General features: G+C 39.4%; 2 protein-coding genes across 2 annotated transcripts; one reads left to right on the top strand and one right to left on the bottom strand.

The window, feature by feature from the left end:
* Window positions 1-9,654: 9,654 nt before the first annotated feature.
* LOC116852740 lies at window positions 9,655-13,444 on the bottom strand. Its single transcript, XM_032833369.1, has 5 exons — window positions 13,180-13,444; window positions 12,870-13,109; window positions 12,663-12,780; window positions 11,168-11,364; window positions 9,655-10,749 (listed from the first exon to the last, which is right to left on the bottom strand). Exons 1-5 carry the CDS (start codon window positions 13,392-13,394, stop codon window positions 10,536-10,538), a joined length of 984 nt encoding a protein of 327 aa, XP_032689260.1. The 5' UTR covers window positions 13,395-13,444; the 3' UTR covers window positions 9,655-10,535.
* Window positions 13,445-21,227: 7,783 nt separating this feature from the next.
* LOC116852753 (mucin-5AC-like) lies at window positions 21,228-62,544 on the top strand. Its single transcript, XM_032833389.1, has 9 exons — window positions 21,228-21,255; window positions 22,119-22,232; window positions 25,824-29,695; window positions 36,212-36,337; window positions 37,834-37,944; window positions 38,393-38,579; window positions 50,208-50,389; window positions 60,073-60,313; window positions 61,460-62,544. The coding sequence occupies exons 1-9, from the start codon at window positions 21,228-21,230 to the stop codon at window positions 61,705-61,707; spliced, it is 5,109 nt and encodes a 1,702-aa protein (XP_032689280.1). The 3' UTR covers window positions 61,708-62,544.
* Window positions 62,545-68,531: the final 5,987 nt, after the last annotated feature.

Below are 68,531 nucleotides of genomic sequence, written 5' to 3'. Positions count from 1 at the left end.
CTCTCTCTCTCTCTCTCTCTCTCTCTCTCTCTCTCTCTCTCTCTCTCTCTCGGGCTGCTCGCTCGTCGCCTCTGAGTTTTCGTCGATCGCCTCTCATCGTCCGCCGCGCATCATCGCGCTGTCAAACGTATGACGCTGGCACGTGACTTGGCAATTATGCGTGTTTCAATATCGCGCGCGTGGTCCCCGCTAATGTAATTATGAGATACCTCGCCGAGAGGCCCCGCGTCATCGTCAAATTAAAATCGAAGTCCTCTCGATGATACACCCGTGCAAGCTGAGTACTCACGTCCTCTTGGACCATCCATATTGCCCGTGTCGAAAAAAAATTGCTGGCTAATCACAACAACTTCCCATTCGATGGGAGGCTCCGTTCCGCGTTCAGTTGGCAGGCATAACGTAATCTAAACGTGTGACGACAACGTTTGCATTAGTTTTACCGCCCGCAGAGTGATACGCGATTTTTGAGCTTCTTTATATTTAGAGAGCAACGCAAACTTTTAGGCAACTATAGTTGCCTAAATGAACGCTGTAAGGTCTTAACTAAAAACACTCTCTCAACTGAACAAACTCTCGGGGGCTTAAAGACTCTCTGACGTAAGCACTCTGAAGTGTTTAACGATCGATCAAAGGTGATCTACGGTACCAGAAGTCGTCTGGTGTTTACTCTGCGCCGGTGGATGTGCTTCGTCTGCTCGAGTGCGACGGGCCGGACCGAGAGCTAATTAATATTAATCATATTAACGCGCGCGCGTGTTCGCGCTCAGGTGAGGAGAAAAAGTTCGGCTGCGAGGAGAAGTACGGTGCCCTCGAGACTCGAGAGTCGAGAGAGAGAGAGAGAGAGAGAGAGAGAGAGAGAGAGAGAGAGAGAGATTGTTAAGGAGCTTATTCAACAGGTGTGTATTCTCAAGGTACTTAAGAGATGTATTTCCAGCGTGTCAAGGCTGAAGCCATAAAAATTACTATTTATTGAACAAAATTAAATTTTTGTATATTTATTTCACTATCTAAAGAATAAACGTGAGGGAGATATGCAGTCGAAGTCTTTACCGACAGAATACCGACTTTTCTCTGCAAAGTTTACGTTGTGTCGGCTGCGCAGAATTACAAGTTTACACAATGAAAATACATGCAAGAATGAATTTGAGCACTGCTGCATGTATGACAAAAACGATAAAAAATTTCAAAGTTCACATTTCGAGTGTAAATCAGCCTGTCAGACTCTACCAGTTAAACTAAATGTTCGCCTGATACAAAAGATCTAATTTTTATATAGTTTGCTCGACTCTCTCAAAAATATTTCAAAAGACATTGATGCATCTGAATTTAAAAGCTTAAAGATACCGGCAAAGTTTGCAGAATGATTTCTATATATGCTTATATGCGTAGTTAATAGATAGCTATAATTTTAGTTAGATCAATATTTTCTCTCAGTTTTTTTCTCTGCAAAAACGGTGCAGTGAATACCGTTTTCTTCTATGCCGCATTTCTTAACATTTATAAGTTTTCTATTTGAATGATATCATACTTTTCGCGAAGTTACCCTCGAATAACGGTCTGTATTGCTTCTACCATAAGGTTATACGCAAAGATTGCAGAGTATTGAGTGTTAAATTTCTCACGAACGGTGCGAGCAAATCGTATAGAACTTTAGCTACGTGTTTCATTGCGATAAATGTTACGTTAAATTTTGGTACAATTTTCAGCGTTTTGGTTGAAGTAAACAAACTCCTTAGCTGTGTCTCGGGCGCGACTGAATATTGCTGATCTTTCAGCAGGATCCAGACACACTCGCGCGAGACGACCAGTTGTCAATGATCGCGAGACGACGATCCGTTATATAATTACCGCGGAATTATGTGTGCTCAGTGACCGGAGTGTCCTCCGTGCGCCTCCGCGCTGCGGATCGCCGACGGAAACGGATGTACGCTTCACGAAAGACGAACACAAGGCAAACGACTCGTGCACGCTGACACGAGCCGGCACGCGGTTCCGCGGGAACTCGCGAGGCTGTGCATCGAGAAAATCGCAAATTTTCCTCTCGCGTGTCTCGTGTCCGTTGCATAATCGCAGTGGCAGGCGATCTTCTCGCGTTAATCGACAGATTCCTTCCTGTATCCGGATTCGTGCTATGCCTTTGAAACGTAAGGAAGGCGATGACATGTAGAGAAATGCAGTAAACTTCCAATTAATCGGTCTCTGCGGGATCAAAAGGTCGGATAAACAAACGGTGGTTATCCGAAAAACTCATGCAAAATATATTTTTACAAGATTGTAAATTAAAAAAAAATCTAATAAATCTGAATGTAGTAAGAAATAAATACTTAATTTAGTAAATTAAATTAAATGCAGTAAACTTCCAATTAATCGGTCTCTGCGGGATCAAAAGATCGGATAAACAAACGGTGGTTATCCGAAAAACTCATGCAAAATATATTTTTACATGATTGTAAATTAAAAAAAAATCTGAATGTAGTAAAAAATAAATACTTAATTTAGTAAATTAAATTAGATAATACTCTTTTGTATACAGCGTGTATACAGAAAAAATATATTTTTACAGGATTGTAAATTAAAAAAAAATCTAATAAATCTGAATGTAGTAGAAATAAATACTTAATTTAGTAAATTAAATTAAATGCAGTAAACTTCCAATTAATCGGTCTCTGCGGGATCAAAAGATCGGATAAACAAACGGTGGTTATCCGAAAAACTCATACAAAATATATTTTTACAGGATTGTAAATTAAAAAAAAATCTAATAAATCTGAATGTAGTAAAAAATACTTAATTTAGTAAATTAAATTAGATAATACTCTTTTGTATACAGCGTGTATACAGAAAAAATATATTTTTACAGGATTGTAAATTAAAAAAAAATCTAATAAATCTGAATGTAGTAAAAAATACTTAATTTAGTAAATTAAATTAGATAATACTCTTTTGTATACAGCGTGTATACAGAAAAAATATATTTTTACAGGATTGTAAATTAAAAAAAAATCGAATAAATCTGAATGTAGTAAAAAATAAATACTTAATTTAGTAAATTAAATAGATAACACTCTTTTGTTGTATACAGCGTGTTTTTTTAAATACTGCCCAGCATCTTAGGAGTTGATTTTTCAAATCATTTTATGAAGTAAAGTTCACATGGATTAAAGTCAAAAATAATATTAAAAATTCTATAAAATCATAGTTTCTTATTACACATTTTACTTACTTCACTTTTATAATTTTATTTGCTATTTATTTTACTATATATTTTTATGATGTTATAATTTTACTTATTCTACTTTTATAATTATTCTTAAATAAAAAGATTCCTTTTCAAACTCAAATTAGTAAATAGATAAGATATTACTTTAATTTTGTATCTATAAAACAAAGATTAAAAAAAAGATAAAACAGTAATGATAAAAGAGGAAACGTGTTCGATTGAAGCAGAAATTGCTTAAGCAAAGCCAAATAAGAAAGATGGAGAGAGAGTCTTCTGTACATAAAAGGAATATAGAGAAAATAATAAAGAAACGAAGAAAAAAAAATATAGAGAAATATATGTAATTAGCTACGATTGCTTATAACTCGATGTCGAAAGCTGCGTCCATCTTTGGAGATAGAAAGAGCCCAGACGAAATATCAATTGAAAAATATCTGACGTGCGGCGAACGAGACACGTAAGTCGCCTTATTCGTGACATGCCGCGTCACGGTATCGTCGTAGCGATCGGAGCAACTGAAGTGTGAACCGAGTGAAAGGGTTGAGAGACACTGTGTCGATCGTCGAATAAAAATGAGTATCGCGGACGCACATCTGGCTATGACTCCTTCGTAGAACAAGCGACGCGTTCTGCCTCCTTACGGTAAGGCGAGACCGCGAAGGCAAGAATTGACAGACAGCTGTCTAGCAGGCGTGTGCATGTACGCGTCGTTACTATCGATCGACGCAGAAGGCAATTCGCGATCGTCGATCAAACTGATCTATGAGTCAGCCGTTCTGTCATCGATTCGAGCGTTCAGGTGCACGACCGACACGGCGAGCTCGCCCAAAAATGCCCCGGAGCGTCCCTCCGCCGGGGACGCTGAAGCTCCGCTCGTCTCCATCCGCGCGCGTCTTCTCGTAATCCACTCGTTAACCTCTTCGGGGCTGCATTTGTTGAAGAAGAAACCGATTCAATTCTCGAGAGAACATTAATATCACACCTGCCGATCAGAATTTCTCGTCTCCCCTTTTTGTGGTTTCCTGGCTCAAATATTTATTCGCAGCGACGTGTTCGTCACATTTTGATGACATTTGATTGACAATGTTGACAATTAAATTTTTTCCAATATAAGTATGTGTCAGTATCCCTGAAGAGGTCGGACAAAGAGGATCTGCCAGATTTTCAGATGTACAATCAAAGAAATATCAAGCAAGCTAATAAGAGTCAATAGTAATTGATCATTGCGAGAGATTTAATATTTATTTTCAAACTCTTCAATCGCACCTTATTGATCGTTCAGCACATTCTCAAGCTTATTAAATTCAATAAATTTCATATTCCTACTGGCGAATTCAGACACTCTATCTCTCACATTGAACACCATCGTACTTTGTATGGTTTTAATTCCCGTATTTCTAGATTGTATATTGTGGCAAACACAAATGCTAATTATGTTGATTTTTTTTTAATAAAACATCGCTGTCAGATGCTCTCTTCTACGCTTCAATCTTGTTCAATCTTGACGCTAGTTCTTTGACGCTTTTCTTTTTATTTATTACTTCCTATAATCTTTTATTTTTCTGATTATATTATATTACTTTGATCTTCACGCTAGTTCCTTTTCTATCTATCTGCCTCATCTGTTTTTTTTTTTTTTTGTGCTAGAGATTTCTCCTTTGAATAAGAATTATTTATTATCATCTGCGACTGTAAGACGCAATTAAGTTTAACTCGTTAAACATTGTTAAGCATTCCTAACGAGTTGAAAATCTCAGCGGTTCCGACAAAACATCTGATTTTAATTCGTAAAGTTTGCACGTTCAACTCGTTAAGAGTATTTACTAATGCTTAATCAGCTAGGCTTAAGCTTAATGATTTCTAGTCGCGAATAATAACTAACGCTGCTTCTTATTGGCTTGTCTGATATTTCTTTGATTGCCCGCTCGTTAAGATAAGAACCGTCGATCACTTCGAGAGGAACGATTTGTAATCGTTAAAAGGCAATTTTGACGGGCCGCGCGAGAGACAGTCGTGGGACGTTCAATGACGCGCTGCCTCCGCCGTTATCGCACGATTCCCCTTGGCGAAAAATCGCGTCGTTATCTGCTCACCCGAGTTTGCGGGTCGCGTCGGCCGACATTGCTACTCGCGAGGGCGACGAGACGTCATTTGCGCGATAAATGGCTACGATAAATCTACCTCCGGGCACAGATTTCATCGTCATCGCGGAGAACGAAGGGGCCCGTTAGACAAACGTCAATAGCGCCGTTCGCCTTCCCCGTGCCGATTCCGACACGTTTATTAATCCGCGGCGGATGAGCGAGCGAATTTCAGGCCGCGAACAGACCACGGTGGGTCTCGTCGGCGATTTAACCCCCTGAGTGCGGAATACTTGGGAGTTAAGGGGATGCCGAGGTCGATGACGAACTCGGAAAATATCGATAACGCTGATAACGTTGAAATTACCCGACAAAAGACTAACAAACGGATATTTTCGATCAAAATACCGACGAATTTTTATATCCGGTCAGGATATCCGATTAAATTTAATCGGATATTTCCGATCATAATGGCATTCCATCACATAAACCGATGAAAAAATTATGAATCGATATTTCTCACTGGATATTCCCTGATCGGGTACATTTGGTTAACTTTTGTCGGATAATTTCTCTCAGCGTTACTGCCGAAACAAATAGAGAAAGATGAATAGGGTAAAGTGAGTACGGTTTAGACAGTAATACTGAACAAACGCACTGGACGGTGATCAAACTTTCCGGCCAGTTACTGACTACGTTCCGGCTTATTTTCTACCCGGGATTATTTCGGTCTCGCATCGAACAAGCGTATTGTGCGCTCGCCGTGACTGTGTACGCCTTCGTGGGGCAGACGACTCTCCCAGATGATATCTGACTAGCTTTAAATAATGGGACCTTGCTGCGAGTGAGTTCGACGTTCCACGTCGTGAACCCGTAATCAGTTATACTACATTCTCGACTCGTGCGAGTAATACGTTCCCGAAGATGAACGATGCCTCCGTGTGCCCTCGTATAAAATAACAGATACCACCGCGCTGAGAGACGAGAAAAATACGTGGGGCAGGGACGAAGAAGGCGGGAATCGATCGCGTTTGACGTCCGCGTATTCACCCTTTGTTCCTTTGTGCGCGTTTTTTTAATATCCCCAACGATAGCAAAGGGAGTCGGACCAGCCACCAGACGACTTTGTGACGTTTGTTGTACGCGCGCGAGTGTATCTATGACAAAAATTATTCAGTATTAAAGAGCGCTGTGAAGTGGATGACGAACCCTAGAAATATGAATAATGTATTACAGTAGAGACTATTGTCTCTAACACGATTATAGTATCCCTTTTACGTATTCAATGCACATAGATCTTACATAAATTTAGTTGTAAACACACACAGAAATGTTCCTGAAAATTTTCGTTATCGGGACAAACACACGTACGATACGTACAAGCTGCAAAACTTTCGCGTATTAACCCTTCATAGAGCACTGGCACGTAAATCGTACCAGCAACACAGAATTGGCCGAGAGAATCGAGAGCCAATCGGTTCTAAACGCTTTCCCTGAATGGTCACTGATACAACAGTTATATCGGTTGATATCTCTTATAAAAAAATTTAAAATTAATATTTAAATATTAATTAAAATTTTTTTCAGCCTAAAAAATGATATTAAAATCTCTAAGGACTATTTTAATAAAGTTCAAAAGAAAAAATTCACTTGTCATATCCAATGAGTTTTGCTCTATAAAGGGTTAAATAAATATTTGAACTGACAGCTCGAAGTTAATTTAAAAATTCTGTTATCGTTTCTGTCGCATATTGATCAATATTCAAATTCATTATTGCACGTAATTTCAATGCGTAAAAGCATTTGTAACTCTGTGCAACACAATGTAAACTTTACATAAAAATATTTCGTTGGTATTTTCAAGTATGAAACACTCCTGTTAAACACACAACACGAATAACACTCCACGTTGTTGAAAAACTTCGTCGATACAGTCAAAATTCACCAGTAAATCGCGATTCACATCGATTCGTATCGATGATTCATCTATGGGGTGAGGTACGTTTGTAGCACGCAGAGAGAGAGAGAGAGAAAGAGAGGCGCATCTTACCGAGCGGTGACTAATTGTCGCCTCGTTCGCCATCGCTCCCTGTGTGTGAGGGTGCAACGCGTGCTGCAATTTGCAGTCGCATGCGAGGCATGCAGGAAGAGTGCATGCTCGCGCGCGTACCTGGAGGTCCCGGTGCTGCAGATCATTGATCACGCCGGATTAAGGGGGATTTGTCGTCGCGTAGTGGCGGAAGCGTGGGCGGAAAACGCCTTTGGTTGGTTCGCGCTCTTCTCCTAGCCGCGGCGGAAGACACGCGGCGGATCGTCGCAGACTTCCTGCTTCTATCGCGGGGGCCCTGCCTGGCCGACTTAGCGAGCGACTACCATAGACCTAAAGAGCACAGACGGCTTCTCCGTACATATTAATCAATAGAAGAGTCACAGAGAAAGTGATATTCGTAGTCGGAGCTTATATATGTAATGAATGACGCTCATGTATACAGGATATTAAAAGAAAAGATTAAAGGTTTCAAGATATCATTATCATTAATTATTATTATAAAATCAGGATATCAAATTTTTCGCCAATTTCTTTTCGTGAATGCTATATGTTCTGTTGAAGCATTGGACTCTTTCTTTTTTAATACTCCATACACCTGAAAAAAGCGATTCGCCTCCCAATAGACTTTCTCTAATGGATCTTTATCGCACAATACAAAATATAAAAAACATTTTATGTTTTTGCCGAAACTCGATCCGTGTAAATCCATGAAATTTTATGTCAAATTTCTATCCATGTTAATTTAACATTAAGTCGATTATATTATTATTTATTATTTTAACTTTATTTTTTAATTATAATTATATTTATATTTATACATTTATATATATACATTTATAAATATTAATTTTAATTATTTTAATTTAGCATTGAACCATTAACATATATTGTGGTGTTATTGTGACTAATTTGCATTAGACTCATAATTCATCATACACGCATTTTTAAATATTAAAATATAATAAAAAATAAAATTCGTATATAAAAATACAAATTATTAGTGACATATTTTATATACAAAACGTACACAGATAAGTTGTGTTATAAAAAAAATATATGTATTTTTTTTAGATACCGTATTTTTAATGCTAATGTTATATAATGTCAATTTTAGCGTCATTTGTTTACATATTCATGTTATGTTAAATTAATAAAAAAATTAGACTAAACATAAAAATTTTTTATCGTAAGAAAGGACAGTGAAAAAATAGAAAAGAGAAAGAGATAGCATACTGAAAGAAAGAGAGGATGCATTACCTATATAGAAAAAAGATTTCAGTTCGTGTAATTAAATAGAGGCCAGACGGAAAACTTACTGACGAGAATAATTAATATTTCTGTTAACGTGACTGAAAAAAATTCTGAACATTTAGTTCCGTTGAAATTCGGTTCAAGTAAATAAGAAAAATTGGCTGAGCAAAAAGCCTCCTGCAGGAATTTTTCTGCTCCTACCGAGTTTTTGTCTAGTTCCCAGGTAACAGAAAATTTAGCTACATAACAGAACTGTTTCTTCCGTGCATATGATAGCTTTCCCTATTTTGTTCTGGATCCAATTATTATTCCATCAACTGAATAATTGGACATGGAAAGCGTTTGATTCTCTATGGCAGTCTCTTCTACTATAGGGCTGACTTCAGTCCTGCGAGGGGAATGCGTGCGTAGTCTATTTGTTCAGGTCTATGCGAGCGAACGATCAACCGACCGGTCGGCTCAGTCGTTTGCTTGGCCGCGCAACCAGTCCGCACACTTTTTCCGGATTATTACCGCGGATTCATTAAGCCCCGCGGGGCAACGATTGCGTCAAATTGCCGGAACGATGATGCCGTAAACAGTTATGTAAAGAACACGCGATCCGGCCGCGCATCTTTCGGCTATTCGCGATGAACGGCGCGCGCTCCTTCGTGCGTCAGACCGGAGCTGGCGCGATTCATTTCTCTTCTCATTCTTTTCCTATATTATTATTCACATCCCGTTAAATAATATTCTGATAATAACAATGGAAAATGTATATAGTTTGTCTTTTAAGGCACAATATATATACCTAAATAAACTTTCATACTTACCACGACGAGAGATAATCGATGATGGGAACTTTATAATTCTTTCAATTAAATTTGTGAAGTAAATATTCTGTATCAAAAAAGAGTTTTATTTAATGTTAAATTTACATCATACCAAATACATTAACAATCCGTTAAATAATATTCTAATGATAATAAAGGAAAATGTACATATAATTTTCCTTTTAAAATCCAACGTATATACTCAAATAGATTTTTATGATTATTACGACATGAGACAATCGATAATGAAGACAATTCTTAAATTCAAATATATGCGTATATTTTTTGATATTATTTTATCGTTCAATCAACTTATCTACTCTTAAGTTTTCTAATGGGAGTATACGACAAGGATGGAGCGCACCCAAGGATCGTGCTATTCTTCCCTCGCGTCAGTGCTGCTTCCAGATAGTATATATTTCAGTGAATCTCAACATGACATTATAGCACGATAATTAACCTATAAAAAAATGATCCCATAGCGAGCACTATGATTAAAAAAAATAACATATTGCCAAATATCTACAAATAGTGTTTTCGCAGTATTGAGCGCACACACACACAAATGTAAGGAGATGATATGTAAGTGACATAAGAGCGTTGGTGATAAAAATGAGATCAATTAGAATTATAGTATAAGCAGGCACCAAAATATGTCAAAATATTTAGAATAAAATCACTTTACTTCAATAGTTCTGACAAAAATATAATATTTTTGGATCAATTTCAGAGTGTGCCAAAAACCGGCCTTAGGGACCCTCCTTCTTTACATTAATATTAAATTTACGTAATACAATAATATAAATTTTTTGTTCTGTTGATACAGCAACAAAGTTACACTAAACTTTACTAAAAAGTTACACTAAACTTTACTAAAAGTTACATTCAGATCTTTATATTACTTATATTAGAGTTTTGCGGAAGTTATGTATGTGAAAAAGGGCCAAGAGCCTTTTTTCAATATCTCTTATAGTTTTAAGAATATTAGCAAAATATAAAAAATCAAATTTTTTTTGAAGAGATATTTTCATCTTTAGAACTGTTTTCCAGCCAAAATAAATAGTTGGACGATAAGATTCACATGTGTGCATTTCTGCAAATGTTTACATTTTTAGAGATTTTCAGTTTCCTTGCGATTGATGGGCTAAACAATAACGTTTAATATTTTCCAATATTGGTATATTATTATCCACCGTAGACAAATGAACCTGCACTTCCTGACCAATATTTATGCATCCCGCGGAACACATTTCCCATTCGGTCATTAAATTGTTATATTGCCATTTCCATAGCATATCCTTTAATTCGTCAACCGAGTTGTAACTATCTATAGAACTATAAATAAAAAGAGGAGCATATATATTACTAATAATATTTCATTAAATAGATATTATATCATAATTCTCTTCGTGAGGATTTGTAATTTGTTATAATTGTAACTGTTAACAATAATTTGCATACGCGGAAGAAACATTTGGTTCAGTTTAACAGAACTAACTCCTAATGAAATATAAACAAACCAGAAAATTCCGGTTGAAGTACGAAAATTCTATTCGAGTTAACAATTAAAGTTAACAATTAAAGAGACTTTTTCTGATTATCTTGAACAGAATTCTCATAACTTTAACCGTAATTTTCTGTTCGTTCATATTTCATCGGAAATTTGGTCAGTCCAAGCAGACTTTTTTCCGTGCGTGTAACGATAGATTCAAAAAGAGAGTTGCAATAAAATATAACTAATGCACATATTTACTTTGGTATCAGACTCCTTTTTTTAAAGATGGCATCGTCAATCTTAATCCAATTCCATCGGTGCTCTTGGAAAGGTTCTATATTTACATCAATTATAATGAGATTATCTAAACAGTTCTCTATTATATACTTATACATATCCTGATAAAGGTGCTTCGCTGTTGCCAGTGACATAATATTGATGTAATTACTTTTCACCTAAAGAAGATAAGTATATTTGGTTAACTATACAGATATACATGATACAAGTTCATGTATACAAGTCACTGAAACATTAGTGAAACATTTATACAGGATGTCTGACATAAGATTCTCAAAAGCACGTGTGGAGGTAAATTAGGTTAAACTAGATAAAAAATTCTTCTACCATTTTTCAAAAAATCACGTAAAATTTCGAGATATTAACTTTAGAACCCTACACATTAAAAACTTACGTAAACTAACTTACGTAAATTAGGTAAATTTTATTTAAGGATAAATTTTACTCATTTTTATTAACTCTCAAAAAAATGATCGAAATTCGATGTTTTTTCTTTTAAATCAGTGTAAGAATAATTTTATTTTTATATTTGTGATATTCAATAAAGTTGAAGAAGTTATAGTAAAAAACAACGTACATGTTTCTTCAAAATTTACTTTTTTATAAAAAATTCATAACTTTTTTAGCAATAAAATATACAACAAAGAAGCCAACGAGATTTTAAAGAGGAAAAATTTCCTATCTGCATGAATTGGGAAAAAAAAATAATCTTATTATATATAAGAAAAAAATTAGAAGTGAATTTTCGAATAAAAGTTCTAAACATGGGTAAAATTTACCCGAACAAAATTATTTCGTCTTCCTTTTGGAAAATTAATTAAGTAACAAAATAGCTGAGTCATAACTTCCAATAGAAGAACCAATGAATTAATGTTAGACTTAATACAATGCTCCTTACTCCTTTCATTTTAAGAGCTGTAACGTTTGAAAAGTTCATCTAAATAAGTTTTATCTAGAATTCTAAAATTCTAAGGTTCTAGGGTTAATGAAAAGGTGAACCGGAACGTGCAATGTCGTGTTGAGACGAGCTTTGTCTCATTGAAAACAGCTGAAGCGTGACTACCTCTTAACGACAGTAGCTAAGGTAAAGTGACCGTATCGTATGCATATCGCTGAGAAACAGTCACGAATCTCTCAGCTATTTCTAATAAGATTGTGCACCCATAGAGCTTGTTCCACGGCATCGTACGCATCAGTTCCTTAAACATTTTTTATTAATATCTCGAAATCTCATCGTAGTTATTTGAAGAACGGTAAAAGACCTTTTCATTCAATTCCCAACTTATCTGCATACATTTCGATAACTTTACCTCAGACATCCTCTATGTAGCACACTTATTAAGGACAAAGAGAATCGAGGCTAAAAGCCTCATAAAGAATCGACTTAACATAAGAAATCGACTTAATCAATTTCTAATTTTAATTAAACGTTATAACAACGAGACATATTAATTACCGAGTTCTTTTGAACATTATACACTCTGTAAATCAAATCGAAATTTTTCCAAAATTTTTCTTCTTGTTGCACATAGCGTATGAAATACCCCAAACGGAAATTCGTGTTTTTAAAATATCTGAAAAGTAAATTAGCGCTAATTAGTAACAATGCTCACACGGCTAGCAAAAAATTGTGCATTAAGATTTAATTATTGCAGATTTCTACTTAAGTATCCATTTGGCAGCTTTGTCGCCGCAGTCGAGGACCAGGCATTCCCGAAATGGAATAAGTACTTGGCACAGTAAGCATTTTGCATTATCAAAGGTGCCTTCAGGTATTAACTTCTTTACGACGATTTTGTCTAGCTTATTCTGATTAATCGGTGGAATACTCATTTGGCGCATGGTCGAATTGTTTAGACTGTTTTGAATGCGATGGTTTCTTACGTCGTATATAATGAACATGCTGATAATATTACAGAATTAGGGCGTGTGTTATTTAGTGTAAATCATATTATTTTGGTTATCGTACTCACTCCGAACTTTGTATATCTAGGTACTCCATGTAGTAATCCTTACTACACGCGATATCGTACGTAGGATCACGTATCTTCACATTACTTCTAATTTTTTCACTTATGAGGCACGCGTCTAAACCATAATGAAGCACCATGCCGACTTTTTCATATATGCTTTGAGGCACATCAAATCTTCCGGAAAAATCTCTTATAAATTTGTCTTGAAGATCCATTTTTTATGTAAGCTTGTTGAGAAAATGGAGAATGCTGATCTACGCACAGAACTAAGCATGAACTGAGAATGAACAGTAGGAGTAAAATTCATCTGTTCTTATAAAGAAAGAAGGCCTACAAAGAGGGCGTACAAAGAAAGTTCGTATGTATGGTTACTTTAAAGCGTTTGCAAGCGAATCCTAGGTATGCAGAGTTTGTTCATTTGTTACTCAAGGAAAATCTGTCTAGAGAAATCTGTCTAAGAAAATCTCCATAAGGAAAATTCTCCAAATCGTCTAAGATACTATAGGAATATCTATGGGATGCCCTCAGTATATTCACCTATACACCGTAACTTATACACATACTCATACCCAGGGTTGGGAAGTAACGCGTTACTTGTAACGACGTTACTATTTCGTTACTTTTTTTTGGTAACGATTTGGTAACGCCGTTACTTTTTTGTATCAGTAACGAAAAAGTAACGGCGTTACATTTTCTTTAGTAACGAGTAATGAAATTCATCGTTACTTATATCGTTACTTTTTTATTATGATGGCTTCTGTACACAGAACGCGGCGACGCTTGCCACGCGATGAAAGTTTGCACACGATAAACAATTAATGTGCTGCTTTCCGTAAAGCCCATTCTACAATAAACAATAAATCTTAAGTCATAATAAAATTGACCAATCACAGTCGACTATTAGAAGAATAATCCACTGTAATTGGTCAATTTTATTGCGACTTAAAATTTATTGTAGAAAGCCTCTAAAGCGTGGTCTACAATGAGAACTTAAGCCATAAAATCTAAGCTTTAATCTCTAAGCGGTAAGAAATTATTTTTCTTATAATTGACTGTGATTGGTCAACTTCTTACGGCTTAGGATTTAAAGCTTAAATTTTATGGCTTAAGTTCTCATTGTACACCACACTTAAGGCCATCACATACAAAATTCCGTAAGAACTTAAAATGTAAGCGTAAAGAAACCGACTAATCCCAATCGAACACTCGGCTCTTCGTAACCCCTCCATTATTACGAAGAGCCGAATACTCGATTGGGATTGGCCGATTTCCTTACGCTTACGATTTAAGTTCTTACGGAATTTTGTGTGTGATGGCCTTTAAAGGGCGTCGCACACGAATTGACATAACAGTAACGTAAGACGTACCGTAAGAACTGACCAATCACTTTGAGTATCGTCGAACTGTAAGGTCGCCATTTTGAATACTCGATTGTAATTGGTCCATTTTTACGGTACGTCTTATGTTACTGTTATGTTAATTCGTGCGTGGCGCCCCTAAAGCCTATTCTACATTAGTCGCAATCGCAAGATCGCAAGGAAATTGTACCAATCATAATTGATTATTTTTCGGTCGCAAGAAGAACAATCGACTAGTCAATTTCTTTGCGACCTTGCGATTTGCGACTAATATAGAATGAGCTTTATGCAATAATGTGTGTTTCCCGCTTAAATATCTTATATTTTATCTTTATATATGTATAACTTATGTACTGTCTCTTCTACTATTCGTTTTATATGCCGATTTTAATTTTTTTTTTTATAAAAGTAACGGAAAGTAACGATTTTTTTATCGTTATTTTTCAAATAACGGTAACGCGTTGCTTTTATGAATCAGTAACGAGTAACGGTAACGAGTTACTTTTTACCGCAAGTAACGGTAACGGTAACGCGTTACTTTTAAAAAGTAACGTCCCCAACCCTGCTCATACCCATACAATCAGCGCTCCGCCCGCGCGCTCACATATAGGTTAAATAAGGTTAGGTTGGGTTAGATTAACTAAATATATATCATAATTATTCAGTTTACACATATCACCTCCAATATCGATGAAAATATACCCAATCGACGCGTTTTTGCACGTAAAATAATAATCTGGCAGAAATAAACGTTGCTCTGTCCTGTGAAGTGAGAAATTGACAAAGTTGATCAGTACTAAAGTTAGGAAAACTGTCATACGACGATATACAGATCGGTGGCTCCTGCTATCCTGACGGCATGGGAGGTGATATTATTTAAAAAAAAGTTTAAAAACTTTTTTTTAACCACTGACGCGGACGACTGTGCATCGTACTGCGCAAGTGGCTTTGATCACGTAGTACGGGATATTCTTTAAAAAGGGATTCTTAAATTGGAGGTTGCTAAATTGGAGCTCCTACCGTATCCTATATCGCATAAAAAAATTTGAGGTTAATTGTTTTGTAATAATATCACACATTCTCTCCATATGTGGGGATCTTTACGCGTTTGGCGTATTTATCGATACTTTTCCGCGATTTATTCACATACAAATACCACCTTTTTTTATTTTATCTCGTTCAGATCAGGCTGGTGCGCGTTGCGATTACGTCAGCCGAATTTAATCTCGACACGCTCGATGATTAATTCCAATCGAGATACTATTTATTTACAACGCGATCGGCGGGTACATTAAGGTACCATTCGCGATCGTGACTCCGCCGCTTCTCTCTTTTCTTTTTTATCATCGATCCGGGAGGGGACGCGAGTGCCCTCGGGGGCGCATCGTAATATTGAGCCATTGCGCGAATCCTCGTGACATTGAGATCATCGGTCGGGGCCAAGGCTTCGTGAATAAAGCCGCAGATAATATTCATAGATATAAAGCTACCCAGAGGGTTATCTTCGACACGAGAAGGAAAGAAAGAAAGGGAAATAAAGAGGAGGAGAGAAGGAGAAAGAGAGAGAGAGGAAGAGAGAAAAGAGGAAGTGGGAGAAGCAGAAGGGGAGAGAGAGAAAGAGAGACTAGCGCAACCCTAAAAATCCAGTCAACAAAGCGACCCTCTCGAAACGGAACGTATAAATTGCGAAGGTTCAAGCGGCTCTCATTGGAGAACCTCCTCCGCTCCTCGATGAAGAATAATACAACATTAAGACGAGCTCCGACGAATTGCCGGGAGATATCTCGTGGACGTGAGAAATGAAACATCGCTTAAAATACTTTTTAGAGTCGCTCGGAGCGGTTTTTCAAAGTACTCGAGAAGCGATCGATCGTCTCTGTCTCAGTCTCCCTTTTTAGAATTCCATACGAACAAAGAGTGACCTCTGCGTTTAACCCAACGAGCAATATTTTAACACTTTGACAGCTGCTGTCAAGTACTTCATTCGCGTGATTTTATCCTGCCAGCGGCTATCGCTTTATAAAGAAATATTTCTCGATAATAACACTTCACAATTGTAATATTGTAGGAGCTATATGAAGCTAAGTATGTACGCGGATTTACATACAGTCGCGGACAAAAGGGTCGTCCGTTATTTTTTAGGTGAATTTATGAACATATTCGTCTTGTCCAATGAGAACATTCTGTCACTAGAAAACGAATTCGCGAATTGGACGAAACGGAGAGTTGTGCTTTCACAAATTTATCCCAAGAATTATTGATTTTTTGTCCGTCACTTGGAGGGCGTTCGTTCTTTTAAATATCGTTTAATCAGGCGGCAATCGAGAATTTTTCCAAAATCTTGTTTTTAAAATAATATCTACGATAAAGGTAAAACAGCCAATCACTGACATCTCCCAAAGGCTGTTCTTTTTCGAAGCATTTCCTGCACTGCACTAGCATTTCCCGCACTTCTTTTCTCTTCCTTTTTCCACCAACTTTCTGTTTCTTTTTAAGTTCCATGAGTATGCACTGGTTCAATGAAAAAGAACAGACTTTTAGTTGACATTCTAAGATAGGCTGACACTCTAGGAAAACCTGGTTTTTCTTGCGACCAGTGACCAACCTGTTGACAGTTTTAAAGAGATCTGTTCCGAAATCATAGTGTAAGGCAAGAAACTTAATTGCAGTAATAGTCGTAAAAAAAATCAGACTTTTCTAGTGTGTCGATATCAAAGAGGGATGTTAATAATTAATAGAGTGTTTTACCAAAATTTTCGTGCAACGAAGAGGACAAACTTACCGAAATTGAATAAAAAAGAAGACTCATATAGCCAAGTCGTTAATGTCTCCTTTACTGTTGAGAAAAACATCATTAATAGTCGCTTGGGAAAAGTACATGACAGATAAAAAAATATCGGCAGTCCAGGCTGCTCATGAGCAGAACAAAAAAGCTTTTAGCTACGAATAGAGAAAGATAAAGAATTAGTCTTGGCTTCCTAACAGGACCTATAACTCTTAGGCCCGATCTACAATAAAGGCCATCACACACAAAATTCCGTAAGAACTTAAAACGTAAACGTAAAAAAATCGACCAATCCCAATCAAGCACTCGGCTCTTCGTAGCCCCTCCATTATTACGAAGAGCCGAATACTCGATTGGGATTGGTCGATTTCCTTACGCTTACGATTTAAGTTCTTACGGAATCTTGTGTGTGATGGCCTTAAGTAAGGAGTAGGAGTAGGAGTAAAAAATAAGCAGTAAGCAAATTGGCCAATTCCATTCTTACAATTCAAGAATAATCGATTGTGATTGGTCCATTTACTTACTGCTTATTTCTTACTCCTACTCCTGCTCCTTACTTCATCTATTGTAGATCGGGCCTTTCAGCACAATCATACAATCTCAAAGTGGCTTAGCAAAGAGAGAGAGACAGAGAAAGAGAAAGAGTGCTAGCTGTGCGGGGAAAAAAATTACTGCAACATTGTATTTCCATGCAAAAGAATTTAATTTATTGAGACACCATAGCAACATTTTAGTAAATAATGACATTGACTCGGGTGTTATGTGGGCATAACCCCATACTCGCGCGTGTCTACGTGCGGCTGCCGCGAATCGCATTTTACGCGCGCGGCGCACATTATGCGCGAGGGTGACTGCAGCCGTGTGATATTTATCTGCATGCGATCACGCTTAGCCAAGTGGCATTATGTTTCGGAAGTCGGCGAGGAAGGACGACGCGTCGCGCGCCTACATTATGGGACACCTTAGAGCGCGCCCGCGCTTAATGTTACGCAATAACGCCGCTAATAGAGACACATTTGTTGTACGAGCCGACGAGCATTATGGGCGTTATGACACCTTAAGCCGCAACTGCCACCTTACTCCTTAACATCCGCTAACGAGACTGCATCTGCAGGCTCACTCTCCGTCGCGGGCGTCTCGCCTAACCTCGCCTCGCCTGCAATTCGCGCAATGCGCTTATTAACCCTTTAGTAGACGCGTGTGACTCTTGTAAATGTGATTTCTTTCTGTAAGTAGATCTTTGTCTATAAGTAGTTGTGGACGAAAATACGTGTTAATCGTAAAATAAAATTTCTTTGAGCATTACGAGTTTAAAGTGTTAAACATAAAATAAAATTTCCTTAAGCATCATGAGTTAAAAGTCTGTACTTGAAAAATATTTCATTTCATATTGCTTATTGGAGAAACGCTTGTTTATTTATGCATCTGAGTCAGCTTGACCTTTCCGTATTCACTTACGGGTTAAGACGTGAAGTCATCAGTTTTATCACGGTCAACACGCACACTCGAATTTTGGCTAATCGAGAAACGCAACGTGCGCGAGAATTAATCATAAGACAAACATAACTATAAATGGAAACATAGATCTTTTCGATAATTTAATTGCATATATATTATTTACCCATTAATATTTTAAATCGATTTTACTTGCAAACAACCCCAGACTGCACAAATATTTAAAAGATATTTGAAAGAAATAAGATGTCCTTTGGAAGTTTGTGCTGTCTGGGATATTTTAATTGGTCAATAAAAACCTTGTTGTCGGCTTTTTAATATGCTATTTGGTCCTGAATTCACATTATGATTGCACAAAGTGTGAACTCGCACACAGAGAGAACGATTTATTGAATCAAATAAATGTTTCTCTGGAATAGTCCAAACAAATTATTTGGTTGACACAACAAAAATATTTCTTTGAAACTAAGCCACAAATAAATATGTTTGTTGCTTCAAACAAAATTTTGTTCGATCAATCAAAAAATTCGTTTGGACTGTTCCAAAAAAGCGTTTATTTGATTCAACCAAATCGTTCTCTCTGTGCAGAAATGACTTATTTTAGATTGCGTTTGAATAGAATATTCTCTTGAAGTTGAGAATTAGACAGTTTGCAAACAAGACAAACAGGAAAAAGAGAAAACTCATAATGGAGACGTCAGAATGTAAAATTACAATACGTCAGTTATTAAACAACACTCCGCGGAAAGTGTGCGAGCATATAGAAACTAGATAAAGCATATACGAACTATTCACGGAAAATACGTCAATTCCCACGCAATCATTATTATTATTTTATCCCATTCGATCGGAGCTTCGGCACGAAGCCTGAACATCCGATAATTTCACACAATCGCGACTCCTTTCGCAAAACAAATACCATCGGCGTGGGACGTATTACGTGGAAACCATTAAAATCGCACGACGAGCACACTTACTCGCCGCAATAATAAGACGAACGAACGAATGTACGTACGTAGGAAACGAACGAAGTAGAGAAGGACCGCGCCCCGCGCGCTGAAAGTGGGACAGTGAAACGGCACGCGAGGCCCGGACCCACGCATCTCACGTCGAATCTGGGGCCACTTCTCGTGGGTCCAGCCCGCGGGCGACCGTGTGACACATCTTGGAGTCATCTCACGTGTCCGCATTGTAGTTCACTCGGGCAGCCAGCCAGCCAGGCAGGCAGTCAGTGCCCGTCAAGGCTCGTGGAGTCGCGGAACAAGAACAGAAGCAGCACTGACCTTCCTCATACACGTGTTCACATAAAATATTACGATCCTCTGTGCGGTCACGTCCGCGACGATAATTCGCGATTCGCGTCAGCGTCGCGACCGCGTCGCGTCTCTCTATCCGTCTTCCTCGCACTCTTACAGTCGCGAGTCTCCTTGTCTTCTGATTTAAATCGCCGCTGAAACAACGTTATCTTCTCCTAATTTTCCTTTTCCTCTTTTTCTCTCAGAAAACAATTTTAGGACGTGTTCAGGTATTCCCGGTTGTCGTTATTCCTTGAGATGGCTGAATTTTGTTGCTGAATTTCGTCATTGAATTCTACTGCTGCATTCTATTGTTGAATTTTGATGCGGGATTCTATATTAGGATTCTATTTCTGGATTTTGTTGCTGACTTCCATCATTGAAATCTATTGCTACATTCCGTTGTTGGATTCTATATTTGAATTCTATTTCTGGATCCTGCTGCAGAATTCTGTTGCTACATTCTGCTGTTGAATTCCGTTGCTAGATTCTATATTTGAATTCTGTTTCTGGATTCTTTTGCAGATTTCTGTTACTGAATTTTGCATTGCTGGATCCCATTATTGAATTTTATTGCTGCATTCTGTTGTTGAATTTCGTTGCTGGTTTCTATATTAGATTTCCGTTTTTGGATTCTGGTGCTGAATTCTGTTGCCGAATTTCGTCATTAAATTCTATTGTTGCATTGTACTGTTAAGTTTCGTTGCTGGATTCTATATTACAATTCTGTTTTTGGATTCTGCTCGCTGAATTTTATTTTTAAATTCTGTTGCTGAATTTTGAGTTAGATTCCGCCGCAACGATAAGAAAGTAAACCCTCCCCGCTCTCTTTTTTTCTCTTAGCGGCTCTCTTTTACATTCTCTACTTTGTGCTTGTTCGAGATTTGAAAATTCCACGCGGAATGGTTAGCCAGCAATTCCCGTGATTTCGGCTGAGATTAGCTGGACTGCATTATTCAGAGCTCGGGTTGGCGGGACGCTCGTGTATATTTATAAGCGGGTTCCCGCTTGCGGGACGACGAGTTCCACGACGCGAGAAACGTCTTCTCTTTCTTTCTTTCTTTTCCTCTTGCAACCTTTGGAATATCCGTTCCAATCGAGCGCAGCTGCGAAACGTTCTCCGGTTCCGAGCAATTTTAGATCACCGCTCGAATAATGACAGGACAGAATCTCTCTATAACAGGTCGGCCAATCCGTGTCTCATAGACGCGCGTTACCTTAACGTGATAAAATATTCAAATAGCTAACATAAAGTACCTTCTTTGAAAGCCGCTTCTTCTTCTTATTCTTCTTCTTCTTCCACCACGATGGTCTCTCAAAAGATTTCTCTATCACCCGAGAAGTCGTGATGTCCCGTTCTTATGCCCCGAAAGCCTATATTTACAAGTCCCTAAATAGCTTAGAGATAGCCGTAGCGCGCCGGCCGACAAGTCGAGTTCATAATTTCGGCTCCTTCGAAGTCCCAGAAAAAGCATATTTAATGCGAAACGTAGAATAACGCGAGCGTCGTGGATAAAGAGGGAGCCGACGGAGGTGGTGTATCGTATCTCACACGGTATAATCCCCCGAATTTCTCGGAGTTTTCCTTTTTATGTCTCTTTCCTTCATCGCGCGGGACATTAGCGAATCGCTCGAGGACCCACGCCGTTGCGCGGAATAGCGCGCGTTGACCTCTTTAACGAGCTGACAGGGTCGGACTTTTACGTCGCTGTAAATTCAGCTCGTTACAGCTGTATCGCCTTCTCCGGGAGTTTACCTCGAGGCCGACGCGTTTCGGACGGCGGGCCGGCGTTTTCGCGAACAATGAGCGAGTAGAATTCGTGACGCGCCGGTATCCTCCTCCGTGGAGTCTCTCGCGGGCACGACGAGCTCTTAATGATCCCCGTAGAACATGCTCTCGTACGTAGAGAGGGAGAGAGAGAGATAGATTACGGCGTGCGTTCCTCGACGTTTTACAGTACGAACGAATTTCCGAAGCGAAGCGAAACGAGCAACGCCCATTATCTGCACGATAGGGTCGTCGACGGGACGTTATTGTACCATGAGAAAACCGCGAGGAGGAATCCTTGGGCATAAGTATAAGAAGGAGAGTAGGAGGGGGAGGAGGAGGAGAAGAGCCCGTCCGAGTGTACGAGCAGGCTAAAGGAAGACCACGAGACGGTAACTTGATGCTGAAAATTATCGTTCATTTATCCGAAATTTTTTATAGGATCGTTACACGAAAGGAAGAGAATTGAAGAGGAGTAATTGGATCTATTACAGCTATTATGCTCGCATAATCAAGGAGCTGCGCACAATCATAAAGAATAGGACAAGGAAAGAGAGAGATATATATTATTTAAAATCTGAATCATATTGCATACAATCCCGAAAAAGAAAAGAAAGAGAAAGGTCAAGTTTTAAAAAATTAGATTAGGTTTCAATATTGATTCAATAATATTATATATATATATATATATATATATATATATATATATATAATTATAGTAATTTTTAGTAAATTTTAAATATTATTAAATAAAATAGTAAAATAATAACTTAGTAAATGTACTAAATTTAATAATTTAATAATTTTTTGAAAAATAGGACAAGGAAAGAGAGAGAGAGATGTATTATTTAAAATCTGAATCATATTGCATACAATCCCGAAAAAGAAAAGAAAGAGAAAGGTCAAGTTTTAAAAAATTAGATTAGGTTTCAATATTGATTCAATAATATTTTATATATATATAATTATAATAATTTTTAGTAAATTTTAAATATTACTAAATAAAATAGTAAAATAGTAACTTAGTAAATGTACTAAATTTAATAATTTAATAATTTTTTGAAAAATAGGACAAAGAAAGAGAGAGAGAGAGATGTATTATTTAAAATCTGAATTATATTGCATACAATCCCGAAAAAGAAAAGAAAGAGAAAGGTCAAGTTTTAAAAAATTAGATTAGGTTTCAATATTGATTCAATAATATTTTATATATATATAATTATAGTAATTTTTAGTAAATTTTAAATATTACTAAATAAAATAGTAAAATAGTAACTTAGTAAATGTACTAAATTTAATAATTTAATAATTTTTTTGAAAAATAGGACAAGGAAAGAGAGAGAGAGAGATGTATTATTTAAAATCTGAATTATATTGCATACAATCCCGAAAAAGAAAAGAAAGAGAAAGGTCAAGTTTTAAAAAATTAGATTAGGTTTCAATATTGATTCAATAATATTTTATATATATATAATTATAGTAATTTTTAGTAAATTTTAAATATTACTAAATAAAATAGTAAAATAGTAACTTAGTAAATGTACTAAATTTAATAATTTAATAATTTTTTTGAAAAATAGGACAAGGAAAGAGAGAGAGAGAGATGTATTATTTAAAATCTGAATTATATTGCATACAATCCCGAAAAAGAAAAGAAAGAGAAAGGTCAAGTTTTAAAAAATTAGATTAGATTTCAATATTGATTCAATAATATTTTATGTATATATAATTATAATAATTTTTAGTAAATTTTTAATATTATTAAATAAAAATTTAATATTATTAAATAGTAACTTAATAAATGTACTAAATTTAATAATTTAGTAACTTTTTGCTCAGTATATTATTGGGAATTTCAATTACACTGATCTTAAAGAAAGAAAAAAAGTCAAATTGTTTAAAAAAAATTAGATAGTTAAAAGAGATTAGTGATCAGACATCTTTTTTCCAAAGTTAGATTAGATGTTTCGCTGTTGAAATTATTGCAAATGAATGGAGAAGAATGAAACATCCGAACAGCGCGGTGTCTACGTTTCCGAGCGCGCCGAAATTTCGTGCTCGTGGACGGTTCTTGTTTTTGCAATCGCAACGGTCGATTATTGGCGGAACGCTCGTTGGGCGCATGGGACCGTGAGCGGCTAACGGTACCGGACCCTCTCGTACCCCAAACCCGCTCCCGTGCCGTCCTCTGTGGACCGCGCGACCCTGGAGGTGCACCGTTACTCGAAGAAGTCCCGCGCGCGCGCGCGCGAGAATTTCTTTCGCGGCGTCGCACGCTCGGCGATTATAATTACGCGTTCGTAGTTCGACGCCGGGGGGTGGGGGAGGGATGCGGTCGGTCTTCTTCTTCCGGTTTTCACCGTGGCCGCGTATGCTCGCCGTATGCGCGGGCCGTCGCCTCGCATTAATCCGCGAAAGGTCCCGGCGAGTTGCCGGGGAACGATGCCGGAACGAGCCGGAACCGCGCCGTAATCGCTCCTGTTCGCCGTATTCGCCGTGTCATTGTTCCACATGCGGACAATTAGCATTTTAGAAACCGCGCGTTATTCACACTCTGTTAAGAAGACCGCGCCTCTTCAGTGCGGTAATCATAATTCACCGTGGCGTAACCGCCACGGCCGTAATTATTCCACGCGCGTAGATTAAGTTGATTTTTCGCAGCGCCGAACGAGATTACCGTTTTAACGAGTATCGAACGACGCACGTAGGGAATGTTCGCTCGGAGATGTGAACGTGCATTAATTGAGGAAGTATCCAGGCAGGTGTACGTAAATCTGGCGGCGACTTTACAAGTCGATTTGTAAAGGCCGCGTCCCGTGTGAATAATTCACACGACATCCATATTCATTTACACAGAATGACGATAAAAAATTTGTTCAAACGATAAAAATTTATTCAAATTGATATGTAATGTAAAATGTGAAGCAATTGGTAATATGAGAAGCTAAGTGTAAGTTTTGGTAAATTTGTTTCCGCATTAGTACACGAGAAATTTTAAGTTATTGTATGATGGAAATTTAATAGTTAAGTCAATATGGTATATTTGCCTCGTAAATGTAATTATTAACAATTTATTAACAGTATTGTAGAGTTTTCATCGTCAATTGTCTCACGTCGTGATAATCATGAAAGTCTGTCTGGAAATAATTAAAATTTACTCAAAGTAATATGTCATATAGAATGTAATATAAAAGTCTGAGTGTGACTTTTAATAAATTTATAGCTGCCTCAATACAGCAAAATATCTACACCTTAATATATTTGCCTCATAAATGTAACTTAAGATATTGTATAGTTTTCATCTCGTGTTGTGACAATCATGAAAGTCTGTCTGGATATCATATGATAGAACAGAAAAGATTTCAAGAAAGTATGGGAAATTTAGAGACCAAAGAATAAAACTGTGCGCGTAGAAGTAACTTTTCCCAAGAAGTATAGAATGCTTTCAATGACTTTGAAATGTGTAGCGTGTGAAGAATTTCCATGCTGACCTGGAAAGGTATACGAAAATATACTACAATTTATGCAATTGTAAAATGTATCGCAGAATATATCTGATCAAATTATTCGTTCGCTGCTGTCATATACAAATTTCCTCTTCAGTACGAGTATGCACTGAGAAAAAAACAACTGGATCGACAAAATCGATCAAAGAAATATCGTATCTATTTAACGTACGTCTCGGTACAACAATAAGTTGCGTTGGAATGGTTATATCTGCATCTGATATAGTAATATAAACGCAACTTATTGTTGCATTAACGTGTATTTTATCGAATAGATCCAATATTTCTTTGGTGGCCGAGGATTGGCGATTTTGTCGACCTAACCGCTTTTTTCTCAATGCATCCCAATTGCGCAATGCAGCTCTCGTAAATTCTACCGTTACTACGCTACATTATTCAGCAAGAATTCTCTGCGTGTAGAAACTAATTTCGCGACAAACGCTGCGTATCGTGCAACCGTTTCCTTCCTGTTTACAGACGCGCCGGTCGTGGAGCACCGTCAAGGACGCGTGTCCTTGCACGCGGAGATGCCGTCGTCGAAGGCCAAGCGCGAGCAGGCGCTGCGTAACATCCTGGCGGCCAGGAGGCGGCAGATTCTGAGTCAGCGTTTGCATGAACCGACTCGGCTCCTCTCGAGCCGCACGCCGCGGCCGAGCGACGCCACCTCGAAGGATCCTCCGGACATCCTCGAGACCCAAGAGACCCGCCACGGCATCTACGTAACCAGTGCGCGAACAGAAGCGACGCCTGAGGAGGGGACTCCTCAGTCGTCGAAGAAAGTCGCGGTCGATCCCGACCCGACGAGGTCGGAAGTAGAATCACCGACCCCAAAGACGCCGCAGAACGACACGTCGTCCTCGCCGACGACCACCGAAAGCCATGAGGGCGTCTCCTCGACGTCCATCCACCAGAAACCGAACGACACGGACGCACGCAAGAAGAACACCGTGTCGATGCCGAAGTCGTTGTACAACCACTTCCGGCCGGTGGAGAGCAACATCCCGGTCGAGGATATGTCTCAGTTCCTGTACTTCGGCCAAAAGCTGCAGCCGGACGCGCAAAACGTCACCAACGGCGCCGGCAACACCTCCAGTCTCGTGGAGACGACGTCGACGGCCTCCCGCAGGAGGTACTCCGCGAAAAAGCCGGAGGAGCTCGTCAATGAGGAGATGAACGTCGCGCTGGAGCGCCGCACGGTCGAGAAGAACCAAGTGTCCAGGATCAAGAATACCTACAGGAGTCCAGGCGGCGGGCTGTACCTCCGGAAAGCGAGGCCCGCGGACGTTGTATCCAACATGATCCCAGGCAACGAGTCGAGCCCCACGCTTGGCGGCTCGGACACCAGGAGCGAGGTCAACACGGTGGACGACAAGCCCCGCGCCGAGCCGTCCGCTCACGCGGAGCCGAGAGGAAACGATACCCACGTGGTCCAGCCGGCCACGGCGACCCAGATTCCGCGGCAGCGTCAACAGCAGCTCGCCAGCGCGGGCGATGACGACACTGTCGACGCGAAAAGCGAGGTGGACGCGATGTTTCCGAACGGGACGGCCGTTGCTTCGCGTCAAGTCGCTGAGAGCCACCTCAAGAGTGATCTCGGAAAGGACGGAGTCGAGGTGAAGACTGACCAAGAGAAAGAGGCAGCGGGAGGAGAGGAAGCGAAGAGCACGGGAACGAGGAGCACGGAGAAGCCGGATCAGAGGTTGGTGACTGCCGTCGAAGTAATTCCGACGTCGTTGCGAGCCAAGTCTCGCGACAGCAACAGCATCGAGACCTCGTCGACGGCGAACCACGAGGACGCGAGGACGACGCCGGCGCAGCGAGTCGAGTCGTCGACGCTGCGGATCGTCGTGCCGGAAGGCGGGAGCTTCGGGCGCAGTTTCGCGATCGAGAGCGAGCGGGCTCGTCAAGGTACCGTTAAGCAACAACCGGTCGATCCCGCGGCGTACCGACCGGTTCGCGTGCCAGCCGCCGGGGATACTGCTCCGAAATCGCCGTCGACTCCGTCGCCGACGGAGTCGGCCGCGACGACAGGTGCGGCCGAGCCGAGCCATCAGCTGCAGCGACAGCAGCAGCCGCATCAGCAGCAACACGTGTACGCGTACACGATAACCAATGTGACGCGATTGTTGCGCAACTACAGCGTACCTGGATCAAGCGGCGAGGAACGAGCAGGAGGAGGAGGAGAAGGAGGAGGAGGGGAAACAAGAGGAGGTGCAGGTCGTCGTGGTAGCGGTGCCGAGATAACGAGCGGTGGATCGTCGCAGCGGCGTCAGCAGCAACAGCAGCAACAGTCGCAGCTGCAGCCGCCGTCGCCGCCGCCGCCGCCGCCGTCGTCTTCTCCTCTTCTGCTTCCTCGTGCTGGCGACGGTATAGAGCCGGCGCTCGCGCCGACAGGACTCAGTGCCGGCGCGACCGTCGAGCCAGCCGCAGCCGCTGGAGCGCCGTCCAGTGTCGTGGTCGTCGGTCTGGTGGGGGAACGACCGAGGGAAGTAGTCCCGCAAGTGCAACAGCAACGCGCGAGCAGTCCACGGGCGACCTGGGCCGCGCATCCAGGCGCGAACGACAGTGCCGTGTCGCCGACGAGGCCGGCCGTGAAATCGGCGGAGACCACAAGTAGAGGGTCCGTGAGGTGGAATCACGCGAAATCGAGGACCAGTGATCAGGAAGGTGTTAATGACCGCAGGTTCTTGAGAAAGAGCGCCAGCGCAGTGCTAAATCAACGGTCGACCATCAACGAGGAGGCCTCGTTCCCGCTGACGAGCAAGCGCCGCCGCGTCTTGGCGCCTCAGAGTGCACTCTCTGCCACGGCTGGTAGCAGGAGAGTGAAGTCCAACGATCGGGAGAGGACTGAGAACGCCAAGGGTAGAGTGTTAGTGGTGAACGGGCGGTCAAACGGGACGGTTGCGGGTCGCGGCGAAGGTCCAGGCGATGAAGTGCCGGGTACTCCTCCTCGGGAAGTCGCCAGCGGGCTGAACGAGGTACCGCGCGACAGCAGCGCGCAGGAGACATCACCAGCCGCGATCACCAGCACCTTCGCAACCATGGTGAATTCCAGTAGCAGCGCCAACGCGACCGACCACGCGGCGGACGCGACCGAGCCGTCGTTACTCGTGGACGCGACCACGACGACGGAAGCGAGCCAGCCTGACGTCTTCACGCAGGAAGACGTCGTAAGATTCGATGAGAGCGACGTGAACGCAACGACCGTGGTGGCGGTGACTGAGCAGCTCAGTAACGCGACCGCGACGACGAGCACGCCGTCGCCGACGACGACCACGGGGACGACCAGCGCGCCGACGGCGCCGGTTTTCCCGGTCACACCCAAGATACTGGTGGAAGCCGACAAGACCACCAGCGAAGGGAGCTCCAGCCTGAGGCCGTCGAAGCCGCCGGAAGCGAGCAATCGGCCGTTCGGCATCGCAGCCGACTTGGACCCGTCAGAGATCCAGAAGAGGTACCGGGCCAAGGAGACGACCAGCACATCGACGACGACGACGCCGGCGGCGATGACGGTCTCGCCGATTCAGAACGACGCTCGCTCGCTGGGCGACGCGAGTGCTGCTCCAAATGGCAGGCCGGAAGTGTCCAGCGCGCCGACAGTCGCGCCGAAAGAGAGCAGCGGCAGGCGCGCATCCGGCGAGAGATCGCCGGAAGTGCGGGCGCGCAACCTGTCGGACAAGTCGAAGGACGAGGATGTGCTGCCGATCATGCATCTGTACAACACGTCGGACATCTTCAACGGCAGCGGGCCGATGGAGGGGTTCGCCCGTGGCACGGAACGGCCGCGGCTGGTGCTTCCGGTGAGCACCTCGTCGGAGGATGAGGAGGCAGCTGCCACAACGACGGCGCCGACCCCGACGAGGAAGAGCGCGTCAGCCACGAGCGCTGGCGCGACGACGGAGTCCGGCGGCAGCACGTCGACCACCGTCCCGGTACCCAAGGCGCGGGAACCGATCACGCCGGGCTCCAGGAACAAGGACAAGCATGAGGAGAGCCGTGAGGCCCAGGATACCACCACGACGCCCAGAGGCGCGGCCTCCTTCGCGCCCGTGAGCGGCAACAGGACGAGGTACAGGCCGTCGTATCATCATTCGATCCTGCCGGAGTACAACGACACCATGTACCCCACCGTGCTCAACAGGACGTTCCTCGAGATCGGCCCGATCTCGGTGAGCCCGCGCGAGTCGATGAACATCAGTGAGGTGATATCGAAGCGGCACGACGGCGACGCGATCGCCACCCAGGAGACGGTCGCCGTGGTCAGCTACATCTTGGCCACTCTCGTCGTCTTCCCCATCGCCGTCGGCGTCGGGCTCATACTCAGAAGACTGATACTTAGGAATCGTAAGGTGAGTAAGGACGTGCGGTCTTTTTTAAGAATCGAATACGATATATCGCATCACAGTTGGGTCGCAAATATGATTTCGAGTCGCGTCCAATTTTGTATCGCAAGTGCCAATCTTGAATCGCGCGCGATTTTTAATCATAAAAGAATGATGGGAATCGTAATGTTTAAACAGATATCAGAAATAACTAAATCAACTTTCTCTCTCTCTTCGTACTGCATCAAAATATTCTTTGAAATGTTCGCTATAAGAAAACACAAATTTTAATATGAAAGAATAGTTAAAAATGAAAGCATAATGAAGCTGAATAGTGTTTTCTTAAAAACATCACTTAACCTTATTATGCTTTCTATATGAGGCAAAATTGGAGACATTTTTACAAAACTTGTTTATTTCCGAATCATTAGTTTCCAAACGTTTTTAAAAGTGATTTATTAAGTGACGGAATGACGAGTAATTTTGAATTGCAGGCGCGATTTTGCGATAAAGGTCCGATTGCGTGTCGCGTTGCGATTCAAGAAAGAAAAATCGCAGTGCCTGCGATATATCGCAAAAGCGCACATCTCTAGTTCGAGGTTTTGAGGTCGCCATGCCGCGCCGGCCCGGCGATCGGGATTAGAAAGTATGCGGATCGCCGGCGGACCGCTCCGGACCGATTCGTGCCGCGCGCTCTGCCCTGATATTTCGTTTCTCTCTTCCTCTCTCTCTCTCTCTCTCTCTCTCTCTCTCTCTCTCTCTCTCTTTCCGCGTGATCGAGAACGCGATCCGATTCCGTTCTGCTGAATGTCGGAGACGCGCGCGCAATTGATCGTGGAGGTGAGACGGAGGGATTTTCGCAAGTCGCGAATTTTCACCTGCAGAATTGGATAACACGTGCTTCCAGAATAATAATCTTTATTAATGAGACTGCATATACATGTCATCATCCGAGATATACGATAAATGCTCCTGTCGTGAATCTGAAAATATCCTCACGTGCAGTGCAATCTCGTTCGAAAGTCTCCCGAAGAGAAAATCGAAAGAAAAACGGCGAAAGTCGAGAAATTGTTTTGAGGATCTGCAGGCGCATTGTTGGGGTTAATCCTTTATTTGGCAATGTTGCTCTCAATCAAAATCCATTTCTCATGAACTATATCCAAGAACGAAAGATGCAGGACTCATTTTAGTATTATTGCTCTGAAGCAACGTTTGATTATCCGTTTTGTTGGTCGATGTCTCAGTAGTCTCGATTTTTGTAAAGTGATTTCCTAGCTCCAAATCTTTCATAAATGTCTTGTGGGAAAAGGGAGAGGGGAGATTTTACTGAAAATTATTAAAAATTAAACTTAATTGTGTCTATTTATAGACATATAAAAAATAATTTAATAACGATTAAGCATACAGCAAAAATAGAAATTACTGCAAAAGTAAAGCTGTTTCTGTCCTTATTTAAAAATAAGTAGAAGAAGAAGCAAAGCTATATTTATCAGAACTAATTTTTTTTAAAGCCTATCTTTGTTAGGAGCATTTTAAAAATTCTCTGAATAGAGATAAAACATTTTGGTCGAATCTAACAAATAGATGTCTCACGGAAAGTGAGGCGAAAAAATCCGAGATAAAGGATGAAACGATATCATCAAGACCAATCGACTTGTAATCGCCTGGTAAGAAGAGTCGCGAATAAGAGAATGAGCCAAGAGAGAGGCAGGTGGGAAATGTAGATAGAGTAGCATTATGTATGCGAAAAAGATCAGGCGAAAGGAACGATGACAGACGAAGATATTGCGAGGGGAGATGACATTAGCGCGACAGACAAAACAACGATAAAAAAAACAACGGGACAAGTAGTACATAATGATAACGAAGTTAATTAGGCTTTTTAAGTACCGAGATAATAATTCAATGACAAAGGATGTGGACGAGTACGTCGGTAATGGCGCTGAACTTACGGTACGCCGTCGTCTAATTGAGGATCAACTAGGATCTCTCGAGTGTATCTCGATCGAGATTATCTCGGCAACGAGATGGATCACACGCACGATAAAGAGACAGAGAGAGAGAGAAAGAGAGAGAGAGAGAGAGAGAGAGAGAGAGAGAGAGAGAGAGAGAGAGAGCCGAGGAGGGGTGGGGGGAGCGACGGAATATCGTCTCGCGTAATTCCGTTTTTAATCGATGCAAGCCGGGGTGTCCGCGCAAATCGTCTTTCGTATAACAGTGCCACTTACGTACCGTTAGGCCGCGCGGACAGGATTATCATCTCGTGCGAGCATTTATCACACGGCCATTAACCGGTCGCGTTTCGTTATCTGCCAGACTGGGCGCGAACACCGCGAGATTACGTCGGCATTTTGACAATTAGCGCGCAGCGGTGCGCAGCCACTGTCGGATCGTCGTTGTTACGGATTATTACGCGTCGTCAAGCGATCCAAAACGCAGCGGAAAACCCGCAATTATCGGAAAGTGCCGTCTCTGAAGGATCACGGCCGTTTAGGACACATGTTCGCGTTGTCACGCAATTCATTATCCCGAAAAATTGCAAACGCGAATTCAAGAGATCAAAATAAAAAGATCAAATTCTTAAAACTACAAACAAACTAGATAATTAAAATTTTCGCTTTAACGAATTTTTAAAATTAAAAATTTGATTGAGTCAAAATTTCAATTATTAAATTTTTTATTTTGATTTTTAATTCAATTAATATTCAATTTTTAACTTTAATTCAACTACAATTTTTAATTTTTGAAATTTGATAACTAAAATTAAGAACTAGATTAAATAAAAACTTCAATTATCGAATGTTCAATTTCAATTTTTAATTTAATTGTAATTCAACTTCTAGTCTTCAAAATTCCAGATAATTGAAATTAAAAACTGGATAACTGTAATGTTTCCTTTAAAGAGCTTCTGATACGATTAAAATCAGAATTCAATTTATTAATTCAGTTTTTAATTTCAATTTAAAATTCGATAACTTAAATTTTTGCTTAAAATAAAAAATTCGACATAGTGAAAATTTTTAATCTTAAAAGTTCGTTAGAGCAAAAATTTCAGTTTTTCCGTAATCTCCTTGGCAAGCGATGTATAGTCTGAGAAGTAAAATTAGAGACTCTCTGCAGGATACATCATTGTATTTAGAGTGAAGAAAATTTCCTCGCGAGTTGTAAAATCCGCGCTGATTTGGCCGTGACTTCGCCGTGAATGAATATCAAACGCGGTCATCGAGTAATGCCTTCGCGAAGGCTCCGCGATGATTCACGAAATGGTTAACGATCCTTCTGCCCGCCCCCTCCCCCCTCCCTCCCGCTTTCTGCCCAGGCAATTACTACAAGTTCATTGTATGCAGAATAATCTCGGGGACCCCTCTCTCGCGAGATGTCTACAAGCGGGGAATCGCATCGACGTGCTCGGAACGCTATAATAATGAGAGAATTAATGCGCTGTCGGGTAATGCGAAAATTGTCCGACTCATTGTCTGCGATGAGTGTCTTTCCGCGGAATTTTCCTCGGGCACCTGGCGAGGAGATCGCATCGAAGGTCGGATATCCTCGCGCGTCGGAAAATTGAGAATGTTTGCGCCAGAATGCAATTATTATTCATCACGTCGATGGCGCTCTTCTTCGCGAGGATGCTTCGTGAAAATTCTCGGAATTTTTCTTTAGAAAAATATTTCTGTAATTAAAATCCTGCCATCTTTACAGAGGATCTCTCGCGCTTTCGATCTTCCCCTTAATATATATAAACATTGAAGAACTGTATCTCTACAATTATATCTCTACAATTATTATTATTAAAATATGTTGTAATGTCGTTAAATATATTTTTGAGTGAAGTCGATATTTCATTTTACGTGTGTCGGACGTAAAAAAAAAAAGGTTTCGCCGTCGAAATCGACGGCACAAAGGATGGAAATTGCGCTCCACGCAATTTCCGGAAATGACACAAGCGAAATCCCCTTACGCCCGAGACATTCATAAATAATAACGCGGGCATAAATTTAAATTTAACCCGACAGTCATGGAAATAAACCTGAATGGCGGTACAAAGGTGCGCGTGGACGTAAAAGAAGGAATAAAAAGGGACACGGGCGGAGTAAGGGAGAAAGGGACGAGTACAAGGGCCAAATAAATAGGCGGGAACGCGTTTGGGGGCCGTCTGGGGCCTGACGCTAAACTCGGGCATGCTGCGTTCTCTGAGATTGAAATTTCACCGTCGACAGCCGAGGCGATCCGCTTTCCTGACGATTCTCGCATGACACGCGGGCGATTTCGCTGCAGGTGCTTTTCTACGAAACAACGAAACCCGCGCGAAAATAACGCGCCGCGTGCAAATATCGCGACAAAAGCGACGCGGAGTTTGATTTTGCATTGTTCGTGCGTCGTTCGAGCTTTTCGAGATAATTTCGCTTCTTGGTAGCAAATCAAACTCGTGCAATCGCACGCGCGCGCGTCATCCATTCGATATTTCCCAGGTGATGTGAATATCGGCGAACAAGCCCCACGCGAACAACAACAATTCGAGCAGCTGCCGAGTTGTTTGTTCTCTTGTTGCTGGATACACACTTTTGTCTCCTAACATAATTTCGAGAAATACGATAACTGGGACAATTTCTCAAGAAGTCATCATACTGAAATTCGATCACCAAGATAATTTATAGAAAATTTCCTGGGATCTAATTAGGATCGAATCCGATTCCAAAATATCAAATAATGATGACCTATATAGAAACTTCCCAGACATTCTCAAGTATAGCATGGACTCCGATCAGATTACTCAAACTTGTTCTAAATAGGTGTATCGTATTGCGACGCCAATCAAGAATCGCACTTTTATCCTAACTATAGAAAATTTTCTTGGATCTAATGATGGATCTATTCCCATTTCTCAGATAATTGAAATTGCGGTTCTAAGTAGAAGACACAAAGATAGATGAAAAGTTGTGTAGGAAGAGTGAAAGGAAAAGAGGAGACACAGAAAATAACAAAGTAACAATTGATACTCTCATAATTATGATTTATTGAAATATACGATCTATTTTTTCTGTTTAATATAAGCTGTTGTATACTCGTTCTCTCTCTCTCTCTCTCTCACACACACACACACACACACACACACACACACACACACACACACACACTCTCTCTCTCTCTCTCTCTCTCTCTCTCTCTCTCTCTCTCTCTCTCTCTCTCTCTCTCTCCTTATAATTTATCGACTGTCATAATTATAATATATTTAAATGTTTAATATAATGTTATAGTTTTATATTCGAGGTAAAATATAATATATATTGTTTTACACAAAATACTTATAATCTACTTCTGAGAGAAAATTATCTTTTGAAACAGTTTGAGCATTTATGCTTTTTAAATATTTATACTTGTAAAGTGTGCGTAAATTCTCAAAACGTTTCAGATACTTTATTTTACATAAATATAACACAGAAATCCAAAAAAAGGACAACTTGAGAAAATATTCAATAGAAAAAGTGAGATTTATTTGCGTTTCCCAACGCTTGCGTATTTTATTGAAACATTACTTCTAATCTCCAACTTATCGTAGGTTTTCCAATCAGAAATCATTATTTCTTGGAAATTCGGAATGGGTTCATATTAGATCCCAGAAACTTTTCTATTAGAGGATTAGAAGTTTGATGATTTTAAGTACGCGATTCTAAATGGTAAACTCAAAGTTTTCTCAACATTTTTTCTAGTCTTCATCTTACATTAGAATTAAGTGAGACATATGTGAGAATTTCTCTAAATAATTTATAAGCACACAACAGCACACATTGTCATTACAGCTCATCTATTATATCGCATGATCATTTACCAATATTCTTTATTAATATCTCGTCTATTATTACAAATATTGCGAAACGGTATAAGATTTTTATGCTCATCTCAATTCGTTTTACGTTCCCACAAAAATTACGGAAGAAAGTCTGGGACAGTATATATAAGCTTGCATAATTATTAATATAACTTTATCTCGACGTAATTATTAGTGCCGGGGACTTCTTGATTCTCTTATTACGAAGGTAAAATAGCCGCGTCTCCCCGCGAACTGTTGGTAGTTGAAGGAAAATTTAATACAGGGAAATGCGATTTTACACGTAGAAAATGCGCGCGAGGGAGAGAGAAAGAGAAAGGGATAGAGAGAGGGACCTCCCGCTGTTTGTACTCAGTTATAGAAAATACTTTAGTGCCGCTGAGGTTAATCCGGTTTCTCCCAAGAGTCGCGCGACGGATACCGAGTCGGGGGTGATTTTTGCGCCGTTCGCGCGTATCTTAACGCCGTCGTAAGAACGTCAACGTCGTATTCGCGCGCGCGCGAATTGCGGCGTGTACGGGCGATTTTATTCCGGCGATATCGCCCGCGGAAATACCCCCGGATCGGCCCCGACCTGTCTATCCGTCCCGCGTGATCGCCGACGGAGATGCGTATCGCGCCTCGCCAATTAACACGAGAAGCGACGATCGCGCGTGTACTCGCGGCGCGTGGAATGCAGATTTCGTGCTGACGCTGATTCCGCCACTTCGCAGGTGCTCGAGGAGTCGGACACGTCATCGGAGATAAGCTGCAGGAAGGACGCTCTTAATCTCGAGAACGGCGACTTCAAGACGTCCATCGAGAAGGCGATCACGAAGCTACCGAGGATACAGCACTTGGTGAGATATGCGCGAGAACGGAGATTAATTGCCGAGATAGAGGCTCGCGGGTTTTCGCTCGAACGTGAAATGCAAGTGAGAGTCCGGTTAGGGAGCTGGTGTGTAGCAATTAAGGGGCCAGACCAATGCAACGTTCCGAAGAGAAGCGTACTTTTGTGAATTAATTCGGCGAAAATGCATCAATCAAATTTTTTTAAATATTACACATTAATTAAGCAATTATTAAACTTTAAAAAACTAACTCTTAAACTATTTTTGTTATTTAAAAAAACATATAAATAAATATGCAGCATATGGCCGAACTGTGAAAAACATCGCTGCAATCGGCGAGAAAATTGAAATTAAGAAACCAAAATGTTTCTTAAATAATATGCTTGCAGTTGGAGAATGAATCTAAATTTTAGGCTGTGGGACGAAAATTGTAGAAATTGTAACTGTTTAAAAATTGAATATTTAAGTTTTGCATGTTTCTTTTCTTTTGTTCTACTATTAAACAAGGTATTGTTTAATGTTTATTCCGGATTTTTTAGGTTAACCAAACGCTCATAGATGTTTCTAGACTTTTGAAGCCTGTGATAATATATGACAATCTTTTTTACATACGATTAAAGCTCGTGTCGTTAATTCCGAATATATAACTCTCTAATCTGAGCCTCTCACTTCTGCACTGACGGTATCCGCGATTATGACCTGCTATGTGCACTCTGACAGTCAATTATCCCTGAACAATCACCGATCAGTTAAGATTTCATTGATAAGTTCTACATTAGTGTTGTTTGGCGGCAAATGTCATGCGCAGTTAAATTAGCTGCCATCCTGACAACTGATACTTTGTTTACATAACACATCTGTTAATTCTTTGTTTACATAACAATCTGTTAAAATCAAGGCTCCTTTGGGCCATTTTTCTCGAGAACGACTCAGATTAGAGAGGCTAAGATCAAAGACATATTACATATTTGGAAACAGCTTGACGTGAGCTTTAATTGTATATAAAAGAAACTGTCATTATCGAGCCTAAAATCAGTCGAAACTTAACCACTCTCTTTGGACATTCTCTCTAATCGGAGTACTCTTAGTTCTTTATTTAAATTTCTTAGTCCCTATTTTGCTATTCCCAATTCTCTCTTTGTTATAACTCTTAAAAAATTATATTTTTATTAGAATATAATTTTAAGAAACCAGAATATATCATTGAAATAATTTTCACGATCGTTCACGATCATTTGCACGAGAGAAATATCTTCGCCACAGCGCGTTTCGCAAGTAGGAAAGTGTCGCGCCGCGCCTAGACCCACGTCAAAGGGAAATCCGACGAGTTTCTTCGCCCAGTGTAGAAGGAATTCTACGTCAGTGACGCAGGTGACGCGTAAATTCTGCGCGACACGTCAAAGCTCGCGCGCGCCTATCAATTAGAGGTTATTTTTAGACAATTCTAAAGTGCAACCAAACACACCCGTCGCCACTACTCTCTCTCCCTCTCTTTCTCTGTGCAGTGTCACGAAGCTGAGAAACCGCCGCCTCCGCCGACCCAGGAATCCAGATGGGAGTTTCCTAGAGATAAGCTTAGGTTACAGACAGTCCTTGGGCAAGGAAACTTCGGCCAGGTGAGAGGCATTATTTCCTGCGGCGCGCTATAAAAAACCAAGCTCGTAATTCGCGACTGTCGGATCTTTTTTCCCTTTCCCTTCCTCCCCCACGAAACTCGCGCGGAAATCCAATCCTCGCGATGAAGTCCTCCCGACTTCCATCCGCGAAGCGAGAGAAGCGATTTTACTCGCTCGTCCTCGCGCGGTCTACCCGCGTTTATTTGTAATGGCCGCTTTCGACGTGCACAATCTTGACCGTATTCATGAGATAGTAATGGGCAGTTAGCGTAATATTGGTATAATCGAATTGATTACGCGAGATCGACTGTAGGGAAAACTCGGGGAACGTATAATCCGTTGCGCTGGATTCTTTTCCTTAGTATACGGGGAATAAAAAGACGAGACCGCGCCGCGCTGGTATCGTTGCTTTCCCGTGGAAATGATCGTGCGCTTGAATGGATTCCAGGTGTGGAAAGCCGAAGCCGACGATCTGACCGGTCATCAAGGCACCACTCGATTGGTGGCGGTGAAAACCGTCAAGGAGGGTGCCTCCGATCGAGAGAAAGAGGATTTGGTCCGGGAACTCGAGATCATGCAGCAACTGGGGAGTCATCCGAACGTCGTGACGCTTTTGGGCTGTTGCACCGAAGAAGGTAAGATGACGTCACATCGCAACGTTCGTGTGCACAACGTACTTCTCTTACACTGAGAGAACTGAGAGAAAAATATAGTTGCTTTCGGCATCAACTATGCTTTTTTGTGATTTTAACCAGAAAAATAATTAGAAGAACCATCTTTCTAATAATAGTTATTAAAACAATTGTTTCTCTAATCATTTTTGTGGTTAAAATCACAAAAGAGTATAGTTGACGCCAAAGGCAACTATATTTTTCTCTCAGTGTATGTCAGTCGACGTATTCAATTGATACGCTCGTTCAAAACACTTGTCGTGTTACATGCTACGCTGATTTTTCATCGATTGTTTTGAAACAAAATATAATAAAGATATGAGAGATATATAAAATATAAAATTAAAATATAAGATATAAACGATAAATGCAATTCATATAATGTTTATATCTGTTAGATCATTTTGTTGGCTCTCCACTGGTCATATAAGGAGAGACTTTATTATATATTTATTATATATAAAAATAAATAAATATATATATATATATATATAGAGAGAGAGAGAGAGAGAGAGAGAGAGAGAGCTATTTTTATATTAAATTCGTTAATTTAAATAATTATTTTATTTTAATTTTTATTTTTTAAATAAAATTCTTTTATTTAAGAATTTATTTTGTTTTATTTTTTTGAAAAGTTTTTAATTTCATGATATCTATATCTGTTAGCTCATTTTACTGCCTTTGTATTAGTCATATACGTTAGAGTTTGAGAGAGAGAGAGAGAGAGAGAGAGAGAGACTCTTTTGCATTTAAAAAACTTTTTGCTGGTTTAGGTAGAATTCTAAATATCATAGCTAAAATTTATCACTATTTTTCGCATTTGCTAAAAAATGACTTGTGATAGGGTTTATAGGAACAGCATTCTAGCAACATCTAAGCAAATTTACGTGGGTATAAGGTTCATACATTCATTTGCCTTTCATCGCTGGTCTTTTTCATTTAGCGCAGTCAATTTTTATAAGAAATGTGACTGGCTTTAAATTGGATGGCCGCCACAAAGAGATTTCTCTGTTCAATTTCAAAAGTAGTTCAGACAGATATTCTATTCCTACCATCTGTATTGATTAAATACAAGACTTATGCGATATCACTAGTCACTTATTCATTATATCTAGATAATTTTCGCTATAACAGCGAGACCACTTCTTTGAATGAGTGTGGTACCGGCTACACGCCGGGCAATTTCCCATGGAAACACGATCGTTTCTGCAACGAGTAGCGATCGGTATTACTGCTGTTGCAGTCGAGGTGGATCTTCCTCATTACCGTCACTTACGTTCGACCTTGCGTGTCGCCGCACGCACCGCGGCAGCGTGAACTTTAAAAACTAATGGCGCTTTAACTGCTGGCACATGGGCGCGGAATGCGCAGTGTATATGGTAATTAAGTAATCAAGCAATCCTCGCCGCGCGGAGCAGCGCAGATAGAGATAGAACACGGTCGAGGACGGCTCCTGCAATCAGAACGCCGCCGCCGCCACGATGCGGTTGCGATGCACCTTCCACACCACCAGCGGTCGGCCTTGCGGTTTAATCGAATTCGGATTCGCGCCAACTTCCGCGAGAGATGCGTCGGACGCGGTTTACAGCGTTTCCGACTGCACCCTGGGCTCGAGTCCCTGCGGGAGCGATCGATAACACCGTAAGTCTGTCTCGAATTACGAGAGTTCAAGCCTCAAGTGAGAAGTTTGGTATACACACTGAGAAAAAAATTTATTACATTTCAAAAAGCGTTTGTTTGAATACAACTGTGAACATATTTGTTTAAATTAAGTAATTATTTTTTAAAGTCAAAGGAAGAAATTTATATTTAAAGCTCCTTTATTTATTTAATTTTAGAAAATAATTGCTTAATTTAAACAAATATGTTCACAGTTATATCTGAACAAACATTTTTAAAATTTAGTACATTTTTTTCTCAGTGCAGATGTGCGCGATAATGCACCAATTTTTTTTGATTAATAACTAAACATCTAGGTGATCTTGGAAAATAGTAGAGAGGACTTTTTTGTCCAGTTTGACTTAACATACAAGCGTACAGCGGCAGATGTCGCCATCACAGCTCATCTACTGTATACATTGAGTGAAATTATCCGATAAAAAATTAACAAACGAATATTTTCGGCCAAATTCTGATTAAAAAATTATGAACCGATATTTCTCATTGCATGTTTCATATACAAAAATTCATCGGTATTTTGCTGGTTCGCGTGATCATTCACGAATATTCTTAGATTAATAACTGAAAGTTTTACGTAGTTATTTGCCAAATGATAGAGGAATTTTTCATTCGGTTTAACTTAATCTATCTGTACACCGCGGTACTTGTACATCCACTTGTTCTCCGTGAGTTACTGAACATCCTGTAGATTATGAGGGGACGTTTTTTTAACTTTGGCGTCCTTTGGCGATCAAACTAACAGAAAAATAAAGATTACGACGTTCTTTCTTATAAAAAACTGAAGGAAATAGAATTTATGCAAATCAAAATTACTCTGGTTATGTTGATTCATTGTAAGAACTAAATTTTCTTTGGATAAATTAGTTAATTTCTTTGGATAATTTTTTTAGAAAAATTCTGTCAGAAAATTTTTATAACTTTTGTGAATTTTTTAAATTGTTTTTTAAATTATAAGCTTTTGTTTGAAATAAATAAGTGCATAATATTTGCATTTATAAGAAGTTATAATTTACTTTGGGCAAGCCATTCACTTCTCTTGTTAAAATTAAAATTATGTCACAGACATATTACTCTTACCTTATTTAACAATATTAATTCGGAGATAAATTCGTGACAGATCGAGTTGAATCGCTCCCGGAGCAATCGAGAATACTATTGGTTTGATATATAACGACATAGAGCGATGCGATCAATCTCGCATCGCGATGTTCTAAGCGCATTCTACAATAAGCTTTCAGTCATAAGTCGCAAGCAAATTGGCCAATCACAGTCGACTATTTTCAAAAATAATCGGCTGTGGTTGGTCAACTTGTCTATGACTTATGACTATTAGGTCCGAACAACAATAAATGGAGTAAGGAGTAGGAGTAAGAGGAAATGGAAATAATTAATTTCGCTTATTCCCTTATTCCAGCTCCTTACTTCAGCTCTTACTACTTAATTCAGGCTTACTCCATGTGATGTATACGGGCAAACTTTTATTGGAGTAAGGGAGTAAGCGAAATAATTATTTCCACTTCGTCTTATTCCTACTCCTTACTCCATCTATTATAAATCGGGCCTTAGCTTATTGTAGAATGAACGCGTGCGCGCGCGCTGAAATCGTAAACGAAATGTTTTATCGGCCGCACGAGACTCGCGTCCTCTTCGGGGATGTTCGCGCTCGAAAGATACAAGTATATCTCGTGTACGTAACGCTCTTATCGAGCGATAATCGTTCGCACGTTTCAAAACGTTTTTGCGCAACAAGATAATTTCGCACCGGGCGATAACGAATTAATCGTTGAACGTGAAAACGTTTTCCCTCTTCATTTTTGTTCCTTTGTTTTGCGGTCGTGTTCGTTTAGAGACGTGCAGCTTGCACGGTCATTATGATAATCACGCATGCGAATCGCCTTTGTTTCGTATGGACGTAGATTTATTCTCATTACCTGTCCCCGTTATCTCTACGTCGCTGCGGATAATTGCCGTTAGTTTTTCCGCAAACTCGACAGCCGCGAATTAAGTCGTCGTAAACAATTCGTTGATCAGTATTTTCTCTCGGTATTTTCCTTCCGTCGGCCTGTCCACCTTGAAAATTCGTCTCGTGGACAAGACGCAAAAGGCCGATAAACAAATTGCCGATGTGTCAGCTTAATGTCCGCCGTATCTCACCTACTGATACGGAGCCGAGCATACCAAGAGAAAAAATACTCGGAAATTTATTTATGGAATGTGAATGTTTATTTCGCAGAAATTTATTAGCAAGGTGTTGTGGCATTTGGTAATCGAGGAATAGATCGACATACTACAGTAATTCTCGCTATTTTCATCCGAAACTTATATTTTAGGAACTAAAATTTACTGTTAACCTTTTGACTCCCAGCGGACGTTCGCCCTATAAATAATTTTTTTAGAAAAATTCTGTCAGAAAATTTTGATAACTTTTGTGGATTTTTTAAATTGTTTTTTTAAGTTATAAGCTTTTGTTTGAGATAAATAAATGCATAATATTTGCATTTATAAGAAGTTATAATTTACTTTGGGCAAGCCATTCACTTCTCTTGGAAAATTATGTCACAGACATATTACTTACCTTATTTAACAATATTAATACTAATTAACAATACAGAATCGTATTATAATCATAAAACTTTAAAGATATTCTATGTTGATATAAATAAAAATAAATGACATTACATTATATTTACGCATTGTTATGTTTATTTACTATTTTAATATAATTTTTAATGTCATAAACATACTTAATTATTAAATATATATTAAACATATTTATTAAATATATTTAAATATATTTAAATATTAAATATTTAAATATATTTTTAAATGTATTAAAAAATATATTTAAATATATATTAAATAAATTTATTTCTGTGTAATATAATTACACAGAAAATTTTTTGGTGTTAGTTGCTCGCCTCACTTGGGAACTTATGTCTGAAAAATTAATATAGAAATCGAAAAGTTGAAACACTTGTTATGTACTTCTAGCGAAATTTGCCATGTTTCTTAGCAAGATAGGCCTTATTGACAGTCTATTTCTGGACCAATAAAAACATAGTAAAATTGAAGAGAATTTAAATGAAATCTGACTATAATATTCTCTCCGTGTACTTTCTCTCTCAGTTTCTTTCGCAAAGTGGCGTAAAGATATCAGTAATCCTGTCGGCTTGGCACGAACAAAAGCGATGATCGATGAATGTTTGCCGTTATTTCATCACCTCGCGATTAATTAAAAAAGGAAGGAGAGAGACATCGCGTTCCGCTCTCACAAAGTGCAGTCGTGCGGTCGGAAGTGATTGATGCTGTGGGATTTCATTATCGAAAGTAAATGCGCGACGAATCGGCAAATAATTCGCCTGCCGGACAAGCGCGCGCGGCGAAATTACCCCGTAAGGATCGAGTCCCGTCGCGAAATATCGTAAAAGGAAATTCATTACACCTCCTCGACGACTTTCCGGACATCGAGCCAATTATCTCCAGGTTTCACTTTCTGATTCGAGAAAACGACGCGAGTCGCCGTGGAGTCGATTCGGAAATTCGCAAATCGACTCGGCGCGTCTCGCACGGTTCTCCGCGCGGTTTGACGCAACGCATTCGCGGTAGAGACATCAGAAATTTGCTCTGATGATCTCGCACGTGTCAGGGCGCGCCTCGGGAGGGAGAAAAGGGAGACCATTATACGTCCTTCCTTCCAGGCTGCTCGATATCGTTACTTCTCATCGTTCGTATAAATTTCCATACGCATCCGCGCGCTCGCTTGCGCGACGTGCCTCCTCTTCGCGGCACAATACGTCTATTAAGTCGGTATCCCCGCGAGACGCTCGTTCCATTCGCGGATCAAAAGGAGGCCAGATGAAAAAGGTGAACGGGACGAGAGAGAGAGAGAGAGAGAGAGAGAGAGAGAGAGAAAAAGACGATACGATCTGGGCCGTACGATCGTTTCAGCGCGAAGACCCAACGGCCGCGCGTTTATCGTTCACTTTCGATTAATGAAATTATCGTAGCTATTGTGCGTGCGCCCGTCTCGTCGCCCTTCTCGCGTTAATTAAAAACCGCGCCTCGAGAACGTCGAGTCAGTTACAATGATCTCGTCTCGGCTATGTGTGTAACATTCTCCTTTCATTACCATTTCGTTACCAATTTTTAAAGGTACATTTTTAGAGGTACATTAAAGGTTTGAAGGTTCCTTAAAGCTACATTTTTTCAACTTTCATTTCCATTAAATGCATTAACATAATGTAGTTTCAGGTTTATATGTTGCGTTGATAAAGAAATGATTAACTCCTTTAATACCTGAATATTGGTCGGTAAAATATTCTTCTTCATAAAATAGTCTTAAAAGACTTAAAATAGTCTTGAATAAGCTTAAAAGATGAAGAGTTTTGTGGTTCAAATACAATTGAACATCGGGAAATACAATTTTCTGAACGTGTACGTGATTATATATTTTCATATTTCCTTGTGTGCCTCAGAATTTAATAAATTTTGCAATTAATCTTACATGATAACAAATCTTACAATAAATTTTACACGATAATAAACACAAAAGCCAACTTATACTAAGATGACATCGCTAAATAAATTGAGGAAATAAAATTTGTTTATTTTTTTTTGTGAGAAATTTTACACAGATTCGAGTGTCAACAATTCTGCTTCGTACGCAATCGCCATGTTAGTTTCTTTAGCGGGAAAATCACTGTTTTACTATTTGAGACGAAAAATATAACTCTATCTAGAGTGGATAGATAGTATCATATCGATGGAATTATTAATTTATTTTTCTTTTAGCAAATTCTCGCTTTATTTTGATAATATATAAATTATTGTCATTAATCATGCCATATATGATATAATCATATCATAGACTTTTATAGACTTCGATGTGAATCCTTAAAGAATGCAATAATAATAATAATGATAATAATAATGCTAATAATGATGATAATAATAACCTTTATTATCAAAAGTGTAACTTTCAGTATGCACGAATAAAATAAAAATAATCACAAATGTGAAAAAGACAGGAAATTAGATTTAATATTAAATACAGAAAATGGAGCATATAAAAGAAAAAAAAAACTATTTGATCAATAATTATAAAACGATGGAAATTTATTGGAATTTTAAATTATCATACGAGGGCGCTGAAAAAAGCAGATTAAAACTTTGCAGGCACCTAATAGCTTCGAACTCACGCGCGGACTCCCACATTATTCCGCGAGATAAAAAAACTTTTCCTCGACGACAGCCGAGAGAAAAAAAAAGAGAAAGAGAGAGAGAGATCTCGTCGATAAAATCTCGCGTTAAATTTTGCAAGCTGGGGAGAATTTTATCCTCGACGAGAATATAAAGTATCCCGAACCTCTCAATATTTTCTACTCTGAAAAAAAATGTTGAAGCGCTTAGTAGGCTAATTGGTGATTCGGCGATTCGCCGAATGATCGTCCTTGCAGGAAAATTGGCGAGGAATCAAGTCGGCAGACGGGGGTAGGAAGAAATTCGCCCGTCGGACCGGCGAATTGTTCTCTGCAACGATAAAACGCTCATCACGGCCGCAGTAAAAGATCCGGACGGGAATCCTGGGAGATCCTCGGGAATCCTTTGAGATCCTTGGAGATCTCCGCTGCTCTCGGGCGTCGCTTGTGGAACCCTCTTCGCGGCCACAACAGAGCCGCGGAAGGTACACGCGCGCGGCCACCGCGCATAAAATTTACGACGTTTAAATTTCGGCCACACCGCATTTATCGTGGCGGCGGCAGCGGCGGAGGCCGAATTTCTTCCCGGGGACGTACGTCAAAGCGCGGCCTCTTCGACGACCGCTTTACGAGCGGTGGCCGCGCCGTTTTGGCCGGGGAATAAAAGCCGTGACGCGGCCAGTCGTTTCGTAGACCACCGGAGGAATTATTAGCGAGCGGTGAGAATTCGCAGCGATAAGTTATCGCGCCGCGCGAACGTTATTTTTCGTGTCGCCTTGGAAACGGTGTGTCCTTTCGCAGCGCGCGGATTCGCCGACACGTTACGGTCTTAATCGACGCGACGATTTTTTATGCGCGCGATCGCGAAATTTCTCAAAAATTCCCTCGGCTCCTACATAAAAATGACGCGCGAAGCACTGCCCTTTGTTTAAATAAATGATACGAAAAGCAATTATGTATATATAATCCCTCTGTAGAGGGATGGTTTTTTTATACAAGAAATATGAAAAGGATAGTATAATCGCCTGCACGTTAGTGATTGCTTCTACGTCATCAATATTTTTTGGAGTCCGTCGTTCATTTTAGCATCCCCTTAAGCCCGGCCTCTGTTCCTCTTCTCTCTTTTTCTCTAATCGAGCCCCGGGTTATTTATCTACTCCCATGACCATGGCGAGATGTATGAAATAGAGGCGACATTAAGGACCGGCATTCTTTAAGAACGGCGAGTCCAGCCACATGTTATGACTCTGTCTCTCTTCTCTTTTGACGCGAGTTTTTCATGCAGATAATGTCCTGGAAGGTACCGTTCCGACGTTTTGTTTTACGACGGCCACTTCGACGGCTCCCTCGTCGAATCCAAGATAGATCTTCGATGTCTGACCATGTCCTTATCTGGCAACAGTCTCAGAATTCGTCGGGATTAATGGCGTGTCTCCTTGTGAGAGCCTGTAGATTAGACAAATATCGTCGGTTTGTCGAGGAAATAGCCGACAACGACATCTGTCGCGATGAGGGATTCGCGCGCAACATAAGATTGCAAAAAACATTCTTGTCCTATTCTTGTCCAATCTATTTTTGTCCTGTTTTTCTTCTCCACTTCGCTCAAACGCATTTTTATTCCAATGCACATTTAGACAGAATAAAACACCCAACTATTGACATCCCCTTAGCTTATCGACATTCTAGAAATAATCAGGTTTTTCATGCAACTAGCATTGTAGTTGAACTTTTTGCCTGTATTCAATGATTCCAAAGAAGAGCTTTAAAACTGAAACTATGAACAACCGCTATTGATCGTAGGAAAAATTAAGTTCTTCTAGAATGTTAAAGACTAAGAAGTCTAATAATTGAGAGTGCCAGTAACTGAGTGTTTTATTTTATCTATTTAGAAATTTAACTTATAATCCTGATCATATTCATTGTAATCAGTTATCTGCTTTGTGCAAAATAATGCGTTACCAGGTTTTGATGAACAAGAATGAAAAATAACTAATTAATTAGTTAAAAGTCACACAATTTAATCCACGATTAAAATTTTAATTATGCAAAAATCATATATAATGTTTGATGTAATTAATTTTTAACTTTGATAAGTTAATTTAATTTTAACTTCATTTAAATTTTGATTTTAATCTCAACTTCATTTTAATTTTAGTTTTAATTTTAATTTATTAGTTTATTTATTATTAGTTTAATTTTAATACAATTCAAAATTTTACCTTTTAATTTACTTTTTAATTAAGTTATTTTTTTATGTAACTTTTAGCTTAATTAATTTAATTTTTTAAATCATCAAGCTAAACTTAATTTAGAAAATAATAATTCAATTCATTTAAACCTGCTAAAAAAATCATATAACGTAGTGTAGCAATCAGAATCTTATTGATAATAAGAAGTCTGTTTCTTTTCGAATCACTTCTTAAACTGTACAAAATGTACTTGTTTCATCCTAACTTATTGCATCTGTGCTCACTAGTTCAGTAAGAATTCGAGAGAGCTCGAGAAGTTCGAGAAAGAACAGACAGAGGATTATTAATGATAGAACTTTATTAATAATAGCCGACATCACCAAACCAGGTAACTGATTGGGATCGACTAGAATCAGGACCGTGGGATAAATTTCCAGTCGTTTAGTAACACTCAATCGCACTGCGAGTTTGTTTTCGCAATTATTATTACGTGTGCGAAGCGTGATTCGCGTAAACGGTAAGCGGAACGATATACCATCAGGGTCGCGAATCGACGTCGCGCACTTCTATTGTTTCGCATTCGTCACGGCTATTGTATCGCGCGTGCCATATCGATCGACGTAGGCGCTGGTCCGCGATTTTTACGGATCGGAACGCAGAGCTGGCGCGAGTCCAGTGCGCGTACATACGCAGCGTGTGGAAAAATGTCGCTTCAACGTTTGCCTGCATCCGCGACTCTGTGTGATTGAACAGAGACAGGCGACCAAAAAAATTACGCACGAATTTTCCCCACAAAAATCAGACAAGTAACATACAAATAACGCTACACAGCGAAGCTCAGAATTCATTATCATAATACATTCGTGTTTCATATATAACCTTTGATAATCTAATTAAAATAACCGGCCACTTTGACGAGTCAATGAGTCGTACACGAACGGCAGCGATCCTTCCGTTCGCTTTGCGAATCGATTTAATAATAACGAAGCACGGGCTTGATTATCATCGGCATGTTGATATTCGTGCGCGCGACGTATCGGGATAAATCGCGGCGCAGAGCCGTTCGCGATGCAATATCGCGACGTTGAATCGTTAATGGATAATTAATAACGCGCGAGTCGACACGAGTGGAATGGCCACCGCGAACATTACGTCGCGTCCAATCCGGCCGGAGAAATGTATCGGTCGCGCGTTAATCCGTGCGGCGGGCGCGTTAACGCGCTACTTTGCGCCCGAGAATTATTGGAGGGTGGTAATGTTGACCTAATATGAGAATTACGATAGCAGTGCGCCGACGAAAGCGGCTCCATAAGTTACAATCAGCCGGCCGCGCTCTATCCACGGGGGCTCCTTCTCTCTCGTTCTTTCTCTCTCTCTCTGTCTCTCTCTCGCCAAAGCATGTCGCTTAAATTATTTCTCAAACGCCCCGCGCGGATTTCTCGTCCTCGCCGCGGGACCTTCTAATCGACAATGCGCGCGCTCTTTTTATTTCCACACGATCGAAGAGGTGGACATGTGCTGTTCCAAAAAACTAAAATCTTAAGGTTCGGGAACTGCACGGAAAAAAAGAAGGTTTGATTGGATTGACCAATTTTCGGTGAAATACGAACGGTTCAGAAGTTGCGGAATTCTCTTTAAGGCTCCTCATATCTCATCGCGGCCGTGTTGAATTTGTGACGTGATGGAACGACATACTGACGGAAGTTGCGTGCCATTTCTGAGTAAAGATAAATGTGGACGAGAGCACTTGAGACTGCTTGAGCATACTTGTAACATTTTAAATTGAAAGGTATCCTTTTCCTCTGGCGATGAATAAATTGTAAAATGAGGCATGCAGACAAAACAGACTTATTTCATCATTTCACGTGTAGAGAAATTTCCAGAGAGAACTAGTTACTAGCCAGAAGCTGGCTAGTTTTTATCAGCTAGGATTTATTACGCAATAACTATTCAGAAACTGGGCAAGAAAATACTGGTCAGTATTTTTTTGCCAATTACTGATTCTAGAAACTAAGCAACACAAAATGATAAGTAAATACTAGGCAGCTCTTCCGTCTAGTAAATTCCGCGAGAAGATCATGGTCAGTTTGTCGCGCGCTGCAATGCAATTTACGTTAACACAGAAACACGTCGTCGTTACATTTACATTCGCCTTCTCTGACGTTTGTCGAGAGGATTGTGAGGAGACTCACGTAGACGCGCGGTCGCGAGAAAAATTCGCCGGACCTTGGAAGGCGCGAGCGACGCCCGCGAGAAATGCCGTCGTTTCTCGTCGCGATAATATTTTCAGTTTTCACGGCGAATCGTGCACATTTCGCACGGCAAGTGGCTCGCGTCCGAGCGAAATAACACAAAGCCGCGTTCGCTCCGCTCAGTCCCGAGTGAGTAAGTCCCGATGAATAAGAATTATCCTTTGGCGATTGAGATCTCCACGCTACGAAACACACGGACGACGCGCTCCAATGCTCTCACTCGCGCCATGAATAAACATCGAGGATGCAGCTTTATTTTTCCTGTGATTGCAGAGCCTCATTATCTCATACTGGAGTACGTCATGTACGGCAAGCTGTTGGCGTACCTGCGCGACCACCGCACCAGGCAGTACTTCTACAACTTCAGCGAGGACTCCGCGGCCTTGACGTCCAGGGACCTCACCGTTTTCGGCTACTGCGTGGCCAGAGGCATGGAATACCTCGCGTCGAAGAAGGTACGAATTATTCTTTTCATGGGAGCAAAATGTAAGCATTCTGCTCCCATTCTGCTTCCTTTGTGCTCCCCAAAATCGCCTTTACATGGAAATTTTGTAGCAAAAGTTGCTGTAGAATTTTCTAACTGAAGAATATCAATATTTCGCCTTAATTTATTGAATGTTTTCCTTTCGGAATGCGACTCAAGTCAACACAAACATCCCTCTGTCTTCGTTACTCATTAAGTAATGCCAAAACGATGTCTATGTCGATTTGTGTTACTATATAGAAAGCACTTATTATCTTCCTGTTTCATATTATTTATATGCTGTTTATATTTTAGAAACTATAGTCTGTTATCAATACATATACATATTAAGTAATTACTGACAATTAATGATTTATTTCTATCAAAGTGGGTAAAATATAACTGGGTTTTAAGAAAATACGTAATGCAAAAGGAAAAATATTTATTTGCTTTTTTTAGTTTTATTTAACGTTAATTAAAATTTTTTAATATATTGTTATAAATTCAAGTAACTTAAATTGTTATAAATTCAAGTAACTTAAATTACAAATCTGTCATTTTGATTATTTTGATAGTTCTGATGTTAAAAAATTTCCATTAAATTAGTTTCCCTATGAGAGTGGTTAAAATTATCGAATTTTGAAAAAATACGTAATGTAAGGGAAAAAATATATATTTACCTTGTTTAGTTTTATTTAACGTTAGTTAAAAATGTACTGTTGTAAATTTAACTAATTTTTATCAGAAATAACGAATCCCCATCATTTTTTGCTTTCGTAGTTTCAGTATTTAAAAAATTTACTCCTTAGCAAAGTTTACTGTTTCTTAGCAAAAATTTAATTGACAATTTATTCTTATTATTAAAAATATGACAAAATTGAAAAGATTTTATGCGAGGAAAAATTCGTGTATAAAAGTGACTTAAAATTAATTTGATTTAACTTGAAACTATGAAAGAGTAATTGTAATTGTCTGATTGCCTTTTATATATATATATGCACAATGCAGTATATGTAGAATTTAAATAAGCTTCATTATTATTATCGGTGTTGACCTTAAGTGATTTTTATGGGAACGGCTGATCCCCAGATATTTATACGTTGCATATTTATGGACGAAGCAAAGGAAGCCGATTCCCACGTGGTTCGTTCACGTAGAATAGCGTCTTTCTTGTTTTTCTCATTTGTCGGCGCGTGCGTGACCGCTACGTGCCATCGAGAAAGAAATTCGATCGAGACACGAAAGGAAACGGAGCCGCGATAGTAAATCTCGTCACGGCACTTTTGGGCCCGATGAAATCAACGCGCGCGCACGACGTTAACAGCCTCAGCCGCGTTGACCTCCTCGGCGATGCAAGCGCGTTACGACATGCACTTATTTTACCTTCTCGCGTCGGCTCGTAATTTCGTGTAAATTTAAGAAACCCATACAACACACACACACACACCCACACATACACGTTCTTAGTTTAATTAAAAATTGCTTCATCTCCATATAATTCCCAGATTTGTTCAATGATTTCGCGTGAAATTTCGATTCACTTTACTTTTCTACAATACTTCTCTCCGTGCAATTCGGATGTAAAGTTACAAAAACAAAATCTCGCGCTACGCCGATCATCATGCCAACACACATCCCCTAACAATCCTTGATGACGTTACGTTATATCCCTCGGTGATGCGCCATCGATGTGTAATACCGCGTCAATTAACGAACCCTCATTATGCAGAAGGCTTATTTATAGACCGAGGCCTCGACGCGGCTAATTACCGTTTTGCCAGAGAGAGAGAGAGAGAGAGAGAGAGAGAGAGAGAGAGAGTTACTCTCAGTAAACACACAGTATTACACAAACAACAAAATCCCGCGTTATTATGTCAATATATCTTGCCAGTCCTCGTTATATCAATCTCTTTCGACGAGCCCTCGAGAGAGGCCGGCATTGAATTTGCACGTGATAACGCGCCAATTAATTTCGCTTTATTATTTCGCTCGTCTGCGAATCGAACATCCGTGCGGGTCTCGCGCGATATAACTAATTGTCGCCGCGTCAGTAAAAAAAAGTCGCTTCAGGAACGAGGCAGAGAACCGCTTTGGCGGCCGTTCTTTCCCCGTGTTTTCCTCTTTCTTCCTTTGCGACGGCATCCCGTGCGACTCCTTACGACATACCGCCGGGACCGCCGGACGCGCGAAAGGGTGGAAAGGAGTCGCGATAAATTTCGGGACGACACCTCGGCGAGATCGATACACGCTGCGGTCGTTTAACATGTTTAGCCGTTGGTCCTGCCGTTAATCCTCGCGCGATTGGCCCCTTGATCGGCGGAAATGCAATATTGTGCTCAAAAGGTGGCTTTAACTGACGAAAACGTTATATTGCATTTTAATACTTGATTTTCTGGCTCTTTTTTAATATCTCAGTATTTATAAAATTGGATATTCGGAGGTTTTTGAGGTCATTCCATTCAATGGTGAATTTTGGAACTTGGCGGATGTAACAGCCGACTAAAAATTTAGAAAAATATAAAAATTTTGAAATATTGACACAAAATTTTAATTGCTTAATTTTAGAAAACCCATATTTTGCCAACTTTTGCAAAAGAGCAATGCTGAAAGAAAAAGATTATCTTATAAATATCAATAAAAAAATCAATAAGACCACTAGAAACTTCTTTTGTTCACAATCGTTCACTAAAAAGCATTTGCTGAGAAATGAAAATTTTCTGTAGAAAAACTGTATTTTTTCACAAAGTTCCTCAAGATTACTTTAAGCTTCATGGGGCTCAAAAACATAAGAATAGTCCGATTTCATAAATTTCCTTTACGGGAAAATTTGAGTTCTTCTGCATTGTTTTTTAGTTTGCCAATCAAGGATTTAAAGGACCCGTCGCTGTTGCCCGTGAACCTTTACGAACTGAGTCGTTTCCGATATTTCTTCTCAAATAATCCGTAAAAATTTAATTTACTTGGCGAGCAAGTAGTTTGCATTTTTCTCAATACTTCTTAATGTCTGTATGGTAATGTGGATAACAAAAAGAAATCACAAGAATTGTATTTCACAAGATTGCTGTGCAAAATTGCACTACACTGGCTTCCCGGGTTAATAAGCAAAAGGTCATTGATAGAACCAAATAGAATGAAACGCGGTGTCGAGGTGATACACAAAGAACCGCAAAGAGGTAATTAATTTCCAGGACTCGGCCGCTGGTCGAGTGTCTCGATGCGTCGGATGATTTTTCAAGCCGCAACATTTTGCTGCTGTCGCGTGATCGTCGCACTTATCGCGCACTTAACAGCCTTTACGGCCAATTACCGTTAACTCCGTCCTCATTCGCGAGATACGGCTGGCGGCCGATTTGGAATATGGATCGCACTTGCGGGTTATGAATAGAAAAAAAGTAAAAAACGAACGCGCGCGTTAATGCGCGGTTGTATCATTGCCGCTGCCCCCCTTCTGGGTCCCCGCGGTCGAGAAGCTTCAATGCACGATTTTAATATCTCCTCTTTACGAGCAGACGAGGAAAAAACGGTTTCGCGAAGCGTTTACGGCTACACGAGGAACTCGGCAATGCTTTCGACGCAGTTTTCCCGCCGCGGCACCCCAAATCGACAACCCTTACAACCCGGAAAGCCACTGCAGTGCAATTTTGCGCAGCAATCTTGTGAAATACAATTCTTGTGATTTCTTTTTGTTATCCACATTTTCCATACAGATATTAAGAAGTATTGAGCAAACTGCTTGCTCGCCAAGTAAATGACATTTTTACGAATTATTCGAGAAGAAATACCGGAAACAACTCAGTTAGCCACCCGAATTATTCGAGAATCCTAAAATCCGCTCGTGCGCGAGGAGGAGGTAGATGGAGATAGATAAGGGAACCCGGCGTAAATTTCTCCACCCACGTGATCGCGAGGAGAACGACGGGAAAGGGGAACCTTCGAGGACAACTGGCACTCCGTGGAAGGTCGCGCGGGCATCATCCGCTGCCTGACAAATAGTCGCTAATGACGTTTCATTCCGTACGTTTTCGCACGGTCGTAAAACTTCCGCCGTGACGTTTGGCCGCTCGTCTCGGAGGACGCGGTCTCACCCGAGGATCTGTGTCACTAGGCAAAGATTAACTCTTATTTCTCGCACGAAACGAGCTCGAGGATAATCGTGCACACGGCGAAAATGTTGCAGCAAAAAGCACGTCAAAATTATACCTCTTTTTACAACATGGAACAAAAGGTTTGGTTACATCAAACTGAATTAACGTGAAAATTAACGTGAGACGCAACCTTTCTTTTTAGTCAACCTTTCCTCATGATATTGTTACGTTAATTTTAGGGCTATTCACGTTGATTGTTAGGATAAAAGGAAAGTTTTCGGGATATTTTACGAACGTGCTCGATCGATCACAAGTATCATTTTATGGACATAACTTTTTACTTTGACTTTTTACTGTTCTGCAAGAATTTTGGGCATGTTTTCTCTCTTTTGACGTCATTAATCAAGATAGCCACAAGAACATTAAAGTTAGAGGAATTTCGTCTTTTATCTACGGAACAAATCCTGTTTTTAATCGAAATTTCTTTTAGTAAAAGGACATTCTGCTTCAAGTAAACATATTTCTCTTGATTCAAAAGTGAAAAGTTGAAATAATATCTAGTAGAAAGTCGGAATAATATCTTTTTTTTAATAGATGTCCGATTAATAGTTTACTTCAATTAAAGAAAAAAACTCTTTCGACAATAATTGTCGCTCAGAATATGAGAAATTATAAGAAATAGCACTTTGCAATTAGAATTCTTTTTTTCAATATTTTCTTTTTGGTCTTAGAAGAGTTCTAAAAGATGTTATCCGTTAAGAATGAAATTTTTTAAGTATTCAAATAATAAACTTTCTTCACGAAGGAATTCAAAACTCGAGACAATCGAGGGATGGCAAAAGTAAGTCACAAAAAATAAGTGTAAATATTATTATGATTGAATTGTATTTTATGATAATAATAGGAGACTAAAGCAGAAATTTGCAAAAAAGAGATCAAAATTTTTACAAATGCTTAATAATTGGTAGGCTGTTTATCAATTAATTCAATAATTGCAAATTCAAGCAGCAACAAATATTGTTGCGCCAACATGTTCATATTTTATTGAACAAAGATCGCCGATTTTGCTGAGCTATTTTTTTCCTCCTCAATGTACGCGATTGCTATTAATGGACGCTATGAAGTAACACACGCGTTTAACATTTGCGTTTCCATTCACACATGGATGATTCACAAAGTTACTCGGAAGTTCATAAATGTAGCAGCCGATTGACATGCGTCACAGCCGTCTAATAAAGAGAGAAGTCGATGCACCGAAGTCAACGGGGTGTTTGTCGTGACATAAATACCGCGATGCAAACCGGTATCTCTTACAGAATCCTTCGAATTCATCGCGTAAACAGTCGAGTCGAATGTCGCGCGCAACTCTGTCCATTCACCGCATTCGCGTTCGTCGATTCATGCACCGACTGTCACAATTGACATCACTTTATTCCGAAAAATCAGCGTCTCATTTTAATATATTAATGAATTATAATTATTTTTCTTTCGGTTTGGAAGAGAAGATTACTCTAAAACCAAAGAAAAGTATTCAACAACACATTTTTATTTCCTCTTTTTTAATTGTTCTTTCACATTTCTATATAGATTTTTTATTTTCTTTTTTATTATATTGCGGTTTATATGATGAAACGCCATTATGATGGCAAGTATCCGATTAAATGTATGTCCTGATCGAACATAAAAATTGATCGGAATATGATCGGGAATATCCGTTTGTTAATGTTTTATCGAAGAATTGCTCTCAGTGCTTCGTCTCGCCATTGCCTCGAGGTAGAATAATTCTCGCGTTCGTCCGCGCGTCGGGAAGGAAGCGACCGCAAAGGTCCACTGCGAAAAACGCGACAGGATTTGCGAAAAAGAACAAAGATGCACCTGACGACTGGTAATTAGAGTAACAAGGAGCGAATCGTTCATTATTATTCCCGCGTGAGCACTCGATCGAACGTCTTATTACCTGTTTCCGGCCTTGTAATAGCTTCTGGGAAACGGCGCGGCAAAAATGATTTTCCCGAGTTTTAACAGACATTTACGGAACGCGGGACTAAATGACAGTACATGCGCGCGCGCGTGTCGTGCTAGCTGCGGACACGCGTGGATGCGTCTCTCGGATGCCGCTTTTCATTCAAGCAGAATGCGGTATTTCATAACCGCGCGTTTGCGTAACGTGTGTGTGCCACGACGTGGCGCATGATAATTGATAATTATTAGAATTTTTCGTCTTGCCTCTCCTTTCTTCTTTTCTCCGGCGGAATTTTATTTTCGAACAAAATGCGCTTGGCTGGAATTACCGGCGACTAATGACCTATTTCTGTCAGAATGATCAAAATGACAGATTTTTGAAGGAAATATATAATGCAAGGGGAAAAATATGTTTGTTCACTCTTTCTAACTTTAGTCAACATTGGATTGGAAGTATAAAATGCGTTGTTATAAAATTGGGAGACTTTTGTGAGAAACAACAAACTCCTTTTTCTCTGTTTTGGGATTTTCTAAATTTCCTGGAGTAGATTTCCATTCAAAACAAATAAAAGTGGCAGCATTTTTCACTCAAAGCAAAGTAAAAAGAAACAGCCACATTTTTGTCAAGCTAAACTATATTAAAATTGCGACATAAATTATTATATGAATAGTAAATCTAACGATGTCTACCGATATTTACAATATAAGAAACATTCAAATTTTGTAGCGGAAAATCAAGTAAGCATAACATTTTTCAATAAGTATACAGCAATTTCAGTTATAATTTCCTATGGTCTTAGTTTACAAAAGTTTTATTGTAATAATATTGTTTTAAAAAAATGTTAACTTTATTAACTTAAATATGGAGAAAAACTTAAGTATGGAGAAAAAATTTATTTCAGTAACTTGTGTTACTTACGGTAACTAAATTATTTAATTATTTAATAATTAAATATGAGGAATTCATCTCAAAACAATATTAACACTTATATGGAGAAAAAGTTACTTATATATAGTAAGTGTTAATATTTTATTGAAGTACTCCATATTTACTAAAACATTTTCTGCGCATAGTTCTATTAAATTAATTAAAAACGACCAATTCAAACACTAATTATGGTTAATAAGGTTAATAACAGCTAATTCAGATACGACGAACAAGGATTACTTGATTTATTTTTCCGGTAAAAGCAACGTATTTTTGTTTTCCACCGTCGAGAGACCGAGTAACCGCGATTGTCTCTTTTGTCGCGATACAAATCACGCAGAGACAGACCTGTTGATAAAATTTGTATTTGCAATTATTCATCCTTCCCAGAAATCCTCACTTACAATATTGCAGCCGGGTGACGTTACGGGATCCGACCCGTGTGTTTCGTTTGACTGAAGCAATATTTGCCTTCGCGCGCGCATTCAGAGACGTGGTGGTGTTTCTTTCCACCGACGACGCTGTGTCGCCGCGAGTCCCACATTTTGTCGCGCTCGAGCTGTCCGAAGCTCGAAGGCCGGGTTTTTCTGGAAAGCAAAAGAAAAGTAAAAAAATAAACGGGACATCGACACTGAACTCTCTCCTGTGATCGCCCGTGTCATTTCCCGATCGTGCGAACGGCTGTGAGCGCGAAACCGCGGTCACACTATAACGGAAACGCGCTCCTTGCATCATCATGTTATCTTTGGAGCACAGAAAACTTATCTCGGATCTGTTGTCCTTGTATAATATTAACTGGAACTACCCGACGTTGCACGAGCTATCACAAAGTCTCATGATGTGTTACTAGCTAGAATGAAATTTCTTGCAAGTGTATACAATAACTTTTGATAGAAGCATTTTCCAAAGAAATGTTTCAGGCAAAGTTTACTTGTAGAATCCAAATATGTAACATTGTATAGGGGGTCCCCTATTTGAAACTTTAAAGTTACCTCTCGCCCCTCTTCAAGGGGGGATAGAAGTGGATTTTTGTTTACGTAGTTAGAAAGACCCCTCGAATATATAAAACTTTCTCATGAACAACTTTTTGATAGGACAAATATGTTTAGAGTTATTAGTTTGTAACACTTTACGTGGGTCACTTTGCATATTGTTTCTAGTAAGAAATCCCGAGTCGAAATTTTGACCCTATGTTGAACTTTGAATTTTACACCACAGTAGGAGCTAAGATAGCAAAATAGGTTTAATTCCAATGATATAATTTACTTTGATCCTGATGATGTCTGAAATTTCCATATTTGCTTTCTTTAACGTTTCGAAGTAGGTTGTACAATAGTAGGATCTTAGAAAGCAAAGTAGATTCAGTTGCGAACCTCTATTGAAGCTTCAGTCCCTACATAAAATATATATATTTTGTAGAAATATTTAAAAAAAATTAATAAATAACAAAACAGAAACGTCAAATAGCATATAAAATATACATTTTATTTGTTGCATATATTTCAGACATCATCAGGATCAAAGTAGGAGTAAATTGTATCATTAGAATTAAACCTACTTTGCTATCTTAGTTCCTACTGCGGTGTAGAATTCAAGGTTCAACGTATGGTCAAAATTTCGACTCGGAAATGAGTGTCAATATTGTCAAAATAAGTTTCACCTAGGTTGTAGATTATTTAAGAAGGCTCAAACTATTTTTTAGAGCGTCAAAATAGCGTCAAAATTTTGACAAAGTAGAATTAAAGTTTCAAAAAAGAAATTAATGAGTATCAATATCGTCAAAGTAGGTTTTACCTAGACTATAAACCGTTTAAGTAGGCGTAAACTATTCTTAAGAGCGTCAAAGTAGCATTAAAATTTCGACTTGGGAATGCAATTTTCATTCATAAAATGATTGAAATAGAGCATATATAAGAAGTGGTATAAAGTGTGCTATTAAGGGCCCGTAGAAGGTCTGTGGAGACCTCTCGCGGAGACTTTGGAACTACTAATCAGGATACATATATTATGGGTGGCCTTCTTTACCCTGCGCTCCTGGACAGCTGAACCCGGTACCAGGACAAGATAGCTATGTTGCTGCATGTTTTTTCGTTATTATAAAATAAAGTATACGGTTAACAGGAGGTTAATACATGAAAGAAGATTGCCTCTATCATGTTTACACAACAATTAGTTGCTTAAGAAGTTGTGACTTCAAAATTCTAAAATATAAAACATCTAACCCTGGTCTTCCCTCTCTCTACTAATAATTATATTATTATATTTTTTTTAATAGATAATTTAATAAACTTTTTTTTTTTAATGAAATATTGTCAAAAACACTAAATAGCAAAAGTGGCGCGTTTCAATTGCCCGATACTAAGTGGTCTCTATTGATATCAATACTTAAAGATACTTAAAGAATTAATATAATATGTCGCAAAGTATACTGAAAAGCAAACTAATTAATCTTCTTTTAATTGACCTAATTTGTAATACCTTTTCTTTTTTTTTATTAAATTTTTTATTTTTTTTAATTTTTATTAAATTTTTTATTTTTTTTTTATTAAATCATTTTATATTTAAGTGTTTTTGTCTTTGTATGAAGGGATGAAATCTTTCTTCCGTATTGTTATACTTAATAATTAAATAAATAAGTCGCCAGTCTTAAAATGGTTTCCATGTTCAAGATGATTTTAACACTGACTTTGTTGTGCGCAGATCATCCACCGCGACCTCGCCGCCAGGAACGTCCTCGTGGACCACAATAAGCTGTGCAAAATTGCTGACTTTGGCATGTCGAGGTTCGCCAACGAGGACGGCGAGGTGATCGAGACCAGACACGGCAGGAACGCTTTGCCCATCCGGTGGATGGCCCCTGAGTCCTTGATCTATTCTCTCTTCACGACCAAGACCGACGTATGGAGCTTCGGGATCCTCATGTGGGAGATCGTCACCTTAGGTAAGAGTCTTGGTCATTAACTCGTTACCTAGAACAAATATTGACCGATCAAGAGAAAGAGAGAAAGAGAGAGGGAGAAAGGCCGATCGTTGTCTCATGCATTGTTTAGTGTGAAAATAAAGAGATACGTGCGTCAACGTGTTTAATCAGCGTGGAAATATCGCGAAACGGGCGCCAAAAATAACACGGTCGATATTTACCTCGTTAATCGACGAAATATTATCTTTGCGTTAATGTCAACCGCGAATGTATTCAATTCGTTTTAATGTATGTATGTTTTAATAATGGTAAGTGAGAAATTTTAATAATGGTATGTGAGAAAAACGATATCTAAAAAATATAAAAAAATATTTTTTAGATACTAATAATATATTTTCTCATGTAAATATGCATATTTTTATATTTAAAAAAATCTTTTTGAAATGAGGAATATACATTTTTCTAAAACTGTAACTTTTCATAAAAAAGCAATTGATTATTCTGTTTGACTAAAGGAATGTAAATGTTTTTATTTAAGTAAAATATAAAATATTTAATAAAATATGGTATTTAATAAAGAATAAAATATTTATTTGAATTATTCTATTTAAACAAAATTATTTAAATTCTTTCATTTTAATAGAAAGAAAATATATTATTAGTACCTGTTGAACAAGTATTTTTATTTTTTAGTTATTTTTATTCTTAGATACTTTTATAATATTTTATTTTCTTATTCTATTTTATTATATATTATTTATTATATAATTTATTTATATAATACTATTTTATTATTTTATTTTATTTTTAAATATTATTTCTTTCAGTGTAAAAAATATGATAAAATCGAAAAGAATGTATATGAAAAAAACTATATAATATTTTCTCCGCGTAACTATACACTAAAATAGAAAGAGCTACGTATACGTCGGGTCGTGATTCTTTAATAACCTTTTTCCGGTTCTGTTTCCGCTGCCTTTTATCGTCGCGTCGACCCAAAATGGGGTGTGCGCGATACAGTCCGCGCGAAAAGGGCCCGTTTTGTAGCTTGTTAGAGCGCCGTTACGTTGCCCGTCGATAAGCCCGATATGCGCGACGGTAGCCTCGGCGCGTTCCCCGTCGGCCGACAACCTATCGTAATGATCACAGCACCTTGCGCTGCTTCAGGTTCAACACCGTACCCGGATATGACGGCGCGGGAAGTCATGCGGAACGTGCACAACGGTTATCGACTGGAAAGGCCTTCGCACTGCCGAAGCGAGCTCTTCAGGGTGATATCGCGCTGTTGGCACGCCGATCCCGACCGCAGGCCGGAATTCCAGACTTTACGCAGGGATCTCGCTCAGCTACTGGAGGACAACATGAATGGACACTACGTGGACCTCGAGAGCTTCGCTTCCGAGTGCACCGATTGAGGCAATTCTCAGGGCTCGTCGTTGGATCCTCGATCGTATCCCCGACCGCCATGGGAAATCGATTCTGCGCGATTTGATTGCGCGGCTCTCCCTCGAGAAAGAGAGAGAGAAAGCGAGACGTTTCCTCGATCCCCGAGCGCGACTTTTCTCCTGCTCCACGAGGAGAACCACGATGCCGAGATCACCTTTTCTCGAGAGATTCGGGGATTCCTCTCGGTACTTTTGAGCTCAAAAATTTTTTGCAGAATGTATCGGTGACTGAACGTGCGTAAAGAGATGCCGTGCGCTTGAGGACGGAAGTGGAGACGTTTAGTCACAAGTTTTAAGACGAAGAAGGAATGTCGAATCGCCGCGATTTCTCGCCGAACCGCTCGCATTTGCACGGGTAATTGTAAAGCGCCGCGACGTTAATTCATCAATTACCGAGGACACGGTAGTGCTCACGAACCGATCGTAAGAGTTAGTCCTTATCTTCGAGTCGACTTATAGTCGATGAGCTTTCACGATTCATTGCGGGTACGTTGATTGCGCGTGCTTCCTCTCGACGCAGAACAAAAAATGCAGTTTGTAACGCGCGATGCTGTGATAAACGATGAAAATAAAGAAAAATAAATTATACATATGTATATGTATATATATGTATGTATATATACGTGTATATATAATATATAATATTATACATAATATATAATATTATATATTATGTATATTATATATTATATATAACGCTGTTATATATAACATATGTATATATAACGACGATGCACGCTGAGGAAGCGTAACAGGAGTTTATAGAAATTGCAAGGTCTTTAAAAAAGAAATGGTATTTATGAGAAATTGTTTTTCATTATTTTATTATTTCATTAGAATAAAATACTAGAGATGTGCGAACAGTTTGAATTCGAATCAAATCAAGTGAAATTCGATTCGATTCAAATTCGAATCCCTACGATTCGAATACGGATCACGCACATTAGCATTAACGAAGAACTATTAAAGACATCCGCCTTACGGAAATTAGCATGATTTCAAAAGTTTGCTATACATTAAGATTTTCTTCAAAAATATTAAACGAAGATAATAGCTCCTAGATAAACTCTTACCGACACTGTTGGATCGATATGTGTTCTTTCAACGATTCGATTCGATTCGGCTCAAATTCGAAGTTAAAATTTGAGACTCGATTCGACATTAAAAATCTTTGATTCGCACATGTCTATAAAATACCCAATTATACACCTTCTCTTAGTCTACAAGGTTTTTCTAGAGCGTCAATGAGTAATTAAAACTTTTTTGCCCTTATCTCGATCTCTCAATTATTTTTTACTTGAATATATAAGCAATAAAATTTAAGTATAATTTTTAACAAAAATTTCAATTAGAATGAAATTATTCGGTATTCTTCAGTGATTCGCGCCTATTTAATCTTCTACCCTTTCTCCTCCCTTATCTTTTTTCTTGTCCTTTATCTTTTATGTTTTTTATGAGCGAAAAGATCGCGTTGAATCGACTAGACGCACTCGCGTCGTGGAAGCTCGTCGCCGACTCGAATTAGTCGCGAGCCCCATCGTGGGAGAATCCGGCAGGTGGATTCGCGAAACCACAGCGGACGGTCATGTATCTTCAGCAATTCTTTCCGTCCCGAAATCTTTCGCCCTTTCGGCACTTATTTATTATACTCCGAAGCCCAATTACGCACACCTCGGTAGAGGATAGGATACACGGCAGAGGATAGGATAATCACGTGTGCTACGGAGGAAGCTGCACTTCGCAGACACAACGGGACTTGATTCCGCGTCCAGACGCATCTGTACATATTGTATCCCTCGCGCTATACATACCTGTAGATGTACGCAAGAAACAAAATGCAAAACGCACTATATACTCGCCGGAAATCAAACAAGAAAATAGATGTTCTCACACAGTACGTACAAACACACTCACACACATATACACACTAGAGATGTGCGAATCAAAGATTTTTTATGAATCGAATCTCAGATTTTAATTTCGAATGCGAATCGAATCGAATCGTTAAAAGAATTTCTAATTAACATAATTATTGAATTTAACAACTGAAAATTATTGAAATTATTGAAAATAGTGACTTCAGTAACTAACAGAGAGAGATAACATTGATCATGTGATATCAATTCATTTTAAAATAAAAGATATATAATATAGTCAGTAAACGTGTATGGAATACAGTTCCAATCTTGAAAGCTGCGCAACGACACATATCTATACGACAGTTGTCGGTAAGAGTTTATCTAAAAGCTATTATCTTCTTTTAATATTTTTGAAAAAAATCTCAATGTATAGAAAACTTTTCAAGTCATGCTAATTCCCGTAAGGCTGGATGTCTTTAATAGTACTTCATTAATACTAATGTGTGCGATTCTATGAAACTTTTATTTCGTATTTGAAACTTTTATTTATGTATTTGAAACTTTTTGTTTCGAAATATTCAAATAACTCGGATTCGAATCGTAGGGATTCGAAATTGAATCGAATCGAATTTCACTTCGATTCGATTCGAATTCGAATAATTCGCACATCTCTAACACACACTGATACCGTATCGACACTGTCATAACGCCGTAATAATCTTATCAACGCTAATGAATTAATTAATTACTCGTCGTTAGGTGTACGTGCATCCATGTTTCCAATCGCGTCCGGCGCGTTTATATTCTTAATCATTCTAGTCTTTCGACGCGTTCTGGGGACGGCGATTGGTGTATATCGCAGACGCACGCCGTCTTTCATTCAGTGTTTCGGGGCATTAATCGGTTAAAATTTCCTTCGACTAATATAACCGGCAAATTACTTATCAAAACTAATACGCAAAATCACGAATAATTTAATATCCAAAATTTATAGCAATTCACATCTGGAAATGCATTCTTCTTCCTTTGTAGTGTCTTTCATGTGACTATATTATATTATATATATATATATATATATATATATATATATATATATATATATATATATATATATATATATATATATTTGGCGTAAGACGCTATCGCATCTCTTAATCGATTGATGAAATCAGTTATTAATCCTTACAATCCTGACGATCTTTTAGCGACTGTTGCAGTTTTTAAACTAGAACTTTTTCATACATATCATAGGATAGATTGGTAAAAATACAAGTCGGATTGATTAATCAATATATAATCACTCAAAGTTCGATTAATAATTAATTTCATCAATCGACTAAATTATTTGTGGTTATATAAGGCGAGTTACCTAAAATATCCCTTGTTTTTTTTTATATTAAAAGAAAATGCGTAAGGAATAAATTGTTGTAAGAATTGGCCGATCACGATATTTATCCCTTTCTAACCACACAATTTATTCCTCATATTTATTCTATACTTCATTCTACAAATTTACATCACATCTTCCTTTAATATGAAAAAAAAACAAAAATATTGTAGAATTTAACATTAGATGACTTATTAGAATTTAACATTAGATGACTTATTCTTTACGATTGAGTTAGCTTATCAATTTGCCGATTACTTTAGTCAACTAAGGGTCCCAACTTCTTGATAAGCTAACAGTTAAATCATGTGTCTGTCTTTGTATAATTTGAAGAAAGAACAAAGATAGATATACGAATTAACTGTAGTAGATAGCTTACTAAGAAGTTGGAAGTTAGAACACAATCGGCCCTTAGACTCTAATCGATCAATGCCCGACGCTGCTTTCATCACCTCTATCGCGAATTCGCTCGAAGATCGCGACAGCACGCGTGTTGCGCGATCGCTCCGGAGAACGGATTAGAAGCCCCCACCAGTTGATTATTTTATTAAGTATTTTTATCTCGCTGTCTCCGAGACGACGTCATTTTCTCGCACTTCTCGAGACGGTGGAGATATCCGTCTTCATTATCTGTCGTCGTTGCTTGAGACGTCCCGTTCTCAAAGTTATATTGCGTTTCAGGCGTGCAAGAGAGAGAGAGAGAGAGAGAGAGAGAGAGAGAGAGAATGAAAGAGCTGTTACTTCCGCAGAAAATTGGCTGCGACCAACATTGTATGTAAACTCGATTGTACTAAGAATTTTTGTCAGTAAACGTTATGAGAAAATTTATACGATCGCACCGTCTCGTTAATAAAACCAAGTTAGCGTTTCGACACGCGTAATTGTAAGGTACGTAATGATACGTGAAATACGTACGCAAAACTCACATTACCTCCGCTGAAGTCGACGAAAGCGCGATACAAATTGTCGCATACGTGACAATACCGCGTTTTCTCCGCGGCCGCGGCTTCCTTCGCGAAACGTTTAAAATAGATAGCCTCGGAACCGCGAAAAATACCGACGTGAATTATGGTGAAATGGCCATCGCGTTGCGCACACGCGCATTAATTATCTCAGAAACCGCTCCCCCCTCCCTCCCGCCCCGCGATCGTTTGCCGCGCGGCGCGCAGTAATAAAACGTAATCTTGTCCAATGACCTTACCTATTCCGTAGCGCGAAGTAAAATCGCCGAGAGTCGCATTCTTGCGTCTTCACAGCAATCACAAACCGTGAATATATCTCGATTCTCAAACTTTTTAATTAAAAAAAATCACAAGAAGATATTCCGCGCACGCCAAGTCTCGGATGCTAAACGGATTTGAAAACATCGGAAGTAGCCATAAGTGCTCAAGTATTTATGAGACTTATTCTTATTACTGTCCACTCTCATCTTTAGCGAAATCTTTTGAATCTTAAAGAACTTTGTTCTTAAAGATTCATATGGCTCATAATACTCTTAAATATTTTACTCTTAACTTTCCATTGCCCTTATTTGATTAACGAATGTTAGTGCTTTCGTGTGAGCGAAATGCCGCGCACCTGTTATTAATTAAATTTTTTTCAATGAAAATATAATTATTATTGCATTAATACTTCATAAAAATGGATAAATGTATTAAAACATTGATTTATTATCAATCCATCAGAGTAAAACTTAAATTTAGTAACAGCATGAGTCGCATTAACTTTACATATTTAATGTCGCTATAAGCGCGCACCAACACTTCCAGAGTCTATTCATAAAAGTTATATTAACGAAATCAAGAAAACGACAATACAAATATAACCTAAAAGGTTGCAAATGAAAAGCCAAAAAGTTGCATTTTGCAACAAGAATTTTTTTTAGACATTAATAACAATATTAACTTATAGTACACTAAGAGAAATTATCTGCTAAAAAATTAACAAACGGATCAAAATACCAAGAAACTTTTGTATCCGATCAGAAAACATCCAAAGAGAAATATCGGTTCATAATTTTTTCATCGGTTTATCTGATGAAATGCCATTATGGTCGGAAATATCCGATTAAATTTAATCGGATATAAAAATTTGGAATTTGATCGGAAATATCCGTTTATTAATTTTTTGTCGAGTAATTTCTTTCAGTGTACAAAAACATGAAAAAGAGAGAGAGAAAGTGAGTTCAAAGATCGAGTTTTTCGTGTTCGAATCGCTGAAAGCTGCGCGGAACAAAGGAAATCTCTCTTGAGCAAGGATTTTCTCTGGAAGGCGTTCTTAGACTGCCGGTGCCGCGGCCGGCCGGGCGCTTCCTCCTCTTTCAATTAGAAGGCGGGCTTCGCGGGTTTGCCTTCGGTCTCTGTGATTTATGAAATCACATCCGCGGGCCGGAGACTTGCCGCAGATTTACGGCAACGGGAATATAGATTTATGCGCGCGAGCGCGCGCCGGACGAGATAAAGGCGCAGTATGCAAATATGTCTGGCGCGTTTTGTCAAAGTCCGCGGGCGAAAAGGAGGCGGACAGCGAGGGGAGATTTACAGGTGCCACCGCGCGGCCGCGCTCAGGTGAGGAGCCAAGGCCGAAAGAATCGGATTCCGGGCGGCGTGCCGGCGACGGATGTCGATCTGGCTGTCGCTATATCACGCGAAGGCGCGAACGAGACGGCTCAATGGAATTAATTAAGACCTCCCATCGCCGTAACGATTCGATTACGGCGCGGCGTTGTGCCAACGATAGGGTGGAGCTCTAGGAAAAGCGGAGCCGAATGTCTTCTTGAAAGACCGCTAGGGAAAGGTCGTTTTTCAACAGCAAAATTATAGCGTGCTGGAAATGACGATATCTCAATCGTGGATTCAGCTTATAGTTTTGAAGGTACGGAAAAATATCGATTTTTTTCAATTTTTCCGTAGATTTTTTCGATTTCTTTCCCAAGAGTAGAAATATTCGTTTGGAAAAATTTATACGATCAGAACCTGCCATATTTTTTTTTTTTTTTCGTAAAGAAGATTGTGTGCATTTAACTGAAGTAGGTCCTAAATAGACCTAGTAAGCAATCTGTTAGTAATCTGACGACAGATTGAACGTGACTTGGCGACAAATCTGTAGTCATCTGTGTCCGCGATCTTCTTCTTGTTCTTGATCTTGTTCTTCTGTCGACAGACATTTTGCAAACAGAGTCTGACAGCGGATTGTACATATATCCTATATATTTTTGAGTTATTATTTTGTGATTTTATATTGATTATGTGGTGATCACTATATCGTTAAAGAGGATGTTTTACCAGGTGTAGAAGTATGAAACCGGAATTTTTTTATACAAATAAGACGTCTGTTGTTCGAAAGTGATAAATAATACTTTATTCAAAATAATTTCCACTGTTTTGAACACATTTTTCCCACCTCTCTGGCAGTTTATGAATGCCGTGCCAAAAAAACTTTTCATCTTTTGAAGCGAACCAGTTATCTAGCCATTTTTCCACATTTTCATACGAATCGAAGCGTTGGTTAGCGAGAGCGTGTCCTAGCGATGCGAACAGGTGATAATC

This window comes from Odontomachus brunneus, unplaced genomic scaffold (assembly GCF_010583005.1).
Source record: "Odontomachus brunneus isolate Ranch 3 - 2012 unplaced genomic scaffold, Obru_v1 Obru_scaffold_254, whole genome shotgun sequence".
NCBI lineage: Eukaryota > Metazoa > Arthropoda > Insecta > Hymenoptera > Formicidae > Odontomachus > Odontomachus brunneus.
The sequence above is the reverse complement of the archived record's forward strand: the minus strand, read 5'-3'. Positions and strand labels throughout refer to the sequence as shown.

What these genes read in the sequence shown, in the direction of transcription:
- LOC116852740 (XM_032833369.1), bottom strand. Translation starts at nt 13,394, where the DNA reads ATGGATCTTCAAGACAAATTTATAAGAGATTTTTCCGGAAGATTTGAT. An exon ending in ATAATGTTCAAAAGAACTCG is followed by an intron (nt 11,365 to 12,662) that starts GTAATTAATATG and finishes TATCTTCTTTAG; the next exon opens with GTGAAAAGTAATTACATCAA. An exon ending in AAAAGGAGTCTGATACCAAA is followed by an intron (nt 10,750 to 11,167) that starts GTAAATATGTGC and finishes TTTTATTTATAG; the next exon opens with TTCTATAGATAGTTACAACT.
- LOC116852753 (XM_032833389.1), top strand. Translation starts at nt 21,228, where the DNA reads ATGACAGGACAGAATCTCTCTATAACAG. An exon ending in TGATACTTAGGAATCGTAAG is followed by an intron (nt 29,696 to 36,211) that starts GTGAGTAAGGAC and finishes GCCACTTCGCAG; the next exon opens with GTGCTCGAGGAGTCGGACAC. An exon ending in GGGCTGTTGCACCGAAGAAG is followed by an intron (nt 38,580 to 50,207) that starts GTAAGATGACGT and finishes CTGTGATTGCAG; the next exon opens with AGCCTCATTATCTCATACTG.